The sequence below is a fragment of the Panicum virgatum genome, chromosome 5N (assembly GCF_016808335.1).
Source record: "Panicum virgatum strain AP13 chromosome 5N, P.virgatum_v5, whole genome shotgun sequence".
NCBI lineage: Eukaryota > Viridiplantae > Streptophyta > Magnoliopsida > Poales > Poaceae > Panicum > Panicum virgatum.
In genome coordinates, this window is record NC_053149.1 from 33,237,815 (window position 1) to 33,309,138 (window position 71,324).

General features: G+C 45.9%; 3 protein-coding genes, 2 long non-coding RNA genes, 1 other non-coding gene and 1 pseudogene across 12 annotated transcripts; 4 read left to right on the forward strand and 3 right to left on the reverse strand.

Moving 5' to 3' along the window:
* The first annotated feature begins 24 nt into the window (after positions 1-24).
* On the forward strand, positions 25-131 carry LOC120677153. Its single transcript, XR_005676215.1, has one exon. It is a non-coding gene; the product is annotated as a small nucleolar RNA R71 (small nucleolar RNA).
* A 21,944-nt stretch (positions 132-22,075) lies between these two features.
* LOC120676303 lies at positions 22,076-24,679 on the forward strand. The gene is made up of 2 exons (XR_005675766.1): positions 22,076-23,619; positions 24,340-24,679. It is a non-coding gene; the product is annotated as an uncharacterized LOC120676303 (long non-coding RNA).
* Positions 24,680-27,764: 3,085 nt separating this feature from the next.
* On the reverse strand, positions 27,765-34,313 carry LOC120674740 (annotated as a pseudogene).
* A 104-nt stretch (positions 34,314-34,417) lies between these two features.
* Positions 34,418-34,930, forward strand: LOC120674741 (dehydrin Rab16B-like). The gene has a single exon (XM_039955874.1). It carries the CDS (start codon positions 34,418-34,420, stop codon positions 34,928-34,930), a length of 513 nt encoding a protein of 170 aa, XP_039811808.1.
* A 2,434-nt stretch (positions 34,931-37,364) lies between these two features.
* Positions 37,365-39,102, reverse strand: LOC120672195 (exopolygalacturonase-like). Its single transcript, XM_039952503.1, has 3 exons — positions 38,932-39,102; positions 38,525-38,824; positions 37,365-38,442 (listed from the first exon to the last, which is right to left on the reverse strand). Exons 1-3 carry the CDS (start codon positions 39,100-39,102, stop codon positions 37,687-37,689), a joined length of 1,227 nt encoding a protein of 408 aa, XP_039808437.1. The 3' UTR covers positions 37,365-37,686.
* A 5,921-nt stretch (positions 39,103-45,023) lies between these two features.
* On the forward strand, positions 45,024-47,472 carry LOC120677017. Of its 7 annotated transcripts, none has more exons than XR_005676086.1 (5): positions 45,048-45,762; positions 45,874-45,965; positions 46,363-46,508; positions 46,992-47,108; positions 47,205-47,472. It is a non-coding gene; the product is annotated as an uncharacterized LOC120677017 (long non-coding RNA). The 7 variants fall into 7 exon arrangements; XR_005676087.1 differs by having other exon boundaries at positions 45,049-45,762; positions 46,383-46,508; XR_005676082.1 differs by having other exon boundaries at positions 45,024-45,762; positions 45,874-46,508.
* A 4,165-nt stretch (positions 47,473-51,637) lies between these two features.
* LOC120672501 (protein RGF1 INDUCIBLE TRANSCRIPTION FACTOR 1-like) lies at positions 51,638-59,157 on the reverse strand. Its single transcript, XM_039952927.1, has 4 exons — positions 59,014-59,157; positions 52,448-52,492; positions 51,944-52,177; positions 51,638-51,850 (listed from the first exon to the last, which is right to left on the reverse strand). Exons 1-4 carry the CDS (start codon positions 59,155-59,157, stop codon positions 51,638-51,640), a joined length of 636 nt encoding a protein of 211 aa, XP_039808861.1.
* Between the last annotated feature and the right edge of the window lie 12,167 nt (positions 59,158-71,324).

Below are 71,324 nucleotides of genomic sequence, written 5' to 3' on the forward strand. Positions count from 1 at the left end.
CTTTGCAGGACGAGGCACTCGTCCAAACTGTGATGAGGACAGGCTAGGATGTATTCCTGCAGCCTCTCCTAAGCTTCTGGGATGGATTCCATCACTGTCTGCTGAAAACTTGAAATTTTCCTGCGCAGGGCATTTGTTTTTCCCAGCGGGAAGAATTTTGCGAGGAACGCCTTGGAGCATTTGGCCTAGGTGTCGATGTCCTTTTCTTTAAAAAACCACTGTTTCGCCTTTCCCAGGAGGGAAAAGGGAAACAGACGAAGCTTAACAACGTTGGCGGCAACACCCTGTATGACAACGGTGTCGCAGAGCTCCAGAAAATTCTGCAAATGTTCATTTGCGTCCTCGTTCGGCTTGCAACAGAATGGGCTAGCCTACACCATGTTGATGAGGCTTGATTTGAGCTCGAAGTTCATGTCCCTGACATTGATGTTGGGGCCAGTGGCCACATTGTCGGTGGAGGGGACAGAGAACTCGCAGAGAGTCTTTTCAGCCATAGCCTCAAGAACGAGTGGTGCTTCCGAAATGGGTTCCTGTGCCGGGAGGATAGCGAGAGGAGGAATGACGCGAGGTCGTGCCCTTCTCATGTGCCTCTCTGGATTGTCTGTGTAGTTTTCCGGCAGGGAGAAACTGGTCATACACTACCCCTGTCTTCTTTCAAATCAAAAAATAAAAGAAGACATAAAGCGACATTAGCCTGAAAGAGTAAAGACTATATCCTGAGTACAAGGTCTAAGTTAATATCAGCACAATATCTTTGTTCACATGCCGTCCCCGGCAACGGCGCCAGAAATGCTTGTTGACATTTCTTAGCGCAATCACTAGGAATGATTAATCCTTAGCAACAGTGCTAGAAATGCCTGTTGGCAGTCCTTAGTGCAATCACTAGAAATGAGGGCGCTGAACCCATCCTAGCAACTGCACCCAAGGGGTGCCACTCTTGTGGTATAATCAATATGATTATAGATGGATCCACAAGCGCACGGATATACCGTTGTAGCATTTCACCTGGAGAGTAAGGGTATCATCATTTATTTGTGTCCCAAAGGACGGCAGCGGCAAAGGTATTGTACTCAACATTAACCATGACATTGTGCCTCAAGCAATAGGCAATGCTCTAACAGGGGTAAGTCCAAGTAAAGAATAAACAAGGGTAATGCCACATAGCACACATCCACACTCCAAGAGGAAGGAATAAAGGAGAGAAACTATAAAACAAAGAATTACTCTATCCTATGTCAAGTCAGCTGGAGCTTAGGCTAGGTTAGGTGTCCTAGTGGTTCTATCCAAAGCTGGGGTCATGTTAGATCATGGTTAGGATTGCAGGAGCCAAGAAAATGGGATAGCGGGGAGAAGGTCCCGTACCGGAGTACATCCAGTCCCGTTACCTCTTTGCATGAACTCCTACACCGAACCCGAACGTCGGGGAGTACGCTAAACGCAACACTGCTGTTACGCCGGATGGACAGGGCTGTCACCACATGCCGTCTACCCCAGTCACACCGTGGAGCACGGTCATATCCGAAGGATCCCGCATACCCGAGCACCACGCTCGTATATGAAGTCACTACTCTAGTGCCCCCAGGTCTCCCACAATTCGGATGGACGAGTAAAACACTATAACAAGCCCGAAAGCACAACGAACCTCTATCCCTACCCGGATCATCTGGCCTAACCAAGATCGTAGCATAACTTATGAACGATCTAAGCATGGATTGATAAACTATCAAGATAGTAAAGGAACCATGGCAGAACTCTATATTATGAATAGAAGTCTGACAAGTCGGATACAAAGCCATACCAAGAGCCGAGGATTGCTCAACGACCCCAAGGACAACTTGCTCGCTAAAGAGAACTAGCCTAGCTCCACTACCTAGCTAAGAGAGCAAGAGAGAGGAGAGCCTTCTTGGAGAGAATGGAATGAAGTGTGTGTGTGTGTGTGTGTGTGTGTTGAGAGGGGGGAGAGAGGCCCTGTTTATACTACTTGGAGGACGGTTTCCCGCCAACGCATATATGGAAGGTGATCAGGTGCCTTGGCCGTGACTCCTCCTCGAGATGCACTTGGTCGCGTTGCAGGCCAGGTTCGGCCCACCCTAGGGGTCGGCCGACCCCACCTGTCAGCCGTTCATGCTGATCCTTTGCTGGGTGGTTGATTCGTTGGATCTTATCCTTATCCTCTAGTGCATCTTGCGTGGAGGCCCCGTTTCCTCTGACATGTGGGCCCTTTTAGTAAGGGTATGACGCCGGATGCGATATTCTGCGTAGTTATGTGGCGTCTACTGCGTGTTTTTGTCTTATTCCGCTCTTGCTCATCTGAAATGTACAAAACTCGAAAACAACTGTGGAGCGAGGTTAGTGATACAAATATGTGAGTAAGGCATGTAGTTTTCCTTTATTATTGAGTATAGTTGACGGGTGAAAATGGCACTTAAGCACCATCAACAGGGAGCAAGAAAGGGTTTTTTGCAAAGGATGGAAGGCACGCTGAAGAACGCACGTGGGAGCACAATTTATAGGCGGGGAGGCGCGACGCTTCGAGTCCACGGCTGGACCCAGAACACCACGCTTTCCTCTTAACACCCTTGCACGCATCCCAAGGCGCACCACGGAAGCAACCGGGGAACGCGCCATGCCAGTTTTAAGGCCCCTAATGGCACGGCCCCGGTGGGCCCGAGTGGTCGCCCACGAGGCACGCCTCAATTCCTGTTCTATCATCATGGCACATCATGGCTCACTGAGGGTCGTGTGTGTAGACGAAACGCTAAAACAGTCGGGTTAAGGGGCATGAGGCGCGATAAAAATGAAGTTTTGTTGATAAACATAAATAATCATAGAGATTGCACGTGACCCATGGCCGTTACAGGTAGAAAAACATCGTCACCCACAAAGGGTGACAATTTTCCCTGTCTTGGGGGAGGTGCCAGCAAAATAGAGAAGTGCTAGGAGGAACAACTTCCTTGCAAGCCTTCTTCTAACACCTCCCCCTCCACAGGCATTGCGGCAGGTGAGGAAGGCGGACAGCTTAGCCACCTCCTCCATCGGCTCACTGTGACGCCGACGGCAGGCCTTGCAGGGGTAGTAAACTGGGCCACCTAGCGCACTTGACGCCTTGGGTGCCCCCAAGATGTACCCCGACTGCCGGATGGATGGCCGGCTCGCCTCGCCGATCACCTGCTGCTCGCAAGCATTCTCCTAATACCGAGACGCAGGGGATGCGAAGGCCCCCTCTAGAGGACGAACCAAGGAGGAAAGACTAGTCATTCTATAAGGGAGCAATGTGGAAGGCAAGATGAGTTCGATGAAGAAGAGGGCTCCCCACAAGCCGCTATTATAGCGAGGGAAGGGCCTAGGCTCCACTGCAAGGAGCATGACGCCCCACAAGGTGAACAATGGCCGCCCCCGAGCCGCACGCCGCACGATGACCACTCAGGGGCAGGCCCTGAATGGTGAGCCCAGCTCAGAGTTGAGTGTGGGCTAGAGCTGCACAGGACAGGCTAGCCAAGCTGACTCGTAACACCGGCCGACACAAGACATCGATGGCTCTTAGCCTCTGAACGAGTCTCTGACTCGCTCAGAGACTCGGGGGCTACACCCACTGGGTGCGCTCGCACGCACCCATTGGAGGACGGGGAGGTAGCGACGCGTCCCGTCACTGGGCAGCCGGTCAGAATGACTCGTTCCGTCAAAGCGCCAAAAGGCATCGTGATTTATTACGGCAGAATCACCCTCTGAACGAATCCCTGATTCGATCAGAGGCTCGGGGTCTACACTTAGTGGGTGTGCTCGCGCGTACCCACAGGAAGAAACAGCGTCAACCACAGAGCAGTCCCCTCGCATTGAACTATCAAAACCCCGACACGCCTACTCAATTAGGCGCGACGGGGGTCGGGGGCTACTGATGGGGGTAAAAGTAACGGGTACCACCAAAACCAACAATTAAGTGATAAAGGCCCAATAAGGTTAGGACAAGCGTGGCCCGAGGCGAGCCCAGCTGGCCCACTAGAAGCTGACCCCTGAGGGGACCATCATCCTCAGGCCGACCCCCGCGTGGAGGTCTCCACCTCGCTCAACCCCCACGGAGGGACTCCCGCCACATCAGACCCTTATAGAAAAATATCGCTCCGACCCCTGTGGAAGGGGTAGGGGCAGGCCCACCTGACAGTTTGACCATGTCGCGAACCCGAAGACCATCATTAGTCAAGGGAAGGCCCGCATAGGCTGACATGACCATTCTCCCCTGCCATAGCATGAGCTTGGGCAGTCGCGACAGTAGCCCGACGTGACAACGCCTTACCGATGGGATGGAGCACGCCCCCTCTCACCCTAAAGTCAGCTCTAAGGACGGGAAGACCATCCTCGGGGACAGGGGGACGACGTCCATCCCTGCCAAAGGCAGCACCGATGGTCAAGCGATCGCCAACACGTGTCCCTACGACGGGACAATAGCTGCAGCACGCCACGACTTTCTCCCACCCATCATGATCACCTGGAGCGGGAGTCAGGGGAAGAATATTGCCACCGAAGGAATAGGTGACTAGGGGCCGTACTGAGGCCGTCCGACTGGGAGAGAACATGGCCAGAATGCATCTGACCCCCTCAGCTTTTCCTTTCTTATTTTTCTATCCTTTTTGTATCCGACCCCTCGGTCTCTTCTAGACTATAAAGGGACAGGGGGCACCCCATGCATAGGGGACCGATCAATCAAGCAACCACACACACACACACACACACACACACACATCCACTCATTTCATCAGAGACCTAGGAAGCCTGTTCCATCTCTCGCCCATTTGTAACCCCTACAGCAAACTTTGAGTACAAGAGCGCGAAAGCTCGAACTGGACATAGAGACATTCCTTCCGAACCAGTATAAATCCTCGTGTCGTATCCTTGCATTACCATTTGAAGTAGCGATGCGCTTACAAATTTACTGGCTGGTGATACGGAACACCAACAGTGACTAAACAAAACTCCTAGAACAATTATTCCCGATTTATTCTTGAATTAAAGCTAGAGCTAAGAATAATCATATTCAGTTTATGGGTTTGAGGACAAACTTGTAGATGTCAGCTCAAGGATTACAAATCAGTTGGATTTGCATTTTAACCATTTTTGTATGATTTGTTATGCATTTTCAAAGTTCACTGATTTGGGTTAATGGAGTTCATGTAACTTTTGCAGTTTATCCCTTGAAATCTAAGTTTTTATTTACCAATAGGTCCTCGGCCACTGGAGTTCAAGCAGAGCATGGCTTGCTGACGGTGTTCCGGCAAGTTGAGGCCTCGGTAGCGTGAGCTAGGTGGAGGAATAGTTAGAGGAGGTCCATGCGCACCTTCTGGTGCTCGGGGTCGAGGTCGGGGATGGCCGGAAGGGGGTCGTCGGTGTGGAGGAGTGGCGAACCGAGGAAGGTCATCGGCGACGAGGCTGCTTCGGCTGTCCTAGGCACCGGGCTCCGAGTGCTTGGGCTTCGTGAGGACGAGGGGAAGGTGCCAGTGGTGATTATTTGGGCAATGCGGGTCGGGAGAGGGCTGTCCATGGCGAGCTCGAGCTCGCCGGCGAGAATGGCGACGGCGGAGCAGCAGGAATAGTGTACGTGCGCAATTGTGGGTGCGAGGGTGCTATTTATAGGCCGCAATTAGTGGCAAAGCGAAAGAGACCCGGGGAAGGTTTAATGGGCCAATGGAGGCTCGCATGCACGTGAACGGCCGGCGGTGGCGCTGGCAGACGATTGGGGTGGCGTGGTGGTCTAGGGAGCTGGCCAGGTCGTGTGTTGAGTGGGGAAGATGCAAGGGAGGAGCGGTTTTGCCGAAACTAGGGCCGAATGGGGTCCACTTGGCCGTCCAGGGGCTGGACGGCGTCCACTGGTGAACGCTGGTGTATGTGGGCCGTGAGGGAGAGAGAAAGGGGAAAAAAGAGCACTCGGGGACCGATTTACAATTTCCAAAAATTCTAAGGACTATTCTATAAACTAAAAATTTCTCCTTCTTGCTAGTGTCAAATGAAAAACTTTTGAATACCATTTTTTAGTTTTTCAAGATCTACAACTTTTGTTTCAGGCACTTTTTCAATTGAGCTTTAGTTTTTGAACTATTTAAGAGTTTCTAATTTCCATAAAAGAGCTTCATGATTTACATAATTTGAACTGAAATTTGGCTGAAACACTATTGAACATGTGTCACTAATGAGACTACTTTCAGTCCACCATATATTTAGTAACTTGTTTGGAATATGACTTGAGTTTGAAAATTTGTGTTCGCCCCATTACATGAATTGTCCAAAATTATGAGTTTAAGTTTAAATTCATATTTGGTGCCTCTTTTAATTACTTGCCCTCACTATTCTGTTCCAATTTAATTCAGTTTGCTTAATTGTGCCTTTTAAACACCTAGGGTGTCACAAATTTGATTTAGGTTATGTTAGAAAAACGAAAATGAAATTCTCACCAGAAAGTTGTTCCTCCATGTGTGTGGTTGTTCTTGCAGCAAAGAAATGAGAGAGAGAGATTTCTTGAAATCAAACTTGAGCCAAAATCCAATGAAAACCCGAGCAAAGTTTGTGAGAGGGAGCGAGAGTGAGAGAGTGAGCATGAGGGCTTCACGCCCCCTCCTTGGCCTCTATTTAAAGACCAAATGCAATATGCAAGCGAGGAGGCACTGGGCACAATGGTCGTAGAGCCGCTCGAGCAAGTGGGGCCCAGGAGCCGTTGCCCCTGGGTCGGCCGGCCCCAGGGCAGGCCCGCTGGTGTCCCCCTTTTGCCAGATGCTCTTCCAACAGTCACAAATTTGAAAATGAAGCGCATGGCCAAACTTTGCCTCCGAAAGATGTTAAATAAAACTTTCCAAAGGATTTTGAAACTCGGAAAATATTTTTAGAATTTTTGTAAAAAAGAAAAAGTGCTAGAAAAATTCAAGCATGCAAAAAAGTATTTTTTGTGAATTTTGTTTTTAAAATCATGCAGTGGAGAAAATTCAAAAAGGGTGAAAAACCAAATAGTGGAAAAAGCAAATATGAGATAAGTACCATTTTACCTTTGGCGAGGACGCGTCATTTAAAGTCCGATGTGCTAGACTTTTCTCCGGCGTTAGTTACCATACGTCGGCCTGTCTTGGAGAATTGGATGAGGCCATACTTTCGACCTTTCGGCACACCTTCTTTGATCTTCTTTTCTTTCTAGATGTGGTCGGTTGTGGTTCCAGCTGGGGGAGTGGTTCACCCCAGAGGGTCTGCCCTTCACTATCCTGATGGATCAGGAAGTGCTGCTCCTCCCTGTGTTTAAACTTGAAAAACATGTCCTCCTTTTCGATGCGGAAGCGGATTTCTCCTCTTCCAACGTTGATTCTTGCCTTGGCAGCCCTCAGGAATGGTCACCCAAGAATGAGCTCGATTCTGAGGTCGCCCTCTACGTCCATTGTCACGAAGTTCGCAAGGACGAAGGAGTCTCGCACTCACACCAAGATGTTCTCAACTATCCATTCGGGATATTGCATTGTTGAATCTGTGAGCTGCACACACATATATGCCAGGGAAAGAGCAGGGTATTGATGTTTTTCGTATATTACCTTGGGCATTATGTTCACGCTTGCCCCCAGATCGCACATTGCATGCTTGTAGTATTGGTCATAAATTGAGAAGCTGATCATGGGGACCCCTGGATCCTCTTGCACTACTGCCACCAGGACATTCCTAGAGTCGTTCTTTGCGGGATTGTACCTACTTGCATGGTTAGCGCGTGATGACCGCCGGGACGGGCTACCCAATCCAGTGGACACCATGCTGAAATTTTCTACGGGAGCCTCGGGTTGCCCCGGGATGTTCTCGCTTTCAATAGTAGGTAAAGAAGTAGCAATTTGAGCAAGCTGTGTTTCTATCATTTTATTGAAACTTAATTGATTCTTAAGAGTTGAGGATAAAGTTTCAAATCTAACATTTAAACTTTCCAGGGTTTTATCATTGTCCAAAGATTTTTATTTATATTTTCATTAATTTTAGTTTGGCCAAGAACAAGTTCTCTCAAGAAAGGTTGATTCGAACGAATTAAAAGAAGAGTTGAAATTGTTACCTCCATGAAATAGTGGACATGGTAGGTTCCACCCCAGGCCTCCTTGTTGTGGATGATACCCTCTGTTGTTGTTGAAGTAGGCGGCGTCTTCACGGGTCTTGGGGCAGTCATTCCCTCAGTGCCCATCATTGCCACAAACTTCGAACGTGAAGGGCGAACCCATGGCATAAACAGGAGCATGGATCTGTTGTTGGCTCCCTTCTCCCAACTTCTTGATGAGGAGGTCCAGCTTTGCGGCAATCATATCTGTCTCCTTGACGGTATGCATGCCCTTCATCCAGGATTGGAGTCATTCTTCACTCCACCCCTGGTTGGAGACCATTTTCACAATCAATGTCTTGGCTTTGGTGATCTTCATGTCGAGAAAGGCTCCTCCAGCAGCTGCGTCAATATGGGCTCTGGATGTCATTGTTAGCCCATTGTAGAAGCTTTGGAGGATGAGCCATTCGTCCATCACATGATGAGGATAGGATTTGATGTATTCTTGCAGCCTTTTCCAAGCTTGTGGGATGAATTCCATCCCTGTCTACTGGAAACTTGATATCTTCCCACGCAGGACATTTGTTTTGCCCAATGGGAAGAACTTTTCGAGGAACGCCTTGGAGCATTTGTCCCAGGTGTCGATATCCTTTTTCTTGTAGTACCACTATTTCACCTTTCCTAGTAGGGGGAAGGGAAACAGCCTGAGCTTGATGGCATCGGCGGTGACACCCCGTATGACAATGGTGTCGCAAAGCTCCAGAAAATTTTGTAGATGTGCATTAGCGTCCTCATTCGGCTTGCCACAGAACGGGCTATCCTGCACCATGTTGATGAGGCTAGACTTGAGTTCACAGTTCACGTCCCCAACGTTGATGTTGGGTCCGGTAGCCACATTGGCGGTGGAGGGGACGGAGAACTCGCGTAGAGTCTTCTCATCCATAGCCTTAGGAATAGTGTGTGCTTTCGAACTGGGTTTCTTTACCAGAAGAGTAGCAGGAGGAGGGACGACATGAGGTCGTGACCTTCTCACAAGGTTCTCTTGATTTTCTGTGCAGTTTTCCAGTAGGGAGAAACCGGTCATACACTACCCCTATTTTCTTCCAAAACTAAAGAATAGAAAAAAACATAAAGTGATATTAGCCTGAAAGAGCATTGACTATATTTTGAGTACAAATCCTATATTAATATCAGTACAATAATTTTGTTCACGTGCCATCCCCGGCAACAGCGCCAGAAATGCTTGTTGACATTCCTTAACGTTGCTACCAGGTTTTATGTCCCGACAACGGCGCCAGAAATGCATATTAGCTTTTCTTAGCATAATCACTAGGAACGGGGGTGTTAAGCCCATCCCTAGCAATTGCACCAAGAAACGCCACTCTCGTGTTATAGTCTATACGATTAGAGATGGGATCCACAAGCGCATAGATATACTGTTGTAGCATTCCACCCGAAGAGTAAGAGTGTCGTGATTTATATTTTCCCAAAGGATGGCAGTGGCAAAGGTATTGTACTTAACATTAATTATGACATCGTGCCTCAAGCAATAGGCATAGCTCTGACAGGGGTAAGCCATAACCAAGAAGATAAATCAGGGTAATGTGACAAAAGCACACAACCAATACCCAAGGAAGAAAAGAACAAAAGAAAGAAAGAACAAAAGAACAAAACTATCCTATGTTAAGTCAGCTAGAGCTTAGGCTAGGTTAGAGGTCCTAGTGCTTCTATTCAAAGCAAGGGTTATGTTAGAACATGGTTAGGGCTACAGGTGCCTGGAAAATGGGATAGCGGGGAGAAGGTCTCGCACTGGAGAACATCCAGTCCCGTTACCTCTTTCCATAAACTCCTACACCATACCCGAACATCGGGGAATGCACTAATCGCAACACAGCTGTTACGACGGATGGATAGGGCTGTCACCACCTGCCGTCTACCCCAGTTACACTATGTAGCATGGTCATATTCGAAGAATCCCGCATACCCGAGCACCACTCCCGTTTATGAGGTCACTACCCTAGTGTCCCCGGGTCTCCCACCCTTCGGATGGACAAGTAAAACGCTAGAGCAAACCCAAAAGCACAACAAATCGATATTCGTACCTGGATCATCTGGCCTAACCATATCTGTAGTACAACACATGAATAACCAAAGCATGGACTGATAAACTATCGAGATAGTAAAGCAACCATGGAAAAGCTCTATATTATGAATAGAAAGCTGACAATTATAATACAAAGTCAAACCAGGAGCCGAGGATTGCTCAACGACTCCGATGACGACTTGATTCGCTAACGAGAAACTAGCCTAGCTCCACTACCTAATCAAGAGAGCAAGAGAGAGCCACCTTCGAAAAGTGGAAAGTGGTGTGTGTGTGTGTGCGTGCGTGCGTGCGTGTGTGTCTGTGTGTGTGTGTTGTGAGGGGTGGGGGTGGAGAGGCCCTATTTATACTGTTGGAGGTCGGTTCCTGCCAAATGCAAGTATGAAAGGTAATCCGGTGCCTTGGCCGTGACTCCTCCTAGAGATGAACCTGGATGGGATGCTAGCCAGGTTCGGCCGACCCCTAGGGTCGCCTGACCCCACCTGGTAGCCGCTTGTCCTTATCTTCTTCTGGCAGGTTTACACATGGGCCTAGAACCTTATCCTCTCGTGCATCTTTCGTGGCGCCCCCATTTGCTCTGCTAGGTGGACCCTCCTTGTATGTGCGTGTGATGCCAGATGCGATACCTTTTGCATAGTTACATGGCGTCTTCATCGTGTTTTTGTCTTCTTCCACTCTTGCTCATCTGAAATGTACAATTCTCCAAAACAACTGTGGAGCGAGGTTAGTGATACAAATATGTGAGTAAGGTATGCGATTTTCCTTAATTATTGAGTCTAGTTGACGGTCAAATTTAGTACTTAACGGCCATCAACAAGTATGACACATAACCTCTTTCTACCACCTTGGAAACTGATCCTTCCCTAAGGGAGAACTTTGGACGCATCTTGCCCATAGAAAAGTTTCCCTGCTCACCTAACTCTCGATACAATGTTGTACCCCAATGAGAGTCCAAACTGGAGAAAACCCTAGAAGACAAGGAACATACCCAAGATGTGCAAACCATTTAACCCGAAGAAAAAGACATTGAAGGAGTGGCAGAGGAACAAGAGTAATGGGATGTGATCCCGGTGGAACCATAAGAATTGCCACTTGAAAGCAGATTCAGGGATCATGCTCGACCCTTGCCAAGCACAATTGGGACATGATCCTACCGAACATCGGTTGGGACTACTGAACAAATGAAGGAAACCGAAGAATGATCACCCACCCAGAATTGGATCGAGTTATGAACCTCGTAGATGACCTCACCTTTGGAGCCAACCCGATTGCAAAGAGGATCTACAGGATAAAAGCTATTGGGTAGAAGAATAATGAAGCACCGACATGGACTACAAGACCGGAGTAGTTAGAACCCCCGCCTCGTTAGGAATAGGGTAAGACGGAGGAGATGAAGTAAGATTTGCCAATGACAACAATTAACAATAAGGACCAGCAAATCCTCAGTCTACCCAGACATAACTATTGCTTAGTGCATTGATATTGGATGAAGGGACAGATTTGGAAAAAGCCTAGAAAATACTAAAGATGCATGGGCAATGCGAGCCATGGAACACGACTGGAGAAGAGTTGTCGTAAAATGGAATCTAGTACAATAGTGACATTTAGTATGTCCTGGATAAACCTAGCGAAGAGCGCTAGGCATATGATTTGAAAACACGACTGAATTGAGAACAAGAAATGGATATAAGAGATTTTACCTTGGTCACCACACTCGGAATACGGTAACCATGCATCTAAGACTAGTAACCCTCACCTTTTCAAAACCTTAGTACACCTTTAATCTCAGGGACGAGATTCTTGTGACGGCGAAGGACCGTAACATCCTGGATTTTTCCAAAAAGTTTTTTTTAAACTGATTTTTCCAAAATGTTAAAAAGTCAAAAAATATGAATTTCAAAATTTTTTGTGGCAATGCTGTAGTTAGATTTACTTAAGTGTGAATTCTACACTTGTATAATTCTTAGTAATTAAAATTTGAATTGAATTAAGGAAAATAAATCTCTTGTGTGGAATATTTGGAGTTGTTTGGATTTTATTGGATCTACCTTGTTTATTCCAATTCGATTTGGAATTAATTAACTTATTTGAAATTGAGTGGAATTTAAATTAAAGCATGCCTTCAATTTAAATTCAAATGCTAATTACCCTATGCAGGCCCCTACCTAAACTCTAGGCCTACTCGGCTCTAACCCGAGCCTAGCCCAACCCGAACCCGTCAACCCAATCATCCTTCTCAATCTCGAGTGCTGTCTAGAATCATGCATAAATTATGATCCTATTTTTTGTCTCTTGGGATTAATCTCTTGCTAATTAATTTGATCCCGAAAAATAGTTATTTATGTGTATCATTTTTCCCATGGGGTCAATTGAATTACGACATTAGATTTTCCGGCTTGCAAATTGAATAATTTTTATTTGATTCTTCCAAAAAATAGTCTAATTCATTTGATTGAGTTTTGCAAAATAAATTGTTATCAATTTATTTCTTGGGATAATTCTTTTAGCCCAAATCACAAGGTATCTAAGCCCACCAAAACCCATCTAACCTATCCCTAACCCTAAGTATTTGCTACAAATACCCCCACTCCTCTCTCTCTCCATCTCATTTACTTCTTTCTTCCCGGCCGCCATCGCTAGCCTCTCCATTCTCATGTCCCTGTTCTTTCTTCCACGGCAAGGAGCAGAGCAGGGCCGGCTCTATATATAGTTTTAAGGGCCCCTGGGCGAGAATGAAGAGAAGGGACCGTTGAACTAAATTTTGGTGTCAAAATCACAGTATATAGTACAAATAATAAAATTACTTTGCAATACATGTGTAGCTCAATTAAAATATAACAATAGTGTAATAAAAAACTAACAATAACTATTATAATTACCTCAAATAAAAAATATAATGCTTTAGTTCTTTTCAAAAAACTGTCTCCAGGCATTTCTTGATGCAAAATGTTCAAGAACTATATCAAGATTAATGTCATCCAAAATATTCTTCTCAATGCTACACATAGCCAAGCCATTCAATCTTTCTTGTAACATAGTTGATATTAAGCAATTTCTCAACAGTTTCAATTTGGAGAAGCTTCTTTCGGCTGGTGCTATTGTCACTAGAATAGATAAGAAAATCCGATATGCAATGGAGACATTCGGATAGCAATCTGCAACTTTAACAAACTAAAGAATCTTAGTTGCTGACACCAATTTTTCTGGCAAAGATACTTGCAACACTTTTAGTTTAGAGAAAAAATCATCAAAATCAACATCAGCCTTGTCATGTTGAGAAAAAGACTGTACAAAATTAGTGCAACACTTTCATAGATCATTATCATCCAAGGACTTTAGATTTTCTGAGGTGAATAAGAAACCAAATAATTTTTCAAACTTTTGTAGTTGTTCAAATCGACTAGTCAATGAAGCAATTGCAGCATCAACAATAACTAGGAAGTAGCTAACTTTGAACTCTTGGATAGCTGAAAGCTGCAATTCTTCGGTTTCATCGTTTAGTTCATCAAAATGCTTCTTTCTTTTACCTTACCGTTTAGTAGGAAATCTTGGCTCTACATCCATACTAGATTCAATGGATTTAGTTGTCTTAATACTGGCATCAAAGCCTTCTTCCCTGTACTTCTAGAAATATGAGATGACCCCTTCAATTTCTTTGAGAGTAGTATATAATCATACAATCTTAGATTGTAACTTTTTGCTCACTATTTTGATAGTAGATAAAATATCATCCCAAATAACCATACCAATTATAAATTCAAATTTCTCAAGTGCAGTTGCCACTACATGAGAACCGTAGATTTGTAACGGGCACGGATGGCCTTTAGGTAACTGGCAACGCAACCGTTATTATTGCATTACTATTCACAAGTCAAAGGTAATGGGCTAATGACCGTTACTAATAACAGATATTTGTAACGGTTATTCAACCACAACCGTTACCAATAACAGCAACCAGTCACCCAAAATGGTTGTTTTTGTGGGCCCATAGAGAGATCTAGTAATGGGTATACACTAGAGGCCGTTAAAAAATCTAGTATTTGGTAACGGTGTTTCAGTGAAGACCGTTACCGATATCTGTTATCAGGTGGACCCACAGAGAGATTTCGTAATGGGTATAGTCTAAAGTTCGTTACAACATCTAGTCTTTGGTAATGGGTTTTCAGTTTTGACCGTTACTGATATCTATTACCAGTAACTAAATATTGTTGTTTTTGTGGGCCCACTGAGAGTTTTAGTAACATGTATATTTTATAGGCCGTTACAACTGTTAGTGTTTAGTAACGGGCTGCTTGTGAAGACCGTTACCGATATTCGTTACCAGGTCTCCTTGCGGACCCACTGGCCAGCTTTTTGTAACGGTCATTGTTTGATACCCGTTACCTATATACTATTTAGGTAACGGTTGTTACCTTACAACCGTTACAAGTAGTTGTTACCCCTGACCAAAGCGTCTCCTTCTGGGCCCACTGGTCATATCTTGTAACGGTATTTTACATAAAGCCCGTTACTTTCATGTTGTATAGGTAACGCTCATTTATATGGGCCAGTTACAAATAAGTCATAGGCCCCTACTCGTGTTTTGCTTAATGCCCGTTACCTATACATGAGCCACCCCCACAAGCACTGGCCTATTTTCTGGCTACATCCTGGAACCAGCCAGGATTTGGCAGCCACCAGGTCATTCACATGACATATATGTACACAAGTAGACATCACATTCATAAAACATATATACATAAGTAGACATCACACATATACACAAGTATACATCAATACAAGTTTCAAGTTTATGACTGCAAGAATCAACTGCAAGTTTCAAGCGTACAGATTCAGAACATCTACCATGAACTCATGCTGCATCGGCTGGACCATTATAGAATTCGCCCTTTGGGTCAATGATCTCCTTAAGAATGAACTCCCACATCATCCCCTAGACCATCATCATTGCTCCTTGATCTGCCTTTCCAGTGATCACTTTATAATCCAGCAAATTACAATTATTATGAGAATAAAAGTAAAAATCAGTTTCTAAAATGAAATGTAGAATATGAGTAGAGACAAGGCTGAGCAGTATACACTTACAGAAGCTTTTTTCATGATGCTTATGTTAGCGAGTAGGTCCATCATGTTCAATGCAACATAGAATCCACACAACATGCTCCCCGATGGCTGTTGAGCGCACTGCATGAAGGTACCAAAATGACACAAGTTAAGGCAGTACCAAATATGTATTAAGGGGCCAAAAATAAAACCTCTCAATTACCGGGAAATATGTCTTGTGCGTGAGCTTAGATTTGCTTTTTGACTTTGTTTTCATCATATTTTTCTCAATTTTGTTCATATGCTCTGAATAGGCTCTGCATAATCAGTAATATCAATTAGAAACATTAAACGATGGAATTTATGTGAACAAAACCTACAATATACTTACCAGTTCACAACAGTTAAGACGTCCTTGAACTCTCGCTTTGGCCAAGTTTCAGCAGAATCTAAATACCAAGCAACATCTACTTCATAGCAATGTCACTAGTATCCAGTGTCCACCCGTGTTGTAGGCACCCGCCACGAAGTCGTGCTTCATAGCCTTTATAATTGCTTGTGTTACCTCTTTGGTCTGGAATTGAAGCATTGTGGCTGAGAATACTTGTGGATCCAAAAAACCAACATTGTTGTGCATCTCCTTTGCTTGTTGCTTCATTCTCCTACAAATGAACAAATTTTTAGCATGCATTTTGTGGTAGAAATTGAAGAATATCTATTTCAGTTTGAAGATACTTACAATGTCCAACACCTCAACAAGCCAACATCCAGACTGTCCTTGTTGAAAAGGTCATACAAGTCATTGAATCCAATTGCGATGCTTAATTCACCATCACTTTCAAAGTAGGAAGCAGGCACCTTTGTCATACCCGGGGCAGCGGGACTACTTATAGGCATAGAATGTTCTAGAGTAAGGGATAGTTCATGGATGTACCTTACCTCTCTTATAACTACCCGAATAGGTGTAGAATTAGCTGCAGTATAAAGGAAACTACCCGATCTTGTTGTAGTAGGACTCCAACTGTACTCGGCTAGGACTTTCCATGTAATCCTGTCACCCCAGATATATAAGGGCGGGGAGGGACCCCCTCAAAACAATCATCAACACCTAAGGCAATACAAACAACCACACAGGACGTAGGGTATTACGCAACTCGCGGCCCGAACCTGTCTAAATCTTTGTGTTCCTTGCACCATCGAGTTCCAGAGCAGTCGATCCCTATCTACAAACCTTACTGCTAAGGGTATCCCTGAGCAGGCTTGGCGGTAAACAGCGACAGCTGGCGCACCAGGTAGGGGCTTCGGCGAGGTCATCGGCGAGTTCGATGGCCGGATCAAGCGACGCCAACAACGTGCCTGAGGGCGCAACCCTTATTTTTGGTTCCTGGGCATGCACGGCTGACGGTTCGGGCGGCTTCTCCAACCACCTCGTCACGCCCAACTCACCTAAACCGAAAATCACTCCCCAACCCGCCAACATCTGTGAAAATTCAGATCTCGACGGGAAAGTTCGGATAACACAGAAAACATGTCGACTCCAACTCGAGTTCTCGAGTTAGCCGAGTCCGATACAAACTCTGATCCCGAAAAGTCTCACTTTTCCGAAATCCTCGGAAAATACTTGACTTATCTAAAGACGATCAAATGCTCAAGTATCAACCACTCAGAACTACTCGACGGAGTAAATCGAGTTTCACGATCAATTGAGGGCTGCATCAAACTTGCAGAATCCACCCTTGCTCATCTACATCACGACAGAACCCAGAAGCGTTGAACCCACCAAAGGAACGGTTGGGTAATATACTCTCAGGGATCGATCAAGTAGATTCCAAACTCTCCGACTGCATTAAGATAGCTGAAGGCACTCTGCAAAACTTGAAGTAGAAACCGGGAGGAGGAATCTGCGGGGGATCTGGTGAGACAAACCCCCGGCTTGGCGGTAAACACCGACAACCTTTGCAGTAATGCTATCAACACCATTCGCACTTTGTTCCATGAAGTAAGCATGCAAGGATTGACAACTTGTCCCAGCAGCCTTTAAAGCCTCTTTTGACAACAAATGCTCACTAGGCTTGTATTTTGGATTAGCAATAGTCCAAATAGTGGCAACGTTTGAATTTTTAGGCTTACTTTGGACGAGTTGCTTCTATTGTGGCTGCTGCTTAGGCATAGTCTGGATGAGTTGCTGCCGCTGGGGCAGAGGTTGGCTGAGGTGCTGCAACTACTCATGCTAATGCTGCTGGTTGAGCTGCTCCTTCTGCAAATTCTCGTTCTGCTTATGCTGCTGCTACTGAGCCTACTGCTGCTTAGGCTGCTGCTGGCTGAGGTGCTGATTCTTCTGAGGCTGCTTTTGCTGATGCTGAGTAGTAGGTCCATCTAAAACTTTACCACCTGATGTGGCTGCAGAGGTGGGAGTTCTTGACCTGGGTGGTATAACAATTCTCAGCCTTCGCAACTGTATCTGTTGCAAGAGAGAATCACCTAGGGTTGTGATGTCATCCCCTACTTGGATAGGCAGTTTGATGTGCCTTGCATTGGCCCACACATAAGTAGGTCGCACCGCTGCATACCCATACTCTACCGGTACTTTATGGCAACTCTCTTGATTTGGATGGACAGTGGCTAATGCGACCTCCATGCTATAGTTGCTGCCATCCAAAAGACTGCACTTAGTAGGCCCTGTGAGCAGGTCTATTCTGTCGGCTCAGGTGATGGACAAAATGGTTGACCCTCATTGTTCTCCTCATTGACATTCACTTCTTCTTCCTCACAGCTGCTCTTGTGTCCACCTTGGGTGATACACAGACCCGCTAGTATGTGCACGCCAGCAACTCTTAGCAACTCCATAACTCTAGTGATTGCTTCACCAACTATCTCTTCCTTGTCCGCATCAGACCTCCTCCTTTTCTTCTTCCTGTACATTCCAGCACACTCTTCACCAAACCCTTTACTCTAGCCAACTGAACTAGACACGCCTCGAACCCGACCTCAATGCTCTGCATTCTCAAGTGCCTCGGTTAGAAGACCATTCTCCCTAATCCCAGTGAAAGAACCATTGCTAGCTTGCGCTGCAAGTCTTTTCACCTTATCTGCTACCTCCGCCACCACAGGGGAACTGAATGTTAGGTCCCCGCTTCCACTAGTGGTCTTTCCTGACCTTGCCTACAGATATGGCCTCGAACGACCAGGATATTGCTCCCAAGGGTTTTCTTTTCCTTCTACAGCTAGCTTTTGGCCATCCTCCCATTCTTTCCTTTTATCATAATAACCCTTTATGCCCATCTTGTGGGGCTTATTGTGCTTTGCTCTCTTATCTTTCATATCGTGGCTCACATGCTCAAAAAATGGAGAATTAGTTGTCTCCACAAACTCCTCCCAAACTTCTGGCTTCAAAAAAGGATGCTTCTCAAAGGGAAGCTCATCTTGCCTCACCAAATCTGCTCTTAAATGGGACTTGAATTGCGGTTGCAAACTCGCAATCTGTTTCATAGCTGACTTAATCGCCTTGTTGCGATCAGCTGCACACAAATTGGCTGGGTACTTTAGCTTTTCCTTTAAAACAGTGCACAACTCTTTCTTCTCGCCCAATGTGAGATCCTCAAGCTTGGTGTCGATTGACACCCTCTCCCGAGCAATGAGGCCACATACCAATACAGATATGTCCCTCACAACATTTGCAATAGGCCAACCTTGGTCATCAAGTCCAGTTGCAGTCAACTTGTCTTCTGGACATTTGGTTTGTATCCTTGACTTGCGGGCTCGAGTGCTACTCCCGACAGTGTGTGTTGAGTGAACCTGTGAAGCAGGTGCACTGTTGGCCTATGTAGCAGGTGCGTTGTTGGCCTGTGTAGCAGGTGCACTGTCACTAGAGGAGCTCGTTGCTGAGTGAACCTGCATAGATGATATTTCAGGTTGTCAGTAGAGAAACATAAGCATTCAAAATAAGCATCAGTAATTATATACTGGTTGGGGATAGGTACTAACCATTTTGATAGAATGAAGCAATGCTCTAATTTCACATGGTCAAGCACCTAAGATGAGCATATAAGTACAAATTACCTAGATCTCTGTTCAAAGAGGTATCATAGCAACAATCATAAAAGGTACTATCAATCACAAAAATTATAAAATGTAACGAAGGTACAAACAATGGTAGGTGCTAAGTTTGCATGCATCGAGGGGGCCACCACACCAGGTGTTACAAGGTATACACCACAATATCACAAGCCGCTCTGTTGGATTTTTCAGCCGCAAATAAAAACTTATGCAGCCCAGCACCCACCACATAACAAAAGAAGAACAATAATGTTTAGCTATCCAAAGTAGGTTCAATAGTGATTGTGACATACCTGGCAATCAGTGAGTAGACCAAATGTTGCATACCCAAATAGTATAAAATTAATATCACGCTAACTAAATAATAGTATGAAATGGAGAGCTCTAGTTTCACTTTGACAATCATGCAAACTGATAGCAGAATAAAGATTATGACAGCAAAAAACTATACAATGTAAAGAAGGTACAAACAATGGTAGGTGCTAAGCTTGCATGCATTGTGGGGGCTGTTGATGTCTCTTATGCTCAATCTGAATAGGTATTCTGCAAGCGCACAGAATCATCGGTGTAGCACTTCACCACAGAGTATTCCGGGGTATCGTGAAAATCCTGAGGGAAGCACTATGGTAAAGTATATCGTAGTGACAACTTTTACTGGGTCTATAAACCAACTAATTCAGTAGGGGTAAGCCAGATAATGGATAGGATAAATGGTCAGTCTTTGACCGTCAGACACACAGGAGACTCTAAACCTTAGAGAGGTAGCAGCTAGGAGGACAACGAGCGAGAAAGGACACCTGATACACTTCTAAACTACTGAGCTAGCCTCACTAGAACTAATCTAAGCTTCTATCTTGATGCCGACAACCTGGAGCTTATTTCGGCGGCCTATGAGAAGGATTCAGAAAGGGATGAGAAGGGAGTCTGACGTCCTTTGGCAACTTCTGCTATGAAAGCACCCGAATGTGGTGGACTACAAAGGATGGACAAGGCTGTCACCACTTGCCGCCTACCACTGCGGTACCGTGGGGTGGAACACACTTCCTAGCTAGCACTGAGTCAGACACCACATCTGCTCTCGGTACTAGGATTTCTCCTGAGGCCTTCAAGAGAAATCCCCCTCAACCTAGTGAACTAAATTGAGTTCACTAGTCCGGGCGAGAAAACCCATAAGACAAGCTCCGACACACAAGAAAGATAACTTAAACTAAACTAGAGGTAAACTACTTCGGCAGACAAGTACTCGTACTTGAAAGGATAAAAGACTTGTGGAAAGTAAAGCTGACTCAAGTAAAAAAAGATTACTTATATAGAAAAAGATACAAGAGCGTATACCAAGCTCCGATGATGACTTCGGATCCCCAAGACAAGCTCGAGTCGACCCTAACTCCCAACTACTAATCCTACTCTAGAAATGAGAAGAGAGGGTTGCTCCTTTGGTGTGTGTGTACAAGTGATGGATGGGGTCCTATTTATGGCACTCCATGGTCGGTTCCTGGCCGGTAATTCCGTTAGCGCCAGTGGTACGCAACTGTGGCGGTTGTGCTTAACTTCCACGCGAAGCCGGGACCTCAGGGGCTGCAAGGTGGGGTCGGCCGGCCCCACCTAGGCTGGCTGGCCTAGAGTGTGGCCACCTGGCCACCGCCTTCTTCTGGACGTCTCTGATCTGCTCCTGATGTCGGTTTGATGGTTGCTTATCTTTAACGTGTGCATGTGCCAGGCTGGCCGGCCCGGGGGAGGACGGGCGGCCTGCCTCCGGGGCCCATTGGCCCTCCGCTTCGCCGACGTTGCAGATCAACGCTCCACAATGCCTCTGAGTTGGCTAAGTTCCCCATTTTCCTCGCTCAGGAGCATTGTGAGCATGCCACGTTGCTCCTGTAAAAAGGATGTAACCCTGTATATTGAGGTGTCAGGCCGGCCGGCATGGTTGAGGCGAGGCGGCCTGGATTTTCTCCGTTTTCGACCGTCTTTGGACTGTGATCTCCTGCAGGCACAATTCATCCAAAACTTGTGGAATTTATTAGAATTAAATAAAATATGCATGGAACATGGTGCAATAGTTTAATTTATTCCCGAGAAGTTGACGGTCAGAATGTAAAATAATGACCGTCAACCCCCCCCCCCAAGCTTAAACTTTTGCTCGTCCTCGAGTGAAGCTTAACATTGAGGCTCGGTGGATCAGGAGTTGCATTAATGTTTGCCCTCTGTAAGTACCCTGTGCACAACATATTCTCTATCTGTATGTACGTCGAGTAAGTTGGCTCATACCTATGTGCTCTGGTCGATGGGGCTTATTTCACATTTCATCCCTTGTCTTGAGCGGTTGGGGGACTGAACAACCTTCACCGGAATATTTTCCTATTTTCCTATTCAGGTTCATTCTCAAAATATTTTTCAAGTGTGCAAAAGTTTGGATAAGGTTCCCTGAAGGTACTCTCAATCACTCAAGGTGTATGGTCCTCACCATGGTTGAAATTTGACCACTTCTTTCTATTCTAAGGTTGATATGTGGAGTTTTAGGTAGGAAGAATGTGGCATACCTTGATTACCTGTATTGCCGAGCCGAAGAGTGATTCGCGAAAGGTAGGTACTTGATCAAATTCTGATCTTATGGCGTCTCAAATGTCCAAGGGAGAGGGAGGAAATGGACTCCCACTTTTGGAAATGTTTTGGGTCATTTTATTTGAACTCCTCTTTTAAACTCTTTTGCTAATGATCGTGGGTACTGTTTTAAAAAAATACTCCTGAATAAGTAATTCAGTAGCAAGGTTCAACCCTTCAAAGTAGCGAACCGCTCTACCATGGTCCACCCCAGCCTGCACACGCCGCCACCGGCTCGGCTCGCAGCCGAAACACAAGCGGCTCCGCTCCGAACGACACACCGACGCCACAAATTGCGCCTCTTCCTCCGTTGACCAACACAAACCCAAACTCCACCGCGAGCTTCATTCACCGCCAAACGCCGCCGGCGACGATCCCGGCCCGGACACATTCGCAGCTTCAAATCAGTTCGCATCCTCACCCCTGGCTCTACCACCCGCTGCTGCTCCATTCCCTACGGAGCGTCCTCCGATTTTACACTTTGCATAACTTTTCTATCGATTTTAGGTACTGGCAAGTCTCAACGACTGTCGACACAGTTCCACTCGCGGGGGCGCCGCCACTGCTTCGTTGCGGCGGCTATCGTTCATGGCGCACTGGATCCCCACCCGCATAGAGGGCACAACGGAAAAAATCCCGTCCTCGCATCGATATTGCTCTTCCTCGTTACCATCGCCTCTGCTAGCCCCTAGCGGCGGCGCGGCGTGCTAGTCCGGTGACCCCCGCCACTCCTCCCCACCCTCCAGCATGGCTTCCACGGCTTCACCAGGCTCGCCGCCGAGGCGATTCTGTCCCAGCCCTCGGGAGTGTTCGCTCCTTGCAGCTATTTCGATTCCCTGGCGACAACTGATGGTTCTCCATCGCGGTGCACGTGTACATGCACGGGAGCTCAACAAATAAAATTCACTTGGTGTAATCGATCTTGTCTTTTATCCTATTTCATTGCGTAGAAGGAAGTGCAGATAGATTAGCAAGTGAATCCCCTCCCCCGATTCCATTGATTTCCTCTTATTTGTCATCCCGTACATGGATCTCATAATTTCCTCTCTGTTTCCTACTTCCGGTAGTTATTGTTTTACTGTAGAAATAAAATTAGAGATGAGTAAGTGAATGGCTTCCCAAATCAACTTGATGAAGTTGTTGTAAACCAAGCTTTTTGTGATGATATTCTTGGCACACCTTTTTTTTGAAAAAAATAAATACAGACTTATCGTAAACCACATGTGGATGGACATATTCTAGTAAATCAGTTACAAAGTTCCTGTATGCCACAGTTGATGGATTTTTAATATTAGTAGGCATGGATTCTAGTAACTCATATGTAAAGGACCGATTATGGTAACTCATTCCCAGAAGGCATGGATTCTTGTAATTCATATGTCACATGCATGATCAAGAACATACAACAGAAGTGGTTTTTCTCTACTAAGCGTGTGAAGACACATTGACATAGATGCTGCCAGCTACGTGTCTAAGCTCTGTTTTTATCTGTTTCTGTTGCAAAGCCTTAAATTAGTTCCATATTTTCAGATTTATATTGGACAAAAGAGCTGATATAGTTAACAGAGTCAAAGATTTAACTATTAGTCCCAGTTACCTAGCGATAGGTTTGCTTGGAGTATATAGAGTTATTCTTAAATATTTCGAAGTATAATGAAAGCTCTCTGGAGTGCTCATATTATCTACTCCTGATCCTTTCATGACGATGTTTTAGGAGATGAAACCTCGGTGTCAAATGCAGTGGGATTCGGCCTTTCTCCACTATGATTCCATCTATTTCTAGGTACAGGCAGCTTTAGTAGTTTATGTACCAGGCTGCATTACTTTTACCTTTTAGGTAACAAATGTATTGTTGAATGATTGATCGCTCATATACTAGTTTACCATGCTTCTTAGTACACAATTCTTGTAATTTTCTAGACCTTCATTGATCCTGTACAATGCTAAATTAACCATATAATTTGCTACTTTCTTTGAATTGTGCCGATTTCATCAGGTTCTTTTATTGTGGTTGATTTTATGGACTTGGGTCTAAGTAGCACGAAACTAAAAGTTTTTTTATTAGGAAATGTTATAGAAAATTTATGGATCCATGTTACTTACTTGCCAAGAGTTTTCTTTCTAGTAAATCGAAGTCAGCAATTTACGTCAATCAAGTTGGACCCTGAATGTTATTATAGTAAATTCATAGATTCATGTCAATTACTTATCATTAATTTTTCTCTCATGCAGATCATAATTAGAAAATTATGTTAGTCATTGTTGTGGTACTGTAAGTTTGACAGATGATTTACACGGTGCATTTGTGCCCGTGAGCTTATTTCCTTCCATTACAGTACTCATAATAATAGTTTACCATAGCTTTCCATTTAGTTGCGTAGTAGGAAGCTTAAGTCAGATTCAGGGTGAACACTGTAATAGTTTTGTGAAGCCTCATTTCCTATTTGATGACCTAAATAATTAATATATTGTTTAACATTGTCCTTATTATTGGTGAGTTTAGGTAATGAGACCTGGGAAAAATACCAACCATCAGTGCACCTACATTTGAGAGCAGCAGACAAGCATGGTGATTCTGTTAGTGCTCTGTGTTGGAGTGGCGCCAGCGCCAGATAGAATGTGCAAGCAAGCAATCTAGATTTGGGAGGGATTATTATAGTAATTTTGAATACAAATATTTCATTGTGGTAACTCGGTTGTGGTATTTATTCTGACATTGTAGTAAACTAAATACTCCATTGTGGTAAATGCAAGCACATGATCATGGATTACAAGAAACTGAGCGTCATGTAGTAAATTAGTTACGCCATTGGATTACAAGGAAGCAAAGCCTGGTTTTTGTATATCATATTCTACACTGCCATAGACGTGTAACGGATTTTATCGTAACATCAGAATCTAGTTATAGTAACTACCTCATGCTAATTATCGTAATTGTTTTACGGTAATTTAGTCTAGTAATTATAGTAACTTCATTGACTTTCAAAAGGTTCGTCTATTCTGGTAATTTCAATTTTTTTAAAAAAACTCGTAGTATATGGGAACCAGGCACTACTAGAAAACGGGCCTTGGGCACCGGCTGAGAAGGGCCAAAGGCACCGGTTTTCCAACCGGGACAAGCCTCGCCTTAAGACACCGGGTTTTTCAACCAGTGCCTTAGGCTTCCATTAGTACCGGTTGGAAATATTCTTTGGCCTCTTAAATCACGCAAAATATTCTTTGGCTGGGATTTGAACCCACGACCTCTAGCCTCACGTGCTGCTCCTTTACCATCTCAACTACACAGCAGTTCTGATTGAGAAGGAGATATTTTCCTTTTAAAGTAACTCATGTATGAGCCTAAGGTACCAGTTGGTAATACAAACCGGTACCTAAGGCTTCTAAGGTACCGGTTGGTAATATCAACCGGTACCTAAGGCTCGTCTATCAGTACCGGTTGGTGGTACCACCCGGTACCAATGTAAAAGTTACCACCCGTTACCTATGATGAGCCTTAGGTACTGGTTGATAATACCAACCGGTACCTAAGGCTCTTCTATAAATTCCATCCACCCCAAAAGTACCGGTATGAAAATGAACCGGTACCTATGCTAGTATAGGTACCGGTTCATCTTCATACCGTTACTTTTGGGGTGGACCTAAGGTTTGTTTTGTAGTGAGGCACGAAGGTACCATGGCGAACAGCCTCACGGCTCGCCGGAGTTCCGGTAGGCATTAAATGGACGCAAGGCAGTAAATGAGGAACGCGCTCAGCTCGCTGGCTAGCTACTTTGGCTCAGCTGCTGTGGAGGCACGGCTGAAGCCTCTGGAGGCGTGGGTCACGGGGGTGGGAACGGGGACCCTGGTGGCTAATCATAGGTGACATGTGGACTGGCTACGAAATAACTATTCTATAACCGACCACAAAATATACTATCCATATATATGACAGAACTAATCCCTACTCTAGATATGAAATAGGCTGTTCCGTGCCCGAGCCAACCCAGCCACACGGTTCCCCGAGCCTACCTCCCTAGTCCCGACGCGCGTGCGCCCGGCGTCCGTTTTTCTCCTGCGGCTGGTTTTCCTTGGTCCCTGGCTCTCCTAGTCGCCCACGTCTCGCGAGTAGTTGTGGACCGTGCTCACGTCGCGTCTGACCACCGCCGATGGAGTCTGCGTCTCTGCGACCGGGCGGCCCTCTCGCCGGAGTATGCGGCCCCGTCCCTAGCTCCGTCAACTCCCATCCCTAGCTCTCCCCCCTGGGGTCCTTCGCGTACTCTCGCTCGAGCCCCGTCCCTGGCTCTCAAGAGTCAAGAGCCGGCCGCACCCCGTGCTGCCGATTCTCTGATTGATCGACCTGACGATGAGAGGTACAGTAAAATCGATCTGTTAACCTCCCTAGCGGTAATCCTCGTAAAACTCCGTCTCCTTTGATGAAAGAACGTATAATATAACCTGCCTGCAGCAAGCATGTCTTCTTCGCATTGGTTCTTTGTTTGAAATGATGGTGGAAAATAGGTGTCGAGACCGTCGCCGGAGTCTGCCATCTCTCGCTTCCGTGAAGCCACGGACGCTATGCCGTGAACGAGGCCTGCGGCAGTCTGGGTCGCTTCGTCGGCGTGCAAGGCCCGATCAACGCAATTGCCGCGAGAGAGAGCCGGCCACCTGCAGCGCAGCGTACCTTGGCAGCCATGGCAGATTTGAGCTTCAAGGAGTCTATCCAGGCCTATGCAATGGAGCAAGGGCTGCTGTTTATGCCTAGAGTTGGCAAGTTCTACAATGGCATGCCGGTGTATGAGTTTGGCACTGTTAGCATTTGCATAGACTCTGTGAAGGGACTATTGTATGCACAACGTCAAGAGGGAATTAAGAGATGGAGTGCTGTAACTCTTACAGAATTGATGGAAATGGACCGAAAGGGAAGATCATGCTAATAGATCACCTAGGCTTGGAGTCCAATTCAATTTTGTACCTGTTGTATAAAACTCTTAAATGATTTCAATGCATTAGCTTTTTTGAGCTTTCACTCTGTTAAAGATGAAAGGCTTGATGGGCATGATATTGCTGTATTCTCGGTGTGTTGCCGATATTTATGCTACTGCCATCAACATGAGTTCAGTTCTTATTCTTGATGAATTTATGTATATATACTCTTGTCAACTGTTGCTTTGACAAACCTGAACTACCTTACTCCAGGAGAATTGCTGTTGGGTAGCTTTTATTGATTATGTTTAAAATTTAAATACTTATAAGGTATAAAACTGGTAATAGCTTTTTTTCAGGAAATCTATTGTTTGTGTGCAAAAGAAAAACAGTAAGATGGTTTTTGTTTAACTCATGCCCACCTGGAATCCTGGACATTCACATTATAACTGCTGGTCATTCAGGTAAGGTAGCCACCTATTCAAATATGTTACCAATTTGTTGTTAATGAAAACAGTCATGTTAATATGTCCTATAGTCCAGGATGTTCATTTCATTGGCTCTGGTTATTTCCAAGTTGTTCCTCATTAACTCGAGTTCCTGGTAGGGCTGCTCTATAGAGGAATATTGAATTATGGATGCAGTAGTTCGATGCCAATGTAAGTGAGCTATCTTCTGCTATTAACTGATTTTTTATTTCTTTCTTTGGTTTGTAGACTGGTGGAACTAGTACATCGTAGAAACCCATGAACTTTGTAGTAGAAAAGCAATAAATGGATCTAGCTCTGGGAAGACAAAGTTCTGAAGTGACCTGTAATTTCTGGATTGGCTTGTTCAGCAAGATGTGTAAAATTTGATTTGATGTTAGTATATTTACAGTATAGTCAGCTGTTCACAGGTTGTTTTTTATGCTTTATTCCTTAACATCATTATGATGCATATCTGAAGATTAGAAAACGGAGATTTGGTCCTGTAGCCTGTGATGCCGTTTGAAACTTCTTGAGCTGAGCCATTTGAATCAATATGTGATTTTTAAGTGGCACTTGTATAATCAAACTAGGATGATATATATACAAACTGACACGCCTACAATGTGCTAAATCACCAGGAAAAATAAGAAATGCTCCTTCCAATTTACAGCCCATTTTTTCTTAGGCATCTGGTCCTTCAACTTGCTGATTTTTCATCAGGGGCTCTCCTCTACAACAGTGCTACCAGCTACAGCAAGTGTGGACAACAGTGAGTTGCTCAATGCAGGAGACAAACTAAACTGGACCGGCTCTACTGTCCAGACTTTCAGCTCCATGACGTCTATGATCAGGCCAGGCCTCATGATCTTATCACCAACGGCACACTCACCCTTTAACATCTAGGCAACCATTGACATCCATGGGCCTGATCTTAGGCCTATCCTGGGTCCACAGAAGCCCTATTTTCAGCAACTGACGCGCTTTCTCGGTGCCAAAATCACACTTCAGGGTCCTGTCAATGAAGCTCTCAAGATCACCGGACTCATAGAGCATCCATACCTGACAGGATAGCAGAAATTTCTGATTTCAGATGCTTTAAATCAAAATCTAAGATATAATAGCACTAGCACCTCAGGTATTGTGAAGCTAGCAAATTTCATTTTTTGAGACCACACTAGCAAGTTTCTTAAAGTATGTCCATTTGTACTTCTATAAACTAAGTAAATTTCTCACAGATCACCAACTTTAAGAATTAGAACAATATCTAAAAACTTGGAACACAGCCGATGACTCAATGGCTGCTTTAAATAATTGTTAGCAACACAGAAAGGGCACCTTCCTTGAACTTTCCTTGGATTTCTTCCAACTCTAACAAGTAGATTGTGCGTGTCCCTGTCTAATATGTGATTATGTAAATGCAAAATTGGCTATAGGACACTGAATCATTCATGTAAACAGTACAGGATATGCCTGGTCTGATTCCTCATGGTCTAATTGGATAATCCAAATAGTAGCATGTCTGTACTATGGTTCTTTGACATAAACGATGGTTCTGTGTAGTTTGTTGTCTAAACTTGCTAGAGAATCATACAGTAGTGATTGATAACCATATTCAAATAAATTTGCAAAACATATCAACCTTAAATGGCTAAACCTTTATCGAGATGAATCTTAACCTTTTCTAGGAGGAACTGCTAGTCAAGAGGTAAGCTGGGATCAGTGTGGCATCTGCCACTGACAATCTCCAGCAGCAGTACACCAAAGCTGTAGACATCGGCCTTTTTGGTTAGCTGCCCTCGGATTGCATACTCCGAAGCAAGATATCCTCTGACAAACGAAATATACGTCAACTCTGTTTACCTGATCATATGGTATATCTGCAACATCAAAGAGGCATGGACATCAACAGGAAGTGAGCCACTACTTACAATGTCCCTGCAACCCTTGTGCTGATATGTGTCATGTTGCCTGGGAAGAACTTTGTCACCCAAAGTCTGCTATCTTGGGGCTGAGGTTTCTGTCAAGGAGAATGTTGCTTGCTTTGATCTCACGGTGGACAATTGGTGGCCGGATTTCTTCGTGAAGGTATGTGAAATCAAGGATGAATACATTCAACAACTTTCTTAATAATAGGCACTGGTTACATGGCTTGCAACTATGCAGGTAATAAAAGCTACCTTCCGCCTATTGGATTTGCTGCAGCAATAATACTGCATCGAGCTTGAAGAGATGTGATGATTCCTGCCTTTGATATACTGATACTCTGTTCCTCCATGGCTTCATGAATACACACCCTGGAAGAATCAGAAGAGAATTATATATTCATAAGATAGAAATTTAGATGCTAATAGTACAGAAGATTACAATGCAAATATTATAACATACCTATCTTGATCATTCATCTTGTCAAATTCATCAATAAGGCATATGACCCTATCAGTAAGAACCAGTGCACCTCCCTCAAGTGTCCATTCTCGTGTTATTGGATCCTTGTGAACTGCTGCAGTGAGACCAACAGCAGAGGCTCCTTTTCCAGTTGTATATACCGCTCAGTGTACTATTTTCTCCACATACCTAAAAGATGGAAAATTACTGGTGCAACCTCAAATGATGAAAAGTGATTGATTCTGTCCTTACTTTAGAAATTGGGATTTTGCAGTGCCTGGATCACCCAGTTAGACGACGTTTTCCCTTCACATTCTTCTCTTGTCCACCGAACATAGCTTGTGCGATGGTAGTCTTAATGTCTTCATGGCCATAAATGGACGGAGCAATTGATTTGACAATCTGTTGAGTTCAAGTACTTATGTGAGATATTGTACATTAGCATATCGAATTGTATCAAGAGATTGAAGAGTAAAATAACAAATCCTTTGCCCAATCCTTGGATCCCTGGACGAAAATCAATGCACGGAAATCTAGTGGATTCGGAATCGGTAGCAGTACCTTCAATGATGTTTCTTCACGGATCTAGCACCGGCATCCCTGGAACCAGTTTAGCAGCCTTGCTCTATCTGCCCTCCATGGAATTTGCAGCCGATCCCATTCTTACCACGGCTCTGCATGGCTCTTGCAGCCGGTCCACCCATTTCTCCACGAATCATCTCTCATCCATCGATCTACAGGCTCAGGGATCAGGACGAATTATGTGGCACATTTTTCACAAAACGAATAACTCGAATTCAATCAATGAGGATCTAAAGCACAAAGGCCATACCACGAGCCTGATTAATGACGTCCACCGCCCAGGTGGTTCTTGACGGCACTTCAGCATCCTATGTACGAAACGGAGCAGGCATTGGAAATAGGAGATGGCAGGGATGCGCTCGTGGGCTCACCAACGACAAACGCCGGTGGAATCAGCGACAGCTGGTGACCGAATCCCCCATGGCGGCTGCTCCTTCGCGCATTGGAGACTGGAGAGAGCTTCTGTTGGGGAGGTGCCAAGAGGTCGTCGAAGCTGCAGAGGCCGCCACGCGAGCTCGCCGGGAGCCGGCGGTGCAGCCTCGCCGGGGCGGCGCAGGGTCCCGCCGGGGCAGCGCAGGCGGTGCAGGTTCTCGGCGGGGCAGCACAGGAGCTGGCGGCGAATGGCGTCGCCGGGTCGGCACAGGAGCCAGCAGCACAGGGCGTTGCCGGGGCGGCGCGGGAGCCGGGGGCGTAGGATCGCGCCGGTGCGGCACGGGGAGGAGCAGTGGGAGAAATTGGAAACTGATTCGTCCTCCCACGATCCATCAGGCTGGCGGAGGGAAAAAAACGACGGAGGGTGGGCACCGGCGAAGAGCATATAAAAATCGGACGGGGGAGGAAGCGAGCTCGGTGCGGGTGTCGGGTGGGAGCTGGGCTGGCTCGGGTACTGAAGTATTATTCGGTGCCCAGGGAACTGGGTACAATAGATGTACTATATATATATTAGATAAAATTTATGATAAATTTTTTATGTATTTTAAAATGAATAGGCACACATTAGAGATTTTAGGCCGAAATTATGGTGGATCTGTCTGGCGAAAGTGGATGGCAATACATACTCGGAACAGGTGATTGTCATGCAAGACATTTTGAAGCTGCCAATGAAATGGGTACGCAAAGGAGAAAGACCGGCAGATGACAAGTACGTTTCCTTAAGGGAACTCATCATTCGACAAAGTTCAAAGTAAATCAAGACAGCCTATGGTAGTTTATCTAATAAGACATTTTGGCTCTGAATGGGACATGTAAACCAGCTGTGAAACCATTCACTATGTTTTTAATTTATTTCGAGGATTTCCCTTACTAAGGTATACAATTTTAATTCCAATGTAGGTCATCTCGAATCCCACAATAATTTAGACTTCGAAATAATGTTGATGCTCCCACGCAATCAGATTTTCAGTGTGTCTATTATGTGCCAACTGACTCTAGTACTATAGGCGGCGTCCCTACCCCGTTTGTTGCGCAGGGGTGCATATGCACAAATTATCAGCCTGGGCCCTCAGGTCAGCTGCTCATTTGGCAGGCCGGGACTGGTCATATCTTTTGTTGAGCGCACCAATTCGTCTGTCAGTAAGGATGGAAATGGATCGGATTCGCACGGATACGGATTCGGATATCTCGGATAACCATATTTGTGTTTCCTTCCAATTTCCATCCCTTAAAATGGAAATGGATCGGATTCGTACGGATACGAATTCGGATATCTCAAATATTTTCGGATATCTATTTTTCTGTTTCCTTACCGTTTGCATCCCTATCAGCTAATTCCCGGTTCGTCTATTGGCCCCGTCAATGGGCGATATATAGCTATGACGCGATGACTCTACTGTCGATGAAGGTCCTTCGCAAGTGGAACGGGCAAAAGTGTCGCGGACCAAGCAGAAAGTGCAGGAGAGAGTATCTTGCAGGCAGAGGACAGTTGGGCCTATGACTAGGAGCCGGTATGGGCCGGGCGGAGGATGCGCGGGCTGTGCTGGGAGAAAAGAAAAAGTGGGAGGAAGAAGTGGAAAAGATGGAAAAGGCTGCCACGGTCCATGGGACAAAAGAAAACGGCAAAGGGAGAGAGAGACCAAACTAATTTAAATTTGAGCGAATTTAATTTGGTTCGAATGCACAGACAGTTAAAATGATGTTGCTTACATGAATGCACAAGATCTAATAATTCCTATATTTCTTTTTTGTCGATTTACTGTTAAATGCTCTAAATTTACTAATACAAAATAGATTTTAGGGGTGGGTAAAAATTTATTTTTAAGGACGGACGTGATATCCGCCCCTAGTTGTCACTCTTACAAATGTTACTTCTAGGGGCGGATAAAACAACCACCCCTAAAAATGAATTTGCAGGGGCGGGTCATGAGACAACCCACCCATACAAATAAAAAAATAAAAAAAAATTGGTGGCCAAGCACTCGGCGCGCGTGCCGCGCAACGCTGCCGTCGCCATGCGTGCCGGAGGCCGAGCACGCGCCCTGCCAGGCCACCGCGCGTCGCATGGCATAGCCGCCGTGCGCGCTGGCACTACAAGAAAAAGTGCCAAAGGCACCAGTTGGTGATGCCCTTTGGTACCGGTTTCTTGAACCGGTACCCCGAAAGCGGTACTAAAGGCACCGGGTAAAATAACCGATACCTAAGGCCTTCAAAATCACGTAAAATATTCTTTGGCTGGGATTTGGACCCACGACCTCTAGCCTCGAGCGCTGCCCCTTTACCATCTCAACTACACAGCAATTCTGATTGAGAAGGAGATATTTTCCATTTAAAGTAACTCATATATGAGGCTAAGGTACCAGTTGGTAATACAAACCGGTATCTAAGGCTTCTAAGATACAGGTTGGTAATATTAACCGGTACCTAAGGCTCGTCTATTGGTACCGGTTGGTGATACCACCCGATACTAATGTAAAAATTACCACCCGATACCTATAGAGGGCCTTAGGTACCGGTTGATAATACCAACCGATACCTAAGGCTCATTCATAAATTCCATCCACCTCAAAAATACCGGTATGAAGATGAACCGGTACCTATGCTGGCATAGGTACCGGTTCATTTTCATACTAGTACTTTTGGGGTGGACCTAAGCCTTGTTTTCTAGTAGTGTGGAGACCGGGGTGCAAGCCAGCAGACTAGGCCGCCGCCGTGCGTGCTGGAGGGCGGGGCATCAGGCCGCCGCCCTTGCACGCCGCCAGCGCCGCGTTGGAAGCTGCAACACCTGCAAGCACAGGAAGGCAAGCTGGATTTCATGGAAGGGAAAGCACCTGCAAGCACAGGAAGCCACCTCTGCCGGCTGCGGTCACACCCACGCCGCTCCGCGAACGATCGAAGCTCCGCCCCACCGCTGCGTGCGCCGAGGCCACAACGCCCCCCGCGTGCACGAGTGCTGCTCGCCGGTGCTGCAGGAGGCTAGACCCCAAGCTGCGAGGTTTTCTGGGTAAGTGAGAGAGAGAAGGAGGAGAGAGACGAGGGACAGAGACAGGAGAGAAATGAGGATAAGGGAGGGGTGGCCACTGAGAGAAATAGATAAGGCTGTCTGTACTCGTCATACTCTATTTCCATCATCTAAAAGGAATATTCTGTCCTGGTCATCAAAATTCCATCTTCTCAATCCAGTTTTCCCGCACCCGTTCATACTCTACATCCATCCTCTATTCCAACTACCCAAGCATAGGCCCATGTGTCAGAATATTTTTTTAACCCCACCCGGCCACCCCCCGCCCCCTCCGGCCCTGTCTCTCTGCCTCGCCTCGCTCCCTCCACCTCTCTCTCTCTCCCTCTCTCTCTCTCTCTCTCTCCCCTCTGCATCCCCGAGCGCCACCGCGGGCGGGCCACGGCTCCTCCCTCCGCCATGCCGGCCGGCCTCAAGCTCGTCGGCGTGGAGCTCGGCCGGCCTCGAGCGGAGGCAGCCCCGCGACCGGCGCAGCCGGAGGCGGCAATGCCGGGCGCGCGTCGGGGGCCTTGGCGGCAGACCTCCGGCAAGATCGTGTTCCTAGGCCGCTACAGCTCCCCCCTGCAGCTTCCACGCGGCGTCCCCGTCCCGGCCTCGTGCGGACCTCCGCCTGGACGCGGCCACAGAGCTCCCTCCGAGCCAGATCCGCACGGCGGCGGCGGCATCCGAGGCGTGCGCGTGCGGCATCCACGGCGTTCGCGCGCGGCGGCGTGCGCGGCGGCGTGCGCGCGGCGATGGAGCAGAGCAGGTGCTCGGCCGGCTAGCGGCTCGATGGGGCGGGTCTGCGCCCCATGGCCCCGAAGGAGGTCGGCGCCACCGGCGACCTGTGCGGCCCACAGGCTGGTTGGAGCGGCGCCCCTCCTTCCTCCTCCCACGCCGGCGAAACCATGGCGCTCGCAGGTCCATGGCGGCGCGCGGCTGCGGCGGCCGGCGGTGGAGGCATTGCGTGGCGAGGTGGCCACGGCGCGGCCCAGCGAGGCGGCCGGGCCTCGAGCTCCGCCGGACCTCTCCTCGAGCCGGTACGCGAGGTTCGGCAGCGGCACGAGCGGGGATCGGCAGGGGCGCGTGGGCGGGGTTCAACGGCGTCGAGCTTGGCGGCGGCACGCGCGGGGTTCGGCAGCGTCAAGCTCAACGGCGGTGCAGCACGTGGAGCAGCTCCGACCATGTCACGCCGCCCCCCTCCGCGCCCCTGCACCGCCCCCTCTGCCCCCTCCAGCCGCCGGCAGGAGCGCGGCATCGGGTACGGCGGCGGGAGCGCCGGCCGGCGCGAGCGGCTCGGAGCGGGGGCACGCGGAGGCAGATGACGGCAGGGAGCAGCTGCGGCCATGCCCGGGCTCCTCTCCAGTAGGCGGCGGCGACCGCGGCCGCGGATGGGGCGCCTCCCTCTCCCCTCTGCTCCGCGTGGCGACGGCGCCCGTGGCGGCCCTCTCCCCCTCTTCTCCTTCCGTTCCGAGTGGCGGTGCGAAGGTGGGGTGGTTGGGATGCGGCAGGGGTAGTGTGCGGTCCGTACCGCGCTAGAAGTGGCGGACGGGAGGAGGGACGCTAAGATGCTGTATCATTTACTGGTCCCCGCTGCGGGAGTTTTTACGGTATAATGGAACTGCAGTTTGGCGTCGCGTATGGGATACAGGTCCCAGTGCGGACAGCCTAATAAAGGTACTCCACACTGCCGCTTGGATTTTTTGAAGCCCGCTCGTGCGATTCAAACTGCTTAGCAGGTGATGGTTGAGTCGCCCCTAGAAATAGCATTTTTAGGGGCGAGTCACCCCATCACCCACCCCTAAAAATGAAGTCTAGTTTTAGGGACGGGTCGTGGCCTCACCCGACCCTAAAAATACCCTAAAAATACATTTTTAGGGTCGGATCGGTTGCTACGGTGATTCCACCCTATTTGTAGCAACGAGTTATATTTTGGTCCGCCCCTTAAAAAATCGGGGTGTTGCTATAAATTATTTTTTAGTAGTGATTAAAAGAAATTAAAATGAAGCCTTAATGTAAATCAAATAAATTTATCAAATTTTATTATTGTTTCAGCTTTTCAAAATGAGGGTGTTACATGAGCTTCAGAGATAAATTCATAACTTGAGCACTTGTGGTTGACGTTAAAGCAACTTGTAAATTAGTTGTTACTCCTGGAGGTGAATTCACCTAGCGAGCTAGACGTTGCTGGCTAGGTCCAAGGCATATGGCACTACTACAATAAACTTAATTGAGGCGGGCATAATGGATTTAGGCGAGCAAAGCAAACGCCTTAGATGTCACATCACTGTAAACCGAGGCATTTAAAGCGCAATACTGGTTTTGCGGTCGACCGCTCGCGCTCTGCCTGTGCATGTGGGATCAGCGGGCTGCGAGCTCTTCCGATTCCACTTTTTATCTTCTCTTTTTTGCTTCTATAATTTTTGTCTCCAACTTTTTTTATTCTTTAACTTTTTTATCTTGAAATTTTATGTCAAATATTTTTCTCCAAAATTTCTCTCAGAAATCTTTTGCTGCATTTTTTTCTCCTAATTTTTGCTTGTACAAAAAATTTGTACCACGACTTTTCTTTCCAAAAATTTATGGATCTCAAAAATTCTAGTCTAAATTTTATGAAATCTTTTTATTTGGGAATTTTTTCTTTCAATTTTTCTCTTTCAATTTTTTTCTAAAAGCTTTTGTTTAGAATTGTGTCACAGCTTGTTTCACTGAAGTTGGGAACAAGATGGGATGATATGAGATGACGCCATGAGGATATAGGACTCCACAAATAGTGCGACCATGAGGATATAGGACTCCTGGAATAGTGGGACCGGGTACATAAATTCAATCGGCAAAAATCGGAATTGATCGCACGGAACCCAAATAATGGGCGACCGTGAACTAGCGCCCCCCATTTAAAGAGGCTATTAACCGAGGCGGTTGTATGGCCGACGGCCCGGCCACCATTAATAGAGGAGTGCCACTAGCCTGCCCGCCTCAGAGCCCTTTTTTAAAGGTCGCTGTTAATCCGTTTTTATAGTAGTGTGGTGAGCAACTGCAAGTTTTTGTGAAGGCTGCAACCTCACCTCTAGAAGAAAAAAAGTCAACTAGTAGATTCAAGGAAAGTGGTTGAAAGAGAGACCCAGCTCAAAAGAGGGAGTTGAAAAAGGCTCGTATGCTACGAGTTTCTTAATGGAGAGTAGAATTGTCAAGAGTGAACCAGAACTTGGTTAAACAATGGAGTTTGGTGTGCTTTTCTTGTGTGCAAGGACGTTGTGAACCTATTCCATATTTGCTGTAGAAGGATATCTTCAAGTTGGATAGTAATGTCTTGCTGGACTCTTTCATCTCTATAGATATACCAGTCATTCACTCATTCTAGATAATTATTCTATCAAGTTTTTGGGTCAATCCAATAATCCAAAATATTTAGAGGCAGATGCTTAATTGTAAAATTATCCAATCCCCCATGCCCCTTGGATGTTGATCCGATGGTACAGATTGAAGTTTGCACGGTTTGCATGAAGAGATTGGTTTGCACATGATATGTTCCCTTCTTGGTAACCATGCTTGTTGTTTTCGTTCAACAACTCGTCGATGACAAAGTTCCCAACCATATTACTGAGGAGACATTCCAGATTAATTAAAAACATTATTTGGAACCAGAAGAATTTCCACTAATCAGATCTCCATGGATGAACATTTTGCTAGTAATGTGGCCAATGCTATTTTGGCAATTATTGTTTGTACGAGGAAGAATGGAGTCGCATTAGTAATGCATGTCGTCACTGCATATGCAAGGCAAATAAAGTAGTACATGCATGCATGGTTCAAATACAATATATATAATGCCTGATTTCTCACAGAACCTCATCAGGTAGTGGTGCGATGTTAGCATATAATTACTAACGTTACTGTATATATATGGCAGAACATATGATACTACAATACAAAACGCCTTGTACTCTAGTATTAATTAATGCTCTAAACCAGGGAAGTATACGACCCATATAGCATGCCAGGAGGCGCTCGCGTCTTCCTCTTGGCTGAAACAGAATCCAATTTTGAAATGCAAAACATAATGTGCAGAGCTCATGAACTAGACAAGGCAAGCCAGGGCCTCGAGGCTGCCCTTGGCGGTGCCCTTGGCGTTGCTGCACACCGCCATGGTCTTGTTGTTCTTGCCGGCGTACTCGACATTGACGTCGACGAGCTGGACGCCGCTGCACGGCTGCGCGTCCGAGCAGAGCAGGCTGATGGCCTCGGGCGTGGACGAGGTGCCGGTGATGTTGCGGAACGTAACGTCCTTGACTGAGACATTGGAGGAGTTACTGCGCTTGCCCGGGCACACCTTCTCGGGGCAGTAGTACTGGTCGATGATGATGGGGTTGGCCACCTCCTCCATCCTGATGTTCTCGAAGGTGAGGTGGGACGCCGTCAGCACCGACTCCGCGTCCTCATACGACTTGATGCGCACGCCGTTAGTGGTGCCCTTCAACACGCAGTCCTTCACCGTGACGTCGGTCACGTCCTTCTCGTCCTTGTAGCGGCCGAGGCAGCCAACGCTGATGCCCTGCCCGGGGCCGCAGGTGATGCCGGTCACCGTCACGCCCGAGCTCCCGGGGCCGATGGAGACGCAGTCGTCGCCGGTGCCGATGGTCGCGTTGGTGATGCTCACCTTGGAGGAGCCTCCGACGTGGACGCCGTCCGTGTTCTCGACGTCCGCGGGCGCGGTGATGCTAACGTCCTTCACGGTGATGTCCTTGGACGTGTCAATGTTGATGTGGAAGAACTTGGCGTTGAGTAGCCTGATGCCGGAGACGGTGGCGTTGGTCACGTAGAACAGCACCAGTGTCTACACGTCACGCACGCACACAAGTGATGAGTGAGTCGTCCATCAAACGTGATCTATCGTCGACGTAACATAATGTACATACATTGGGCAGCGCCTTGCTGTCCATAGGTGTCTTGCCCTTGGGATACACGGCGGTGCCCTGGCCGTCCAGGGTGCCCGGCCCGGAGATGACGATGTTCTCGACGTGCGACACCTCGATCCAGCTCGCCTTGTACTTGGCCAGGTCATTGGAGCCCAGCAGGGTGCCGTCGAGCTGGATGGTGATGGCGGCCTTGCACGGCCCGCTGAAGTTTAGGGGCCCGATCAGGTAATCGCCCTTGGGGATGAACACCGTCGCGCTCCCGGTCGCCCGGCACGCGGACGTCCACGCGTCCTGCAGCGCCTGATCAACACGACCGACGACCACCATCATCAGCCCAACTAATCATAATCAAATCGAGTTATTATATATCGATGCAAGGCCGTCGTTGGCGACATATGTTTAGTTACCTTTGTGGAGTCTGTCTTGCCGTCGCTTGTGGCGCCGAGCTTGGTGATGTCGAAGGACTCGCCGGCTCCACCGGTTGCCTTGGCGGCGCCTCCCGGCGCAGGGGCTGCCCTCGCTGCGCATACGACCGTCAGGATGAAGAACAATCTGAGAGCATTGTTTGCGGAAGCCATTTCTCGTTATGGTGCCTGCTGGCTCTCCTCACCGCTGGGGAGGTGGGTGTTCTCGAAGATATCGTGCGAGGGAGAGGGAAGAGCAAAGTTTCCTATGTACACGGAATGGTCCTCGAGCCTTGGCTATTTTGAGGCAATGGTTGAACAAGGCACTCCGATCCTGTCCTCTGGTTTTTACACAGGTTCTTGACCAGCTCTTCCCTTCTCCGTGGTCCCAGTGATACCGTCATGCAGATGCCGGGGAAGGCAACCTTAGGCAGTTTTTTACCATTCGTATTCAGAGATGACAGTGCAGCTGTGCCATTCTCAGCTAGCTGGCATATTTTGAACCTTTGTGAATACGCCCACAGTACAATATACCGGACTGGCCTTGTTCGCCGAGTGTCGAATACACTCGGCAAAGGGTTTGCGAGTGTGGCACTCGGCAAACCGCACTCGGTAAAAAAAGTGACGGCGAAGGCACATTTGCCGAGTGTCTTTTTTCGGGCACTCGGCAAAGTTTTTGCCGAGTGTCAAAAAGCACTCGGCAAACTTTTCAAAACCAGATTAGAAAAACAGCGTTTAAAAATAGCAAAACATTTTATTTTCACCCGGTAATCACACGAATCATCCAATGTGACAAGTCACAAGTCTCGTTATTATTTCGCGTTAAATCGCGCGCTACGCGACTGCCTTGATTCGAACTCGTGACCTATTGCTTCGCGTGTAGCCTCCTCTACCACTCCAACCCTGTATTACATATGTCTAGATCCTGTTTTGATTCTCCTCATATTATACTAATTTGAGATAAAATTGCTTGTTTGAGGCCCTAAACGTATTCAAATAAAAAACTTTTGAACTACAAAGTTCCATAACTTTTCGAGATCTACAACTTTGATGTCGTAAGTTTTTTGTTCCGAGGTCGTTTGCAAAATTTGAATTTCAAATTTGAGAAATTCAAACACATATTTGAAATCCTAAATGCATTCAAATAAAAAAGTTGTGAACTACAAAGTTTCTTAACTTTTCGAGATCTACAACTTTGTTGTTGTGAGTTTCTTCATCCGAGGTCATTTGAAATACTCCAAAAATTCTAATTTAAAATTCATCCGAGACGCTTTGCCGAGTGTATTTTTATGGCACTCGGCAAAGCCTCTTTTTGCCGAGTGCCAATAAAATACACTCGGCAAAAAAATTAAGTAAAAATAATTTAAAAATACCAAATGGACTTGAAAAATTACCAAAATTTCACGTTAAGCAATCTATGTTATCTATTGCCTATACAAAAAGTTTTGAACTCAAACAACAATTCGACCATCAATTTGACTCCAATTCTTATCGGATCATTCTCAACTCTATGATTTTTCTTCGGAGATATATCGGTTTGTAAGCACGTACATGACAAAAGTGTGCGAAACCTCCTCAATTTTTTCTCACAACCTACACATATGATATTATGACATCTTGCCAAATCTCATAATTTTTAGACTTTGTTTGCTATTTTTAAAATTTTAGAAAATTCAGAAATGGGATGTTTGCCGAGTGCCCACCCCTTGGCACTCGGCAAACATCTCTTTGCCGAGTGCCAACCTCTAGGCACTCGGCAAACAACCTTGTTTGCCGAGTGCCTTTTTTTGCCGAGTGTTTTCTCGATGGCACTTGGCAAATAGATTGTTTGTCGAGTGCCCGTAAAATTGTACTCGGCAAACCCCTTGGCACTCGGCAATGTTCGGGTTTCCAGTAGTGAATTTCTTCTTTTTCCCAATTTGGGTATGGTTAGGTTTTGATCAAATTCCAGAAATGGGTAAACCAAATCACGTTATCAATCTTCCCGGTATGTTAATTTTAAGGCACAAGTGCCCACTAATTATAGTTGGCCAAACGGGCCGGCCCGGCACTACACAGCACGGGCACGGCCTGGCACGGCACTAAATGGCACGGCACTAAGTGGCACGGTTGATTAACCGTGCCGTGCCTGTTAGTGCCGCCGTGCCACATGCCAGGCACTAGCACGACACGGCTATCAGTTAGCCGGGTCGTGCCGTGCCAAGGGGCACGTTAGTGCCCGGGCCAGCACTAGCACGGTAGTGCCAAAAATACTCATTCAACTTAGAATTTGTAGTAGATTCAAACAAGCACATAATTTAACTCAGAAAACTCAGCACAAGATCTAACAAAAGATAAATTTTATCAGGAGCTTGTGCAATGGCTGCCTCATTAAAAACCTCTCTAGATAAAACTCACCCTTGTGAGAAACTCTAGAGAGGGAAAAAGAGTACAGCCAAGCTCCAATAATGTTCATTACATCACAGTCCAATACTTAAAGTTCTAGAGTGTCAATAAGTCCTAAATATTACAGCCCATTACATGAATGATCACTAATCAAGATAAAGTTCTTCAAAAGCTTGTTCAAGCTCCTTGTCTTCCACATTCTGTTGCAGCCTTACTTCTGCAGCCTCCCAGTCCTTGATGCAGGTCAGCATCTCCACCATTTCAGGCTTCAGATTCCTTCTTCGCTCCTCGATGATCCTGCAAGTCATACTAAAAGTGGATTCTGAAGATATGGTAGAAACAGGAACAGTTAAGATATCTTTAGCCATGATTGAGAGTACTGGGTATGTAAGTTTGTGCTGATGCCACCAGTTCAAGATGTTGAAGTCATCAGTTAGGTGGTTGACAGTGTCACAGTCCAAGTAGGACACAAGTTCAGAAGCATTGGAAGCTGAAGCTGATGACCTTACCGCATGCAGCAGAGAGGTAGCAGATGTATCTCTAGACATGTTAAGAGTACCAGGCAAGCTACCAGAAACCAAACAAGCAGCACCATCATCATCATATATTTCGTCCCAAGCAGATCTTGACTTACCAGACAGGACAGGAGGGTCAGTCCTCCTCAACCTAATAGCACCATATTTCTCTTCATACTTATTGTACACATCAGTAAGTCTAGCTCTAGTGCCAACTAAATAAGTAGAATAATCAGTACTGGTGAGACCACCTAACCTTCTAAGCACCCTAGTAAAACCTTTCATTTTAGCACTGGGTCCAAGATGAATGCAAAAGAGTACAGCAAAGGTATGTCCCTCCAGTACTTATTATATTTGTCTATCATAGGTTGCACCACAGATCTGATGTGTATATCATTAGCATAATTTTTTAGATGCAAAGCAATCTTAACAAGATAATGAATCATAAGTGGAGATGTAGGATAGTACACACCAGACAATGTAACTGTTGAATCATAAAACAGCTCAAGAAATGATAAAACTTTTTGTGCAATCATCCAATGCTCATCAGTTAACAGAAATGGCTCACCTTCAGACCTAGGATACTGAGCTTGGATGAAAGTAGTGAAAGGGGACTTATGAGGAAACAAATGTTTAAGCATTAGTTAGGTAGAATCCCACCTAACCTCCATGTCCAGCTGAAACTTTCTAGGCCTAACACCAGTTGCAATGCAGTAACTTTTATATGCAGCAATTCTTTGATTAGTTGAATTTAAGAATGATATTGCAGTTCTAAATGTTTCTATCAAAGGCTTGAGAGTAGTTAAGGCCTCCTTGACAATCAGATTGAGAATATGACATGCACAATGCTGATGCAAGAACATAGAATTAACAGAAGATGATGCAATGTCATTACATGATGCATATTCTGGTTCATCAGTAACATCAAAACCAAGGTAGTGAGACAGGATAGGTTTCAATTTTAGCATGGCTGAAGCATTAGATGATGCATTGTCTAAAGTAACAGCAAACACTTTATCAGTCAAACCATAAACAGCAAGAACAGATGCTACACGGTCAGCAATATTTTGTCTATTGTGGGACACATCAATAAGAACTAGACCAAGAACCCTCTTCTCTAATTGCCAGTCAGAGTTTATGTAGTGAGCAACAACACTGAGGTAATCTTCTTTGGCATTACCAGACCAAATGTCAGAGGTTAGACACACACAATTAACAGAAGTACCAAAAGTCTCAACAAGTTTAGCCTTTGCAATCAGTGAAGTACTTCTGTATGTCTCTAGTGGTGGTTTGCCTAGACACTCTAGCATATTTAGGATTGTGAGCAGTTTTAATAAACTCTTCAAAAGCCTCAGATTCACCCATAGAGATAGGAACATCAAGTCTAGCAATCAATCTAACCAGTTGAGTACGAGCAACCAGAGGACAGTAGTCCCAAGTACGCATACTACCATCAGGATTAAAAGAGACTTGAGACTGAGACATGCGAGTTTTTCACGCCTCTTAACACAAGAGGCAATGTGGCGTGAAAGATGACCAGTGCCACCACTAGAAAAACCAGAGTAGATCTTAGAGCAATGTAGGCACCTAGCTCCATACCTGACGGTCTTACCATCAGCTGTGGTTTTGAACAGCTTCTCGAAATCATCCCAAACAGGAGAGGTAGAGGGACGTGAGCGTTTGGCGCTGTTACCGTCTGGGGGAGGTGCACCGCCGCAGGCAGGTACAGCAGGGCCATCATCGTCGACGTTGATGGGATCATCAGCACCAGGGCCGAACAAGGCATCACAGTCCTCGCGCAAGTCATCCTCGTCATCATCTCCGGCCATCCCGCACAATCACCGCTCCTCGTTCTCGGTAACACCGAGCTCCACCGTCTCGTCGTCAGATCCGGCCATCGTCACTCGCCAGTTACCTGGTTCCTCAATAGCTGCACAGATCAAGACCTGGGTTAGGGAAAGAACATAGATCTAGTCATCTAGGGTTAGGGTAAGAGACTCACCTTTGTAGCCGGAGCACCAGGTACACCGGCGAGGTCGATGAAGCACGGATCTAGCCCCCCGGCCCCGGTTCCTCGGATCTCGTCTACATCTACAGAAAAAGGCGAGGAGAGTGAGAGATCAAGAGGCCGAGAGCGTATGTGCTAGAGCGAGATGAAATGATAGAGGTACTTACGCGAGATCCGGAGCACCAGAGTCCGGCGGCGGTGACGGCGAGGAGGATGACAACGAGAAGAGGATGCTACATCGTCTGTGCGAGATCGAGATGATGGGTCTAAATGGCCGTGCCGTCTACTAGTGCCGGCCCCGCACCCCGGGCTTCGCCCTCTGGGGCTCCGAGCTACTCACCGGAGCTCGGGAAGAGGAGAGGAGAGGAAGATCGAGGAGAGGATGTGAGGCGAGAGGGTGAGAGACTGAGAGGCGAGAGTGCGAGAGCGAGACGAGCGGCGGCCAGCGGAGGGAGAGAAATGATTAGGGTTAGGGTGGGGTGGGGGGGACGGCCGGCGCCGGGCCTTATATAGCCCTCCCCCCCCCAACGGTCAGATCGCCCCCCAACGGGTAGATCCAACGGTCGAGGGGGGCACGGGGCGCCGGGCCGGACGGGCCGCCGTCGTGCCAAATGGGCCGAGGCCGTGCCTCCCCGTGCTGGGCCCTTAGCCGGGCCGGGCCCGTGGTAGTGCCGCGGGCCGAGATCGCGGCCCAGGCACGGCCCGGCCTCTGGCACGGGCACGGCACGGGCCCGCGGGGTGACAGGCTGGGCCGAGGCCGTGCCTCCCCGTGCCGGCCCGTTGGGCCCAGCCCATTTGGCCAACTTTACCACTAATAGACAATTGAGCATTACTCCCAATTTGGAACCGCCCATTGCTCACAGTAATTGAACCAAGAGTACACATCCGGCTTTACAACTCTTACGCACCACTCTTAGCTTGGTGGGCATGAAGCTATGATACAGCAGATCATGTAGGAAACAACAGGAACATATAGTAAGCCCGGCGGAGCTAGTGGCCATCCTGGCGGGCGTTGAGCTTCGCCCCAGCAAGCGCTTGGTGGACACCAGCGACGAGGCGGTGCTGCACCAGGCCTCAAAGTTGATGCACTACTAGAGGATGCTATTTGATGTCCATCCCAGTCGTAAGCTGGACACCCGACGACGAGAAAAGAAGCGGTCGTTATCGAACAGGCTAATGTGGTCGCTAATCGCATAGCCTAACAGTTATTCTTACTTCTTATCCGTGCGAGAGATCGATCTACTCTTAATGCCCTTTCTCCTCTCATATCTTCCCCATGCCTCTCTAGAAAAATAACTTCCCTGCTCTCATCGGATTTGATTCTGATTTTTCATCCGATCCGCTATAGATTTCCCTGGCAAAACATGCAGATCTGCCTCCTGATGCCTGCCTCCTCCCATTATTCCCCCTCCATCGATGTATACCTATTGGCGTATTGCGGCAAGCCGTTCCTGCGCACGCGACCGGCGGCGGCGGCAAGCCGTTCCTGCGCATGTGACCAAATCGAGAAGGCCAGAAGGGGCGGAGGTGCGGGCAGCTCCTTTGCACGCGCGCTGCATGGGGCAAGCGTGCTGCAAGCATCGGTCAATCGGTGGCCAGCAGGACTACAGTACAGCAGCTTCTGCGGCGTGACGGCATCCGGAGCATAGCAGGACAGCAGCATCTGTTATTTCGCCTCGCTTCTTTAGTTTTCATTATGCCTCCTGATTTACCCAATCCAATCTCCAATTATTTGTCCGGTTGTGCTGAATTTTGGTTGTCTTACTTGATTTTTATGCATAATAATTTTGCAGACCTAGAAAATGGAGGGGCTAAGGCATTGAAATCATTTTTATTCTCCTGTGCTGTGTCTATTTTACACCCAAAGTCACGGAACCAACCCTGTCCATTAGGCAGTAGGTGTAGAAGAACCCCTTAATGCAATCGGTACTTTGTATTTTCAATTATAATTTTTAACAATTAATTATATTTTGCACATCCTTTATTTCTTTGAAATAAATAGCTTCAGATTTACATGACCTGGCATGGACTTTCTAGGCTTTTTTAGGAAGTGGGGCCGTAGGCGTGAAGATTCATCAGCTCCTCCATTGCATGTCTTCGCAGTCCGTTCAGAACAACAGGATGAGAAAGTAAGGTTTCACTTCATAGCTGCCCAACGGCATATTTGGATTTGTAGGTATCAACTAATCCCCTGAGGTTAGGGTTCAAATTTCTATCGCATTTTCACATGGTTTGCCTTATCTTATCTATATATTTGTTTCTGACCGAAAAGGCTGGCTACTTTTTTGTCAGGCAACTGAATCCTGTGATTTACGCTTGCTTCCTGTAGCAATGACAAATAGTTTTATTTTCTTAGATGATATAGGCTCAGAAGTTATTGTCCCCCATCTGTAGTCTCGTGGGTTACCAATTGCATATTTATTCTCAGACATCAGGGTCGGTTGGGGAGTTCATAAACATTCTTGATTATGAAAAGATTTGTTCGTACTACCATCTGGAAATATAGAATTTTAACATCATTTACAGTTATTACGTATGTCCTGCAGTCAGGAACCAGGGTGCAGAACTGCAGATGCATTGTTGAAAGGGTGCATGATTGAAAAGAATTTGAAATGTTAGACTCAAGCATATCGGTTCCCTCTGCTTCATATATTCGAGTCTTTTCTTCTATGGTAAGTTGAATTTTTTTGCTCTTAACCCTAGCAGAATTGTTCCAAAGATAATATCTGTATACATGTTTGTGAAGCATGAGTAATACATTTATTAAGGCAGCACCTACATCTTTTTGGTATGAGTTAATAGATTAGCTGAATGCGAATTTTCCTTTCTTTGAGTCAAGGATAAAGATTGCTTCACTCAGGCAGTTTAATTTTCTCTGGTCAACCGTAGCATGTGTTTCCTAAAACTTGCTGGAGTACTAATTAGGCAACTTCATATGAATTGTAAATCTCACCTTTATTTCTTCAATAATTGCTGTTTTTTGTTTTAATTTTTTTTCCTTGCATAAACAAAATTTGTAGTTGTAAAATATGATTGTAATGTAAGTATATATACCTCAGTACAGATCTTATTTTTGATATACAACTATTTTCCTCCTATCATATGTAGATCGGAGTCAACTTACAAAAATGATAATAGAGATTTGGTGCCTGCAGTTTCAGCACATGGTAAATCCTGCCCTTTGTTGAGAAGCCAGTGGCTACTACTAGGATGGATCGAAGGTAGCTGCCCTGGGACAATTTGAGCCAACATGAATCAGACGGACCAGCATTGTAAGAATTTTTGCTCAAAAAGGTCTTATTTATTCTCATGCCTGATCCATTTGTTTTCTTTTATCTTTGTCCTGATAAAAAAATTGCATATTGTAGGAATCAGGATGTAGAAGGATGACACGATAATTGTTTGTGGTGAGGCCTTTGATGGATGATCTTCAAGCACCATACTGCTAAAATGCTTTCACAGGACAATTCGTGAAGCATTTTTTTCTCTGCTAGGATTAGCCTTAGCCAGTTGCTTTTAGCTTATTTCTTGTATCGTACTGGTTCATTTTTTCTTGGATGCAAATAAGCATCTTGAAGTGTTGAAGTTTGCATAAATGATAAAAGTTTGCTATCACAATTTATTTGTTTCCCGCTATTGTGTTGTTACAAATATATGTGAACGCATAAGGTGCAATGTAGTGGCAAATGATATGAAATTGGATGTTAACAGTAAAATGGAGTGGTTAGTATAAAGAAGTGGTTGTTAGTGCACCGGTGCATCTAGTGCATGTACCTAAGAACAGTAAATGTGGACGTTATTACTAAAATGTGGTCGTTAATACCTTTTGTAAAATGGGGGTAATGAGATTAACGATGAAAAGTTTGGTCGTTAATAATAGAAATGTGGTCGTTAATACTCTAGCAATAACGACGACATATTGCGACATATTGTCCGGTTGTTGAAAAGTTAACGACGGGAAATTATATGTGGTCGTTAATTCTTTTAATGACGGAGCCTATAACAACCATGGACAACCACATTTTTGTGGTCATTAAAAACTTTTAACGACCACATATACACTTTTAACGACCACATATGTCGTCGTTAATACCACCTATTCTTGCAGTGATGGCTGGCAAGGACACAGAGATCCAGTCTACTAATGGTGACAGATCCTGTTTCTCTTCGTTTTTACCTTTACCTATTGAGTATTAGGGGTGCAAATAGGTGACCCTTATGTCGATTCAAGTTTGAATTGGGATGGTTGCTTCCTGATAGTTTAATGGACATGGTAAAGGAGGCTTGGGAGAATGTGGATCTTGGTTCCACTCTGATGGAAAGATGGCAAGCTAAGATTAGGAGACTTCGCCAACACCTATGGGGATACGCTAAGAACACAAGTGGTGCACTAAAAAAGGAAAAGAAAAAAAATTCTAGACAGCATGGATAGTCTAGATAAAAAATGGAAACCACTATTTTATCCCTACAAGACGCTGATCTAGAACAGTACATGAAGAACAAACTAGCAGAAATGCTTAGAGAGGAAGAAATTAAGTGGTACCAACGAGCAAAGGTTAAGAAGTTACTAGAAGGCGACTAAAAAACCAAGTACTTCCAACTGATTGCCAACGGAAAACATAGGAAAAATGAGGATATATCAATTACAAGATGGAACCATATAATAAGGGGTGATGAGGAATTAAAGAAATACATCACCACATATTATAAAGGTCTCTTCGGTCCACCAGATAATAATGATTTTAACCTGGATGTGACTTGAATAGATGACATTCCCCAAGTAACAGATAATGAAAATGAGATCCTAACTTCGGTGTTCACAGAAGCGGAGGTGAGAGAGGCTATTTTTCAAATGGAACATAATAAAGCCCCAGGGCCTGATGGTTTCTTGGCTGAATTCTATCAGGCATTTTGGGGTATGATTGAGGGTGACCTAATGGCGTTGTTCTCAGAGTTCCATAAAGAAGAATTACCTCTCTATAGCCTCAACTTTGGAACAATTATTTTACTACCAAAGTATAAAGAAGCTATCAAAATTCAGCAATACAGACCCATCTGTTTACTAATAGGATCTCAATGTGGTGGCATAGAAGGTTATTAGTCCTACATAGACTGCATTTCTTCCTGGTAGTAATATCATGGAGGGGGCCGTCATTTTACATGAAACCATTCATGAACTACATAGGAAAAAACAGAGTGGAGTCATTTTTAAAATTGATTTTGAGAAAGCATATGACAAAGTAAAATGTAGTTTCGTCCAATAAACACTAAGAATGAAAGGTTTCTCACAAAAGTGGTGTGAATGGATCGAAGCTTTCATCCAACGGGGTCATGTGGTTATCAAAATCAATGATCAGATAGGACAAAACTTTCAAATTTTGAAAGGCCTGAGACAAGGTGATCCACTTTCACCCATTTTTTTAATATTATTATCGATATATTCGATATCCTAATAAACAAAGCTAAGTATGAGGGTCAGGTTACGGGGATTGTTCCTCATGTTATAGATGGTGGCTTGTCTATCTTGCAGTATGCTGACAACACCATCCTTTTTATGGACCACGATATTGAAAAAGCAACTAACATGAAGATGTTATTATGTGATTTTGAGCAATTATCAGGTCCTAAAATTAACTATCATAAGAGTGAAATATTTTGTTTTGGACAAGCTAAAGAGATGAAACAATGGGAAGTATCCTTTTAGATATCTTGTCGTTCTAATGCACTTTAGAAAGCTTAGCAATGCAGACCGGAGGATCATAGAGAAGTTTGAGAAAAAAACTAAGTAGTTGGAAAGGGAAGCACATGTCGGTAGGAGGACGATTGGTTCTAATAAATTCAGTCTTAACTGGTTCAGGCATGTTTATGTTATCTTTTTTTTTGAATCCCAGGTACTTGAAAAATTGGATTACTATCGGTCAAGGTTCTTTTGGCAATCTGACAAACATAAGAAGAAATATTGATTAGCCAAATGGAGTATTATATGCCAGCCAAAAGGAATTGGGGGGGGGGGAGGGAGGGGGAGATTTAGGCATTAAGAACCTTGATATACAGAATAGCTGTTTGTTCAATAAATGGCTTTTTAAACTTATCAATGAAGAGGGCATTTGACAAAGTTTATTAAGGAACAAGTACTTGAAGAACCAGACTATTGCTCAAGTGGAAAAGAAATCGAGGAACTCTCATTTTTGGGCGGGTCTCATGAAAGTTAAAGATACATTTATGAACTATGGGTCCTTTCAATTAAATGATGGTAATCAAATAAGATTTTGGGAGGACGAGTGGTTAGGCACTCATACACTTAGAGAGCAATATCATGCCCTTTTTAATATTGTGCGAAAAAAGCATGCGACTGTAGCATTAGTATTTGATAGAGTACCTCTCATTGTGTCCTTTAGAAGAACTTTGGCAGGCCATACACTTACTTTATGACATGATTTGTTTGCTCGCATTAGTCATGTTCATTTAAATGATAATGCTGATATTTCTCGATGGAACTTGAATCAATCTAGTATGTTTACCATTAACTCAATGTATGTTGCACTTATTAGCAATGGTAACATACCGTTTGACAAACATCTATGGAATTAAAAATATCCCTTAAAATTAAAGTATTTATATCATACTTGAAGAGGGGTGTTGTTCTTACTAAAGACAATTTAGCAAGACGCAATTGGAATGGTAACAAACAATATTGTTTTTGTTCTAGTGATGAAACTATTCAACATCTCTTTATTGGTTGTCATGTAGCCAAGTTCCAATGGAGAGCCATATATATTGCCTTCGATTTAAATCCGCCTCATAGCATTACTCATTTGCTTGGTAATTGGCTTAGGGTGATTGAAACCAAGTTAAAAGAAAACTGTTAGTACTTAGTAGGAGCATTTGCTTTATGTTGGGCCATTTGGCTTAGGATGTGGTGTTTGGCAAATCTCTAACTAAAACTTATATGCAGGTACTATATCAGGGCACCAATTGGCTTTGATTCTGGGCGCAACTACAAAGGCGTGACGAAGACAAGGAGGCGATACCGAAGGCATGTCAAACCATGGAGGTCTTGGTCGTGCAGTTATTTGCTAAGCATGGATGGAGGTTTAGTAATAGGATTAGTCCTTAATAAGCTTCTTCATCAAACTTTTGGGTTGGCTATGTCACCTTTTGTTTACTCTTTTTCTCAAACATGTAGGACCTATTGTTTAATCTTGTCAGTATGATCGCAGATGAAGAGCTGCAAACATTGTTATAATCGGTTGTAGCCTCTTTTGAGGTCAAGACTGGGTACTCTTATTCCCATTATCTAAAAAATAAACCATGTTTTCAATTATACTTTGGCAATGCAAATGCAACAAAACTAAGATTACATACCCCATTTCCTCATGTTTCTTTACAATGCTTTAAGGCATTTGTGTCACGTCCAACTCGTTTGCATCATATAATTTCACTTTAAAATATTTGTAATCCAAGAAATATGCCCCACCTCCATTTGATCTTCAAACTGCTCTAGTGCCTTGATCATGAATGGCACTAAGAGAAATAGGGACCCATGTGTTCAACGCTCACCATGTGGATCCACTTAGCTCATCTATTACCTTTTGTAGAAATAGGGTAGAATAAACCATCTAACAATAATATAATAATTAAATTGTTTATGAAAGGATTCCAAAATAGAGAAAACTACCCTAAATAGAATAGGGTCCTTTATTTTATTTGTGCATTCCTTCATTCATTCCAACCATCATGACAAATCTTCGCTCATTATCCTATTGCCTTAAAATATAATGGATACAGTCATGAGCTTGCATTAGAAGAATGGAGCACGTTGGGGAATTCCCTTGCGTCGGTGACGAGCAATCTTTTTTGGTGGTGGTTCTTCTTCATTGTTTTCATTGCAGCTATCTTTGTCACTAGTAGTACCTGAACCATCATCACTCTTACGTACGTCAGCCTTTCCGCAACACTGAGGACTGCTTTCAATCGTAGCTGCCATATTCATGTCATTTTGTATGCCTTTGAGCTGTAGAAATTTAGGATGTAGAGTATGTTAAACTGATAATGAAAATTATTTCTTATTTTTGACTTAATCTTTAGCTGATGTGTGATCACTTACATTGCAGCCAAGAGAGCAGAAGCGGAATGCATCAAGTAGAGCACGGCCACATATCTCACAGTTATGTGTTGAAGATGAAGTTGTCTTAGAGACACCATAGTTACGTTGTTGTGGATGCTCATTCAAGAATACAACCCTTGCACTATTGATTATGTATGTTTGCACAACACTAATATCGAGAATGTCCTCAATCTCTGAAACTCTCACAACATCATGGTAGGATGATCGCCTTATCTGAAAGGCCCAATATCGAAAACTTAAATTTGCTATCTTATATGCGCTTACTCACAATATCCATGGAATATAAACAAAATTCATTAATGAACATCCAAATTTATGTTCACGTAAGGTTTATGCTTGTGTTTTGATTATGAGGTGAGCTAAGAACGAAGCAAAAATAGAATATATATCCAAGTCATAAACATTTTAGTTATATGGAATATACGTATACCCTTTGTGGAATTTCATAACATACTATTGACGGTATGATTACACATTTTGTACCTGGATTACACGATGGGTGGAGTGATCACTTGAACGGCAATAGTTTTTTCGCGACCGTGCCTGGGCACGTTTTTCATTAAGAGGATAGAAAAGAGGTTACATAATGTCGGTTCCGGAGAAGTGGAACCAACACAAAACTATGGATCCTATTACACAATTACAATGGCACGACCGGAAAGCACACCAGCCTTCGCTAAAGCCAACTCAAGCTGCCTAAAACCCGCATGGGACCAAGCTACAACCTCATCAAGCACACGTAAGACAACATCGTGTACAGTTCGAACTCGACGATCAAAAGTCCTTTCATTCCTTTCTTTCCAAAGCAGCCAGCATACCAAGATGACGAAAGAATCGAAGCCACACCTACTTGTCTTTGGGAGCTGCTTCCGTGCCGCAGCCCACCAAGAGGTAAAGCTGTAAGTGTGCATGCTGGGCGCGACCATCTCCCATCCAACCTTTTGCAGCACCTTGAACCATACCTCCCGGGAAAAAGGGCAAGAAGTTAAAAGATGATCTATCGTTTCCGGCAATTGGGCGCAAAGCACACAAGAGTCATCATCCTGCAAGCCATGCTTTTTCCGTCGAGCGGCCGTCCAACATCGGTCATGGAGCACAAGCCAAATGAAGAATTTGCACTTGGCCGGAGCTCGTGCTTTGCGGAGCAATTTTGCACCTTCAATCGGATGTTGCCAATGAAGAAAGCCAAGTACGCGGAGGGGGTGGAGAAGATTCTGTCCCCGTCCATTTCCAGCAAATCCTGTCCGGTTGATTCTCCGATAATTGGATGTGACGTGTCCAATCCCAAACTTGCAGGTAGTCTAGGAGTACCTGCACCATGAGAGCCCCGGAGATGTCCCCAATCCATTGGTCTCGTGACAGTGCCTGAGCCACTGTCCTTTGTCCCTTAATTCGGGCACCAACAGCACAAACATGCAGATCGAGCAGGGATTGCCCCTGCAACCAACGATCAGTCCAGAAAAAGGCCTTGCGCCCATCGCCCAGCTCAACATAAATAGAAGACTGGAACATGGCCTCAACTATAGGTTCCTTCTCCATGGGAAGCTCATGCCACGACCTCGCCTCATCGGTTCGTTTCATCCAAAGCCATCTCATGCGTAAAGCATAACCAAACCGTTGTAAGTCAAGAATTCCTAATCGGCCAAGGTCAGGTGTCCTGCACACACGCGGCCAAGCCAACAAGCAGTGACCCCCTTTCACAGATTGAGCCCCCTTCCAAAGGAAACTTCTCCTAACACTGTCAATTTGTTTTTTCACCCATGGAGAGAGATTTGCCACCAATGCTGTGTGGGTAGGGATGGCCGATAGTGTGCTCTTGATTAAGGTGGATCTTTCGGCCTTGTTCAAAAGACCAGCTTTCCAGGTAGGTAACCTGCTCGCGACTTTATCAATCAAAGGCTAAAGATTATTCTTGGACAGCTGCCTCAGCCCAAGTGGTATGCCCAAATAGCGAATGCGGAAAGGATCAATTTTGCCTGGAAAATATCTACTGAGTGTTACCGTGGCCTCCAGATCGCACTGTATCAGAGATATCATGCATTTTGACATGTTTGTCTTTAATCCCGAGGCGCCCGCAAATATCTCCAATATTGTTGTTGTGGCCAACAAATCCTGCTGCACTGGTGATAAGAAAACAATCACATCATCGGCGTACATGAAGGCCCTTTCCTTGATCTTGGGATGCAGGGTCTGTAACAGTCCCTTGTTATCGGCCAACTTGAGTAGAGCGTTCAGTCCTTCCATTACAATCACAAATAGTAGTGGCGACAAAGGGTCCCCCTGATGTAAGCCCCTAGCGTGACAAATCCTCCTGCCTAGCGACCCGTTCAAAATTACTTTGGTGGTTGCTGAGAGAAATCCAATCAATCCACCTTCTAGAAAACCCAAGGTGTTGTAGCAGACTGAGGAGGAAGCGCTAGTTGACTGTGTCAAAAGCCTTAGAATTGTCCACCTTGATTAGAGCACTCGGCACGATGCAGAAATTTTGCAGTCAAATGTACTGCCTTATAATTCTCATGGATGAGTCTTGATCGAATGAATGCACTCTGGTTGTGCTTGGCAAGGCCATGCATGTGTGGGACAAGACGACGGGCCAGCACCTTAGTGAATAACTTAGCAAAGCTGTGTATCAGACTAATTGGCCTATAGTCACCGATGGCAATCGCTTCCTGTTTCTTGCGAAGAAGAACCATGTAGGCCTGGTTTACCAAGAAGAAGCTGTGACCATCAAGAGACCAAAGGGCTTGAAATGCTCTAAAAATGTCACCTTTGATTATCGGCCAAGCCGTTCTGTAAAAAAGCCCCGTGAAGCCATCCGGTCCCGGCGCCTTATCCGTTGGCATTTCAACGATAGCCTGCCAAATCTCTTCTTCACTGAAGTAGTGATCTTGGTGCACATCCTACAGAGGCTGTAGATCTAGCTCTTCCAGTTTAATGTGGTTGAGGTAGTCCCCTCTGGAACCAAAAATGGAGTCAAAATGATCAAAGACTGCATTGGCTATCTCTTCATCTCTGAACAAAACTGCATCATCAGCTCGCAGTTTGGTGATATGATTTTTGCGACTTCTATGGCACGCTGGTAAGTGATACGGGCATGCTGGCATACCAACATCGTTTGTAGGGAGGCCAACCCCAAAGAGCATAGCTTGGCCTTGCGACGTAAGGCCAGCTCATGTGGTGCAAGGACCCTGGTATCCTGATCTGAGTCGAGACGAAAGACAATTTCTTTGGCAATTGCATGTTGAAGGTGAACCGAACCAATATGCTTCGTGCTCCAACTCTTTAAAGCTTTGGCCGTTTGCTGCAGCTTGAAATCCAAACACCGAAAAACATCCACATCCGTGGCCGACCAGGGCAGTGGGGCGTTCCATGCGTCCTCAACAACTTGGAGAAATCCCTCACATCGTGTCCAATAGTTCTCAAAACGGAAGCGCTCGAAATGTGGCAAGGAACAGTCAGTTTTTAACAGCAGGGATGTGTGGTCCGAGCATTCCGTTGCCAAAGTAGATAAATCATGGTCAGGAAAATCCGTGTCCCAATCTTCCATGACAAACACCCAGTCGAGGCGCACAAGAGTAGGTCTGTTACGTTCATTCGACCAAGTGTATAGGTGACCTCTAAGGTGTAACTCCTGAAGCTCCAGGTCGTCAATGAACGTATGAAAAGAGTTCATCAACCATCGATTAAATCTGTGGATATTCTTGTCCTCGGCCCGATAGATGAGATTGAAATCACCCCACATGAGCCACCTACCCGGGCAAGTCGCACGTACCCTGAGCCCTTCCAGAAACATCAATTTTTCATGATCCAATTGTGGACCATAAACACATGTAACCCACCAGGTTTCATTAGTTTGTAGCAACGTGACTTTAGCAAACAAGCTAAACGACTGAATAATAGGAGATGAGACCGACCAGGCATCTCTTCTCCAAGCCAAAAGGATACCTCCACAGGAATTGGTTGCCGGTTGGAAGAAGAAATCAAAATCAGCGCCACAGGTCTCCAGGACCACGTTAGGTGGGCAGTCATCAAGTTTAGTTTCTTGTAGAGATAGAAGAGATATGTTTTCTTAACTGACAATTTCACGCACCACATTACGCCTGGCTCTAGATTTCAAGCCACGCACATTCCAGACCAACCAGTTTTCACTTAACACAGCTAAAATTTTTTGCGACCAATAAGCAACCAAGTAACGGGCTTAGGACAGCATCACTAGTGTGGCCACCTCTGTTGCCAATGAGCCCATACCAGCGGGCAGCAACGCATCAAGGGCCTTGCAATGCGAGGCTGTTAGGGTGGACGAGAAAGTAGCCGTAAACTGCTGGAATGACAAGGCGTCCGGCAGCTGGCTGTCGGAGGTGATGCCAAGTTTCCTCATCATCACATTTTGTGCTTGGACCACTGGCTTGGTGGCCCGGTGCCACGACTTTCTTGCTAACCTCTCGCTGCGCCTGATAGTAAATTCTTGCTGCTGCAGACGGCTTCTCCGGCGCGGGGGAGAGGCAACCAGCGGTGGCGGAGACACATTCCTGCACACAGTATGTGCAAAATCAACAATAGCATCATTCATTGGGGCCTCAGTACCAACAAAAAGATGAAGTGGAAGCGTTTCACGTGTCCCACGAGCGACCATTACATTGCGCATGTCATCAGGGATGTCAGATAGTGGCTGGGGGTCCTGAACATCGAAATGTACCGTTTCAAGATCCGCCATGGCTGAAAAATTAGGAGCAGCCATAGGAGGTGCGACCATTTCAGGAAGGCTGTAGTCAAGATGAGGTGGCGAAGCAACATCAGCTTCAGCCACAGGCGACGGTGCAGACAGTATAGCAATCTCAATCAGCATAGGGTCATGTGGCGTGGCCGGCACATGGGACTGAACATTCCTAGCCGTCCCATTCTCATCATGAATCCGAAAGCGAAAGTGATCAGAACGTAATGCCTCAGCAAGCATAGGGTCAAACAATCGAATAGCGGCGACCTTAGCATGACATAAATCAAGTTGTTTTGCAGCCACACCAGGTTACAGACGTTTATTGCAGCTAGGCCCCGAACCTTTGGGGCAAAGAGTATCAACAGAGCACTGGAAGGAACCAAAGCGAATGGGACAAGAAAGTGGGCAGCCCGCCAAAGCCTGGTTCGCAGGGGCAGAACCACCACCATCGCCCGAACATGCGCCGCCGCCAGCAGCGCCACGACCGAAACTAGTGGTCCGAAAGATAGTTCGACGTGGGAATGGATGAGAGCGCATATGCTGAGTGAAACCTGGGTAATCCTCATCAGAATCAGAGTCAGAAAGAACACGATCCGGCAACGTACCAGAGTCAACAGATGACCCAGAATCATTCCAGACCTGGAATTCCAAGATTTCAATTTCAACTTTATAGCGAAGCAAACGCAATTCATGATGGATGTTCTCATCAGGCCGATGGAACAAATTATTGTTCTCTGGATCAGCGACTTTCTCAGGGATGCGTACAACCGCCTCATTAGGAATCAGAACGGGTCACTACACCAGACCACTGTCTGAAAGCGTCAAAAATCAGCATTGGCAGTAGTAGTAGGGGTGGGCTCAGGTGCTGCACAAGCGTCACCAAGGATGATCTGAGCAGTTGTAGCCGACCAAGCATGAGATGGAAAGCCCCTGATTTCAAGTAGGACTCGGTAGCGCATGGAATCACCATCAGCAGTGGCAAGCCTGTTCCAACGACGAAATCTGAGGACCATTTCTACCTGCGGCAATGGTGGAGCCTCCAGCACCCGTCGAAGGTCAACAGGATTGCTGAAAATCACCAAGAAATCCTCCGGCCAGTAGCGATGTAGGGTGAAATCAGCTCCCGCCAAACCATAGTTGTCCTGAATATGCCTACGCACCTGATAGGGGTCAAAGGAAGGCCTTGTGCCAACGATCAGGACGACCAGAGCAGTAGCGACCAGTGCGTCCTCGTCGTTCTAGAGCTCTGCCATGCGGGGGACTGTGCAGGCGACGAGGCAGGGGTGCCGGGAAGGATGCCCGCGCGGAAGCTCCGGAGTTGTTGGCGGGGGAGACGAGCGACCTGTGGTGAAATTGGCTGACCGGCCGGCGAAGCAAAACGGTCCACCGACGATGCCGCACAGATCAACATTGGGCCAGAGTAGTCATGGCCAGTAGATGTTGAGCACGACGAAGCAGTGGACACCGAGGCGGCAGAGCAACCCATGCCTCGGGAGTTGGAGGCCACCACAGCATCGACGCCGGGGCAGCCCGACGAACAGGCCGACCACGCCCCCAAATCAGGGCACCTGGGAAGCGATGCCGCTTGCAGTTCCTAGCGACGTGCCCGACCTGCTCACATTGGAGGCAGCGGGATGGATGAACACATTGGGAAGTGACGTGGTCAAATGCCAGACAGTTGAAGCATCTTCCGACCAGATCAGCAGGTACAGGTCGGCAGGCGCGCTCGGCGTGCATCTTCACGGAGGCGATGCCGACTGACGACCCGGCGGAAGCCATCCTCATCGACCAGAGGGGGTGAATACGACTGAGACAACGGGCCCACACAATGTGCGTCGGCCATGAATCCACCTGAAGAGCGAGCGGGGGAAGCAGATCTGCGCCTCGCAGCGACCGCAGCAGCCTTCCCGTTAGGGGAGGTGTAGGGAGGGAGCCAATGGAGCTCGTCCGCATCGACCTCATCTTCATCCTCTCCATCGGAGTCAGAGGGGATGCTGAAGCAAATCCCCTCCGGGGAGTCATCACATGAGCGCGAAGGACCCACCCTGGTGGAGGGGGAGAAGGGGGGTGTCTCCAGGTTGAGTTGCCGGTGCGAATCTGGATCGAGTCCGGGCGGTGGAGGGGGTGAAGGTGGGGGGAGAACTGCTCATCACGAGTCTAACAACGGAGAGGGTCGTCCGGGAAGGGGGAGGTGGCCACCGGGGCAGGGGTGGCCTCCGGCGGAGGGTGATGGTGGCCGCCGGCAGGGATGGGGGCTCGTGGGTTCGCCTCACTCACCAGTCAGCGGTTCGCCGTTTTCCACTCCGTAGCGCATGAATCCAGAACGGCAATAGTAGCAGAAAGCAGCTGGTGTTGCCTCACATTGGATGCAAAATAGGTTACATTCATTACGACTGGCAAGAAGATGGTTTGGACAAGTGGTAAAGAATTGTGTTGCAAGTAGTAGCTCTAGCCATGGAGGCACCATCTCTCTTTTCATTGTAAAAGCAATAGTCTGTTCTGGGCTTGTTAGTGAATGGATTAGCTATATTTATAGAGGAATGACTATGAGAAGTACCTGCACTTTTCCAGTAAATCCGTAGGCACAGTTAGAAGTTTTGCACAATCTACGGCGCTAATAACTGAAATGTCGGCTAAAACTTATAGGGTAAGAAATGCATACAAACACTTTTTCGCGTAAAACCATTTACAAAGTAAGAATTTTCACATATTTTGTGACACTAGGAAACTGAACTATCGGCTATAAATCTTAGTGAAAAATAATGAGTAGTAGATGCACCTTTCCTGTGAAACCGTCGGCGTTATAAGAAGTTTGCAATAATTTGCGGCACAAAGAACTGAAGTGATCATTAGAAACAACAGAAAAACAACAACAAGTACATACACTTCTCCAAGAAAACTGCTGGCACAACAAAAAGATTTTGCATAATTTCTAACACTAGAAACTGAAATGTCGGGTAATAATATAGTGGAACAAAATCAAAGTGCACTTTTTATGTGAATCTTCTTTTTTCATTTTGAAATAGAAAATCAAATGTTGGGCGTAGCTTATCAGCCCGTGAGCCTTGAAATGATTTGAATAATCAATTCAAGGGTCTTTTGCGATCTTAGTCTCCACGCGAGTCATCTTCTGAGTATTTTTGTGGCGTCCAGTTTGGGATTTTTGTGGCATCTAGCCCCCAAGCTTATGAGCCAGGTGAGCCGTAGGAGCCGTGTCGAGTAGTTATTGGTGCCCAACCCTCGAGTGTGGGAGCTAGTAGAGCTATATTGGAGATGTGCGCCGAGCGGCCTAGAGAGTTGTTGCCAGAGCTCGATCTGGAAAATGACAATGCAAACATTATGTAGCATAATGTGGATATAAATAAATTTATTTGGTCTAAAATAAACTTGTTGTGTCGAGCTCTTGTTTTAGCATATGATCCTATTTTAGTCATTGCTCATAGCGTGTATGGGATCTTTATCCCATGTACGCGGGCATTTTCTACCCGAGTAGATTAGCGACCGTTAAGACAAGACAACAAATGCAGAAATAAGAAGTCGACATTGCGATAAAGAGTATGTGTGTTGCACATAAAGTAGTCGGTGAGAGCTCATGTTTTGCGTAAGGTGGTTGGCGAGAGTGTGTATGTTCATAGAGTATAGCCATTGTGAGCCAACAACGCTCAGTATGTCAAATCTATGGCCGTAGCCTCCTTAATTAATTTGATATACCAAAGCCATGGTGGAGCCTCTGGAACTCAGTACACCAAACACGTGGCCATAGCCTGTATAATTTGGTGAACCAAGCCCATGGCTATAGGTGAACGTACCCCCAAAATAGTCGGTGAAGTGTAGCTCTAGAGGGTAATTCCCTTCGAGAAACATGCACAGATAAGTAGTCATCACATTGTACAATATTGTGGCGAACAAGTTGGACAAAGTATAAGTGACTTAGCCTGATGCATGGCTGATTATTGATAAAGCCAACTAGTCGGAATCGATTCTGACAAGTTCTTGATCACGGGAACTCATCTCCGAGAGTTTAAAGCCCATCCCCGACTAGTTTTTGGTTGAGATGAGTAGTCGAGGTCAGCGGCAGCACATCGACGTCGCAACGTGAGCTGAGGTCGAGCCGAGTGGTCGAGATCGTCACCGCGATGTGAGCTGGAGTCGAACCGAGTAGTCGAGATCGTCGCTGTGTATAACACCCAGGTGTTAATTACTTTGACTTAAGGCTAATTACAGTTGTTAAGTTCTAAACCGATGTGACACATCGCTAGGTAAATTTTTCTATCAATCTTGGGCTGGCTCAGGCTAGACCGGTCCGACCGGTCGGAGCGACCGGTCCTACCTGTTGAATCAGCTAACATAGGGTCATGTGGCCCCACATCATTTAAACCACACTCTCTAACTCACCGGTTCACTCTCACTCTCTCCCATCGGCCCTCTCCCTCTCGATCACTCTCCCTGAGCTCCCCTCTCCCCAAACCCTAGAAATCACAAAATCCTCCCTCTACACTTGATTGCAAGGCCAAGAAAATATCAAATTGGCATGGGGGAGCTTCCTCTCCACGATTCCCTTCCCGGGGTGCTGTGGATCCAAGTTCTTCGTGGGGAGAAGGCTCATCCAAGGTATTCTAGCTTGTGATGGCTCGATGTCTCGTTCTAGATGGTTTTAAGTGATTCCCTTTGGTCATTCATCTCTATATGCATCCCTTCACTCGGATCTAAAGGTTTTGATTTTAGTTGGTTAGTTTTCCCGCAATAAGGATTTCTGTGTTTGGCTGAAAACGTGTTTATCAGAACTTCCGACGCATTGTCGGAACTTCCTACACATTTATTTCGGGCAAGCCGAGCACCCCTTGATGGAAGAAAGCCAAAAGCTCCGACGGTCATCGAAACTTCCGACACTCTGTCAGAACTTCCTATATATTTATTTTGGTTTGGCCAAGTGCTTTTTGTCGGAAGAAGCTCAAAACTTCCGTTGGGGGTCGGAACTTCCGATCAGCACTGAGCAGTAGAGCTTGTAAAATGCGTAGAAAATTAAAGAAAAATAAAAAAATGCAAAACCAATTGTGTTAGATTCGTATCTTCATGCTCCGTATGGTAGAACCATTAAATGCATGGTTTGACCACTTACTTGTGGCAGCCGTGGTAGAGGAGGTGGTATACGAGGTGGTTGCGGAGCTACAGGCACCGCTAGAGCAAGTCCAGCAGCAGGAGACTCTCGAGCACCCGGCCCTAGGCCCAGTTGAGCCTAGCCCTAAGCAGCAGCAGCCCGAAGACCAGCCCTGGTGCATGTCCTATTATTTTAAATTATGACTCACTATATATATGTTTATTTATTACTTATGTATTATGTTTAGGAATTGTTTGGAACCTTAGTTGCATGATCCCTATGCTTCCTTGAGCTTATACTAGTATGTATAAGTCGATAGCAATGCTATGCTTAATAGGTCTCAGTAGAAGACGAGTGATTTCTGGTCACTCGTGAGATATAGGATATTATAGAAGTCGAGTAATTGTCGGTTACTCGCGAGATGCATAATTATCTTTATACTTCAGTATTTGAGATTGCAATGCAATGCGGAAATGATGGAAATTTGAGACCGGACAGGGAATGATGATGATATATAGGTATGGCAGCAGGACATGATTCCTGGGTGTCTTAGCCCCGTTTGTGTCGATTAAGGACTGGTCGTTGTTGGCAGCGTTGATCGGAGATTGAATTGTACTAACCACATGCCAGGAGTAGGAGGTAGTCGAAACCGGTAAGCCTAGTACTGCTTTGTTTCGAAAGTACTGGAACCCGCACCCAACTCCTAGGGTAGTCGAGTGGCCGCGGAGAATTGGGGATGCATATGTTTACTTTTGGTGGTCTCTCGTAGGGCTCGGCTGACTATATGTCGTTGGGCTAGTTCCTGTAGTTCGAGGCGGGGAGGGGAATGGTTGGTGCATGTGGTCCGACAGGGCTTATGCATGCCGTGTTGGTTAGGTCCACCTTGCAAGGTTAAATCGGATCGATTCGCCGTGTCACGCGGATATGAGGGCCTTGATCTCTTTGTCGCCTCGTAGAAATGAGTTAGAATAATAGTGATAAATGATGGATACTACTTTGAGTTAATATTGAATGCTCCACCATGATTGCTTTAGATGTGCAAACATTAGTTGATAGTCTATCTATATAAAATATGCGACTAAAATATTGAAAGTAAGGATCCACCTATAGATGTTTTTCTGCAAAACAAATCACTAGCTAGAAAGCCGTGCATATCTAGTTAATGGGCTATGTATACCCATAGTCGGGTAAGTCTTGATGAGTATTAGTATTCTCAGGGCTGTTGTCATAATTCTTTCAGACCATCCAGACGTTGACTTCTGCCCCTGCTGTGTCAAGTTCATCCGCCGGGATGCAGAGGGGTGGGAGGTGGTGGAGCGAGACACCTAGGCTAGGGAGTTGTCGAGTTTCACACTTGAGGGCAGAGTGTGCAGCCCCTCTGTTTTACGCTGACCGGTCTGACCGGTGGAGGCTTCAAACCGGTGGCGACCGATCTAACTGGTTGAGTGAACCAGTCTGACCGGTCATGTAAAGTCAGAACTGGTATAAGCTAGTTTAGTTGTAGGTTCTTCTCCGTTCGAACTTCGGCTTCATCTTTTGTAAAGTTTGTAAAGTATGCAACTGCAGTATATCTGAGCTGGATTTGTAAAACTGTTGTATCTCAGTTTGTCCCGCTTTTGGTATTTAAGTATTGTTGCGCTTGTACCATCTGTGCTCACCTTCGGGTGAGACTATCGGTGCTGTACGATCGGGCCGTGGGTTGAGAAAGAACCGTCAAATTAAACTATTAAACTAAATGCGCCTGATGTGTTCAAATGATGGCAATTACGCTTAATTTAGAGTTTTAGTTTGGCGGTTCCGTCACACTACAGCACAAGCTGGAATTGAGTCGGCCGAACATCGATGTTGTCGTTTGCACAAAGATCCTATCAAGAACTCGGCGAATTGATCCGTCGTGTGGAGTGGATTGATTTTGATGAAGAGGTCTTTCAGTCTCACCTGAGGATCTCAATGACCATCCCACCTGGTGCGCCTCTGAGGGATACCTCGAGGTAGTAGATTTGTAGGAAGAGGGATTGCCAGACCTGTGTTTGATGGTAAAGGTGAGGATACAAGATACAAATTTATATAGGTTTGGACCGCCTGTAATACCCAACGTCCTGTTGGGGGTGTTGTATATGTGCACATGGGTGTTTTGTCTCGCTAGTTTAGGCTTGAGTTGGTTGTGCCGATCTATGTAACCCTGCTCTCCTTTATATACTACAGGGGCCGAGGCTAGTAGTCGATTACAAGATAAGGGTCCTAGTAGAATTATAAGGTATGAGTTCTGGTAGGATTATATAGGAATTCTAGCAGGAGTGTGGCTTCTTCCTTCCTTACAGGTATGGATCTATCCACAACTTGCATGTCATCTGTCTTGTGGCTACTTCATGCGCTCGTCGAGAGCGGATGTCATGTGGATGGACTTACTACTAAAAAAAAGATTTGCAGGAACATCCCCTTATTTTCTAAAGGCGGGTCAAAAGGTAACCCACTCCTACAAATAGAACGAAACAAGTATAGTGTTGACACACCCCTGAAAACGCATTTCTAGGGGTGGATGATGGCATCACCCGTCCCTAAAAATAGCCACCACTTTTGGGGCGGGTGATGCCACCACTCACCCCTTAATCACCCACCCCTAGAAATAACCACTATTTCTAGGGGCGGGTGATAGCGTCACCTGCCCTTAAAAATATATTTTTAGAGGCGGATGATGGCGTCACAACCCGTACAAATGATCTTTAGGGGCGGGTGATGGCATGACCCGGCCACCCCTATAAATGTTGTTATGTGAAACAATTCATAACTTTTCATATGATATTGGATGAAGGCAAGCTTTATACCAAAATTGTAGAGATTGAGGAGATCTACAATTTTGTAGTTGACAACCTTTTCATTTAAAGTCATTTAATAGTCTAAAAAAATATTATTGGTTTTCTAGTTTCAAAATCTATAAGTTTTGCTTTGTTTTCAAATAACTTCGGATGTAGAACGTAGGGTAGCTCCATATAAAAGTTTTAGTGGTAAGATATAAAACTTTGTGATTTATACATTATTCATTTGAGAACGTTTAGTACTACAAGATCATTTGCTAGTTGTGTCTTACATATGGTTATGACTATATACTATATCATACAATTCAAGTCATTTTTTCAAGTTTCCACAATCTTAACCTTTATACACATAGAAATATATTTGACATATTTTTTCGGTTTCTATAGTTCACAATAAACAAATTATAGAAGTTTCACTTTTTTATTTGTTCTACTATATTTAAAGATTTAAACAAATCAATTTTTAGAGGTACCTCTCTCTACAAATCGATTTTTAACTGCGAAAACTAGGAGTGGGTATCGCACTCACTCCTAAAAATACATTTTTACTCGTGACTCCCAGTGCCAGCGATGTTCTCCTTAAATGGCACGAGGTCATTGATCGATGGTGCCCCGTGCCCTGGGGTGATAGATGCTGGGCAGAGACGTCCACTACTACAAAAATGATTTGTAGCAACACCTCGAATTTTTTTAGGGGCGGACCAAAAAGTCACCCTACAAATGGGGCTCGGGTACTGTAGCAATTGAGCCGCCGCCCCGACCCTCCTCTGCTGGTGCCCGCCCGTCCTCTCCCCTGCCGGCGCCCGCCCCTTCAGCTCCGGGCCCGCTCACCGCCGCCACCCCGCGGTCGTCCCTCCCCACGCCGGCTTCGCCGACCTCCAGCACCACCACCTCAGCCTCTCCGACATTCGGCGCGTCCTCCTAGGCACGGCCTCATCGGATCCACGCGTGTACCCCCGCACGTCGCATCCTCCACCAGCGCCCCTCCTTCCTCCTGGGCGTGCCCTCGCCGGATCCGGCCGCCACCTCCTCCCCGAGGCAGCCGGCCTCCTCCTCGCACGCCCTCGCCGAATCCCGCCGCCACCTCCTCCCCGAGGCAGCCAGCTTCCTCCCCGCGCGCCCTCGCCGGATCCGACCGCCACCTCCTCCCCAAGGCAGCCGGCCTCCTCCCCGCGCCTTTAGTGCCGCCAGGTCGCCGCACCGGCGGCCTCCTCCTCTGCGTGCAGCCCTCCCCGGCCCGCCTCCTCCCCACACCAAGGCTCCCCGCCGGCGACTCCTCTCGAGGTGAGGATCCAAGGACCCGATTGCTTTTGTTAAATCTTGGCATGGTCTTTAGCGCAAAAACTCAGGGACATGTTTGTAAAGGCTAGTTTTTAACTCTAGATGTTTTGGATAAAATAAATGCATCTGATTGTGATATTTTGAAAATGAACACATGAATTTTGAAAATGCAAGGCGCACACACACCTAGTGAAGTTGAGAATATGAACACATAAACATTGTAAGTGCATTTATATTCATAGATGGAATCGATTTATATCTGCTAGATGTTCCGTGGTGGTGGTCGTGGCCGTATGCACCATAGTGAATCTCAACGTCCAAGCATACACTTTCATGAAGCCATTACCTTGCCATCAGGCAATCAAACGCGTGGATCAATTCCAAATGCTGTAAGATTCATTTGTTATTTTTCATATAGTTTTACCTACACTTCAATAATTTCTAAATTTGCTCACATACAATGCAGCATATCAACCTTATTAGATGGTTTAAAGATGTTGTCGAAGATTTCGGTGGTACTACTCCTGTGGTGCGACTCGAGCTTGTTCGGGAACCGGATTTCAAAAGGATACATATTTCTTTTCAAGTACCTATTTGACATATAGATTTCGCCTCGATGGAACCAGGAGAGGAACCAATATCCTCGTGGATACCGATGGTTTCTATTGCCGCAATGGGTGGAGTGGCACAAATTTAGACAACTTATGAGAGGCTAGCGGTGGAGGCCTGCCTGCGGCAACTTAAGGATCATGGGTACTTTGTGCCCGACTTTTCATATTTTCGATTTTAGCAGCTACAGGCGGGAGAAAGCAATATTATTCTAACTGCAGAGAGGCTTTGCCAGCTTACTCGACAAGACAGAGTATGAGATTTTCTTTTTAGTCATTGTTAAATTTAGTAATGTTGCATTATTTTTTCAACTTTCATAACATTATTATCACCTTTTAGGATCTTATCGATGGTGAATCTACCATTGCGGCAGTTAGCTTTCGGGCTATTCTGAATCAAGTCTTGGAATATTTAGGTTTGACTTACATGGATGGAGAGCCATTCTTTATTAGAGATTTAAGGTTCCAAGCAAAACTCTCCTTTTGCAGAACAAGTCAGCTTAACACTCCATTGTTCGATATTTGTAGTTCTATAGTGGTAGGTATTGGGAAGCGGAGGAGAGTGCACTTGTTTGTGCTCTAGTATATTTTGATGAATTTCTAAGCTGGACGATTGGAGACCTGTAACACCCTAATTTAAATTTCAGCTTTTAATAATAAATTTAATGGGCTTTATTTAATTTTCTAAGGTTTATTATGCTTAGCCTTGCATTTAATCTAATTTTGGTTCCACAAGTAAATAAAATTTTTCTTAGGTCAATATGTTGTGCATTCATGCTGGAGCATAGTTTTATTTTTGGTTGAGTGCATAAGGTTTGAATTCAAACTGGTGTTTGAATTCAAATAGTTTGAGTGTGTTTGGAAAAGAAAAGAGGAGAGAAAACAGAGAAATAGGAAAAACCCGAAAACCCAACTGGACCCAAGCCCAAACCCGGCCGGCCCACTTCCTCACCCCGCTTCGGCCCAGCCGCTCCCACTCCTTCCCTTTCCCGCACCAGCCCAGACTCCCGCGCCAGGCCCAACTCACCTCCTCCCTCACGCCAGCCCGCGCGTTCCTCTCCCAGCCCGCTCACTGATAGCTGCGCCCCATTCATCAGCGCTTCTTCCTCCTCTTTCCTTTCTTCGTCCCCGTGCCGAGTTCCTCTGCCGATGGCCCTCCGTGCCGCAACCTCACTGCCCGTGGACCCCCAGCTCCTGCAGACCCACCGTCCAAATCCGCTCGTGCTGTCCTCTTCTAGAAGCCATATCCCGAGCCGTGATCATCAAGCCATTGGCGCGATCCGCTCCGCCCGCGCCCAAGATCACCGGCAAGATCGCCGGGGATGCCCTTCCTCGCCCACACGCCGAGAATCTCGCCCGGCTTCTTTAAACACCCCACCATGACCCTCTGCGCCCGCAACTGCATCCATGCCGTCGCTCCTGCACCACAGCGCCACCACCACACCCTGCCTCCACCGTGCTGAAGCTCTATGCCACAGCGATCTCGCCGCCCAGCAGCTCCCCAATCCCGGCCAGCCACCGCACCTGCTTCATCTCACTGCTGTGAAGCTCCCTGGGGCCTTCATCCTCGACCCCGACCTGTGCAACACCGTGAATCTGACCGACACCCAACACCGGTGAGTTTGCTCCGCCGCAGCAATTCCTCGTCACCGGTGCGGATCAGCCCGTGTTGAACCCGGCTCTGTCTTCGCAGCATCAACACGAGTCAGCCCGAAGGGACCAGGAGCTCAGAGATCCACAACCACGTCTCCTCCTCGAGCTCCGCCCGAGCGCTGCCCGAACACCACCACCCAACCTCGTCGCCGGCCTCCCTGCGACACCTCTCCGACCGACCCAGTGCACGGTGAGCACCCCCATGACCCCCTCCACCTTTTGCACCTTTATTTAATTTAACTATCTTAAATATCTACAGAAGTGGGCTACAGTAGCTTGAAATTTGTAATATGCATAGATGTACACTACTATTATCTTATGGATTTGAACAGCTTGTACAAACTTAAGTATTTGTAATATGCATGGATGCCCTACCTTTATCTTATGAAATTTGATTGCATTGTTATTTGAGTGTTGGATTCGATGGGTCAATTCAGACCTAGCTTGGTAGAATAATATATATAGCGAGAATTCAAATTTTTAAAAACACCAAAAAATAAATTAAATTCAAATTGCTATTTTTCTTGTCGTGCTGAAAATTCATTTCCATGGGCGGGCCACCCCCTCACCCGCCCCTGTAAATGCATTTTCAGAGGTGGGACACCTCCCCACCCGTCCCTGAAAATTCATTTGTAGGGGCGGGTGCATTTCCAGGGGCGGGTCAGGGGGTGACCCGCCCCCTAGAAACGGTTTTTTAGGGGCGGTTTCGTTACCCGACTTGAAAATAAGTATTTTTAGCAGCGACAACTAGCAACGACCGCGCTACCCGTCCCTACAAATGCGTTTTTACCCGCCCCACAAATACATTTCGAAGTAGTGGTCATTGGATTCATGATGGATGTGAAGGGCCTCGCCGGCTCCGTCATCCGTCAAAAAGCCTCCCAGATGCTAGGGCGGCAGATAAGATAGCAGGCTATGCATTGAGCGTTGCCGCAATTCGACCACTCCATGTAAAGCGCTGTGGCCGTTCAGTATTTGTTAGATGAGGGTGGGCCTAGACAGTCCGTCTCCCGTTCGTACACTACGAACATTGCATCTTGATTTTATCCTACTTTCTCCTTCATAAACCAAGTAATTAATCTCTAATTTTATGAGATAGATCACCTCTAATGGGACTCTTTTAATTCTGTGTGTGCCGGATATGGCCAAACATTAATCTCTACCTATTTCTAAATAGTGGATTATATTGTTTCCTTGTCCATCATTAACTTTGGTTTATTAAAATTCTCATCAAATGTGGAATTAAAAGTGGATTGAGCTCATATATATACGAGACTAAAATCTTCTTCAACTCAAAATCGAGATCGCCTTATCTTCATGTAAATTGCACGTGAGGTAGAGGGAGGTGCTGCAAGAGAGGAAGGGAAAGGGCTGGCATTGAGCAGGCGTGGATTACCTTGCTGAGGAGGAAGAAGCCACTCTCACAACATTGGAGAGCGGAGAGTCCGCGAAAGTGGGTAGGGAGAGAAGGGCTTAGCTCCCTCGTCGGGTCATAGTGTCACGCTAACATGTTGGGAGGTTAGGTCACGGCGGCCAGCATTGTGAAGGACGGTGTGGAGATCTTTTGAGGGAGCGGGTGTGCTAATTAGTGGCACTAGAACATTCGGCGCGCGATGCGCGCACTACCATTTGAGCAATCAAATATAAGTAATCATAAGATAATATAACTGAGAATTAAACCAAGCATAGTATAAGATGAAATCAATACATCATATGAACTGCAATACATGCCGAGAATCAAACATTCAGAGCTGTATCAGAATACATGCCGGCACAGAATACATTAATGAGCTAGTTTTGAACGTTTAGATGAAGAGCTTCAACTTCCTAGCATCATCGTATGAACTACAGTAGTAGACAGCTGAAACACTCACTCCACATATGCCAGCCCTTCAAAAGATTGTCGCCAGAGCAAATTCAGATAAGGAAGCTGAGTACAATAAAATTTACAACATTTTAACTTGTGCAAAGTACATTCTTTTGTTACATGTTAAGAGGACTGTGTTGTTTGCTTGTGCTGCACTCAACAACTAGCAAGCTTTGAACGGTTTGAACTGCTCAAAGTCCAGAGTGTGGCAGCTGCAACGCGGGGCTGACAAATGCGAACGCTACCAGGTGGGAAAAATCCGTTATGGAGATTATTGCTTCAGTCAACACAATCTTGCTTTGATCACTGAACATGTGTGCACGAGTATCTTCAGAACTCCGACTACCTGCATAAACAAGGTGTGAAGTCAGACATGCGAGCTGGGGCTGAAAACCACATACGGAACAAACTCGCACTGTGGCAGCGCTCTTTACATGTGGATCATTTGTCTGTTACCGTGACCAACGCGGCTGAGAATTCAACCTCCATATGTGTGCAGTCCACAACGAAAACCAAATCATTTGGGTGCATATGGTCTCTGCTGAGTGCTGACAACATGTATCTGCATCGGGTGTCAGTTAGCAAAGTCATCGATTGTTAGATATGGTATATTGCCCGTGCTCACGCTACCTGCCACATTAACTAAATCAATTTCACACGAACCAAATCAATTTGCAAACATTGACAGAACCCCATGCATTCATGGACCTAATATGCAATCTTCTAATTCCAAACACGTTCACCTAAGCAAAGTGCAAGCAGGTTTATTATTCTCCCCTATATGACAACTAAGCAAAATGCTGTACAAGTTTCTTTGAGATCACTATATTCTACATTTATCTAAACTTAGAAACAATTTTGAATCATACAAAGAAAAGAAAATTGAAACAAGCTCAATACCTTTAGTTCTAGCTTATGGCAAAAAAAGGTAATTATAAATTGAGGTACTGACAGTCAGCCACATAAATCACTTACCTGGTTGACCCTAAAATCTATAGTACAACAAAAACAAATAAGAAAATATGATATTTTGGTCGGTATAAGAAAAATATATTGAAGTTTTATCTAGCCTACTCATGAGGTTGACTAAAAGTATAATTTTGGACCTGAGCATGGCACTTGCCGCTGCCATAGCATCGTTAATGAAGCGTGCCTCCCACATTGTGGATGAGTGGCACGAAGAGCCCTTTCTCCTTAGGAACGTTTCCATGTCCGCCTCCAGGTGGCTGAGCCGCACATCTCGAGCGCGAGCTTGGCGTTGAAGAGTTTCATCTGCATGCACTCCTCGCGCCAGACCTCTACCATCTGTAGCTAATATTATGA

Coding starts and splice junctions, on each gene's coding strand:
- LOC120674741 (XM_039955874.1), top strand. CDS start 34,418: ATGGCCCCGAAGGAGGTCGGCGCCACCGGCGACCTGTGCGGCCCACAG.
- LOC120672195 (XM_039952503.1), bottom strand. CDS start 39,102: ATGGCTTCCGCAAACAATGCTCTCAGATTGTTCTTCATCCTGACGGTC. Junction 38,825..38,931: donor GCAAGACAGACTCCACAAAG/GTAACTAAACAT, acceptor CGTGTTGATCAG/GCGCTGCAGGACGCGTGGAC. Junction 38,443..38,524: donor ACAGCAAGGCGCTGCCCAAT/GTATGTACATTA, acceptor CGTGACGTGTAG/ACACTGGTGCTGTTCTACGT.
- LOC120672501 (XM_039952927.1), bottom strand. CDS start 59,157: ATGAAAAGAGAGATGGTGCCTCCATGGCTAGAGCTACTACTTGCAACA. Junction 52,493..59,013: donor CAACACCAGCTGCTTTCTGC/TACTATTGCCGT, acceptor CGGTCGCGAAAA/AACTATTGCCGTTCAAGTGA. Junction 51,851..51,943: donor TCTGCTCTCTTGGCTGCAAT/GTAAGTGATCAC, acceptor AAATTTCTACAG/CTCAAAGGCATACAAAATGA.